We start from the raw sequence: 60948 nt of genomic DNA, 5'->3' as shown, positions 1-60948 counted from the left end.
CCAGCGGGCTCGCACCTCCTCCGCAGCCGCGCGGTCTCCATCTGTGGAGCGTCACTGCCTTTTCCCTCCTTTCCCTCTCTTGGCTCCGAGTTGCACTACCCTGCGCTTCTTTCGGCTCTAAAACAATTAGAGCATTAGACATGCGACCCAGACGACAATTAGCTCATTAGGCTGCCGGGGCGAGCAGCGCAAGAAAAACACCTTTGGGCGATGTTTGGTCTGCGTGGGGATGGAAGAGCGCGGGATGCGCAGGTGCCGCGGGCGGTTTCACGTCTAGAGGGTGAGCAGCTCTGCTTGGGACGCGGACATGCGTCCAGCCAGGGCCTCGTCCGCACACCCGGGCGCTGGGCACGCCAAGCCCGGGCCCGTTTTCTCCCGCAAAACTGAATGGCGAGGGGAACGCCGACGGCAGCCCGCTGGTCTCCAGCCCTCGGCGCCCGGCTGCGCGGGGCACGGAGCGGGGGCTGCCCGGGGCCGGATGCCGCTGAAACAGCGGCGGAGACGCCAGAAATGTCCCACGGGCAGCGCTTGCCATCGCCTTTGGGCAGGAGGGCGGCCTGCCCCGGCTGGGAACAGCCAGGGGCTTGAGGAGAAGGCGTACAGCTCCGCGGTGAGGGAGCGGGAGGGCCGGGGGGGTCAGTGCAGGGGCCCCGGCGGCGGGAGGGGTGACCCCGGCCGGGGCAGGAGGCAGCCCCCTCCTCCCCTCGGCCCCGCGGGTGCAGCGCCCGTGCGGGACAAGGTCGAGGGGTGCCCAGGCTGCCGCTGGCCCCGCCAGCTCCCGGCCGCATCCGGTCCGGCCTCCCCCCGCCGCCGCCGCCGGAACCGGCCCGCAGCCCCGCAGCCCCGCCGCCCCCATCGCGGGGCCCGGCCCGCCGGGACGCTACGTGCCGGGGCGCACGGAGAGGCGCGGCCGCCGCTCCCGGGGGCTCGGGGGAGGCGAGAGGGGCGGGGATGGTGGGAGGGGGCCCGGGACGGGGGGGTTGGTGGGGGGGGGGGGCGGCATGGCGCGGGGTGGCGGCGCGCACGTGGCGCGGCGGAGGCGGTGCTCGGCGGTGCGGCCCGGCCCGGCCCCGCCCGCTCCCCGCCCTCCGCGGCCCCTCCGTCCTTATAGCGGCGGGGGCGGGGGCGGCGGGACTCGGCCGGCGGCGGCACGCGCAGGTAGGGCCTGGCGGCGGCCCACGTGGCGGGACGGGACGGGACGGGACGGGCGTGGGGCAGGGGTCGGACCGGATGCCTGGGCCGCACCTACGGGAGCTCCGCGCCGCCCGGGGTCGCTGCTCCCGGCCCGGCCCGAAGGGTCCCGGGCACGTGGGGCTGCGGCGGGGCCGGGCCGATCCCCGCGGGGCTGCGGCGGGGCCGTGCTGGCGGCGGGTCTCGGCTCCGCATCTACGGCCGGTCGCGCGTGGGCGCAGCCGCCGGGCTCGGCGGGCCGCGAAGCTCCGGGCCGGGTGCCGGGGGCGCCGGAGGGGGAGGGGGGCGCGTTTTGTTTCTGCTCTGAGACGGCCGCGTGGGCGCGGGTCCCACGCGTGCCCTGCCCGGAGCGGCCGCGTTCTCAGTCGCTGGGCGCCCGGGCAGCAGCACCCCGGGGCCGGGTCCCGCCGCGGGCAGCGCCGCCCGCCCCTGCCCTTGTCGCGGTGACCTCCCCGGGGCGCGGGTGGCCTCGGGGGTCCCGCGGGCCTTGGGCCGGGGGGGGGTAGCTGGGCTCCTCATCCGTCCCTGCCCGGCCCAGCCTTGTCCCCGGCGGGGCTTTAGGGGCGGCGCGGGGGGGTCCCGCCGCGGTGTTGTGCGGGTGCCCGATAGTGAGGGGGTGCCGGGGGAAGAGGTGATGAAGCCGCCTCTCTGGCACCCGATAAGAGCAGGGGAGCTCTGGGGAGGCTGCTCCGGCCCGGGGCCCCGGCACCGCGGGGGAAGCGAGCAGGGCGGTCCGCAATACCTGGCCGGGGGGCTTACCCCTTCCCCGCCGGGCAAGGCTCGTGGGAACGCAGTCGGAGCCCCCCCCGCCTCCTGCGCTGCCCCTCGCACCTTCCCTCCGAGCGCTCGGGAGCCGGGCCTCGGCCGCTTGAGGCCTCTTGCGGTGGGCGTGCTGGAGCCCCCGGGGCAGCTCTCGCTGTGCCTTTCGGCGCTGCTCGGGGGGCCGGCTGCCCCACCGGGGTCCCGGCTCGGGGGGCCGGCTGCCCCACCGGGGTCCCGGCAGCCGTGCGCGTGCCGGGGTGCGCACGCCCTCAGGTGTGAAGGCGGAGTGCCGGCGAGGCCTGGGGGCCGTGGCGAGCTGGGACGCTGGAGCTTGGTAGCCAGTGTGCTCTCACAGCAAGGGGCTGCTGAAACGCTCCTGGAGCCGACGGCTCCCGCAAAACGCTTCACCCCTGCGGCTGGGCGCAGCGGGAGCTCGCTGTGGCCTGGAGTCCCGGGATGGCTCTGAGCCGTGGCCGGTGTTTGCCGGTGCCAGGATGGGATGCTCGGGGAGCCGAGGGCTGGGAGCTGGGGTGCTTCACCCAGGGTGGGCGTCCTGGCTGGGGCCGGGGTCCTGCGGGCAAGCGGTGTGCAAACACATCATGGAAGGGTGGGCAGGACTGGAAGCTGACCTGAGGAAAGGGGATGTGCATGGACTGGAGGATCACAAGGAAATGGTGGATAACCTGCAGTGGGAGAGGTGGGATTTGTGTCCCTCCCTGGGACAGCAAATTGCCTGAGTGCTGCACGGTCCCCTCTGCCCTGTGAGGTCGGACACCTTGCACAAGGATTCACGATGTTCTTGGGCTTTAAGTTTCTTCTGAGGAAAAAAGATGAGATTTGAGTTGCGTCATAAGAAACCTGAAATCTATTGATACTATTTTTGTCCTTTTCTGTGAGCCTTAAGCCTTTTTGTGGTGCGCAAGCATCCTATTTTCATGCTAAGTGAGGTAATTTAGTGCTGGCTGATTCTCCTGGGTGTCTTGGCTGTGTCTAGAAGGAAAGGAGCAGGGCTGAGAAATGGGCTTGGAAGAGCTGGTGTCTGCTGGGCGTGGGGGGCAGGGAGAGAGCAACCCCCGAGCTCCTGTTTGGTGGCTTTGGGAGAGGGGGCTTCCTCAATCCGAGGTTGTTCACTGGGGTGGTGGATCTCTCAGTTACAAACCGCAAACCTCCCTGTCCCAAAACCCCTGGGGTGCCCGTGCCCATCCTGGCCCCTGATGGGGAGATGGCTCCTGAAAAAGGTGCGAATGGTTCCATGTGCTTTCTGTTGGCTCCTTTCACAATTGGCCTGATTTATCTGGAAGGGAAGGTGGGAAGTACCCAGTGACTCCCACGCTATTATTTTGTGTCCTTTATGAGGAGTTGAAAAGCTGCACGTAGGCTAAGGAAGGCAGTTAGATCTCTCGAAGCACTGCAGTGCTAATCTCATTGTTGCATTTTTACGGCTTTTCCTATTTCCTTCAGTGGAATCAGCCTGAAAGGGTGACTTTCGGAAAGTGGGAGCCTCTCACCAGTGATGTCTGTGTGACTCACTTTCCAATGTGCCCTTAAAGCTGCTACAGTGTGGCTGTACTGTAGCCAAAGAAAATTCCTGCTGAGGTTGGTTCCCGCAGCCACCCTCACCGAGTGCTGCTGGGTGAGAGTCTCCCGCCTCCGTCCCCGCGCTGCCTCGGCCCCGCTGTGGGGGCTTTAACGGAGCGATGATATGCCGGTGGCCAGGAGCGAAGGCAGCTCAGACCCTTGCTCTTAGGGAAGGGAGTTTTAACTGCCACGGCTGTGACTTTCTGGGGTTTTCAGCCTCCTGCTGCCCTGCTGTGCTGTGAAACCTGCAGCGGCCAGGTCCCTGGCTGCCAGCGTGGGTATCTAACGAAAGAATGCCAGTGCTATTCGGTACCACATTTTTCTCATTCTGAGGATTTCCTGGTGGGTGCGGAGTGTCCTGGGAGTGTTCCTGAGCACCGCTGGTACGGGGAGGATTGGCTCTGCTTGCTGGCAGAGCGTGGCTTGTGCTCGGGGTGGGACTGTGCAACCTGGCTGAGAACCCCTGTCCCTTCCTGAGACTGGGGGCTGAGAGCCGCTGCTGTCTGGGGCTGGACCGCAGGGCTGGTTAGAGAGGGGCTCCGGGGGCTGCGCCTGGGGTTGAAGCCAAGGTGAGCCCAGGGATGCCCATGAGAGCTGTGTCACATCATGTTCTTGTAATCTGCCTGCAAACCCCTCTGGATCTGCCTGCAAGGTTTTGGGTCAGGAGGCTCTGGGAGAGCCATGGCCAGGCTCTGGTGTAGAAATAAGCCAGGGTTTCTGCCTTGGTCTTGCTGATAGCTTGCTTAAGCTTGACTTCACACTTTCTCATACCAGTAAGACGCTTGGTCCTTGCTCAGACAGGCTGAGCATTGCTGGTGCTTACGGCTGGGCACAGCAGCGCAGGATGGGGGCTGGGCTGGTGTCTGGTAGGCGAAAATAGCTGCCCATCTTCCTGTTGGGTTGGTTGCCCCCAAAGCTCCTGACAAACCATCCCAGCATCCCACTTCGCAAGATGGCTCATAGCCCGTGCACTGCGGCCGCCATGCTGGGAGCCATCCTTGGGTGGCCGGGGGCTCCGTCTGCCAGAGGGATCCCCTGCGGGTGTCCAGGGACTCTGGCCCTGCCCGGGGAGCGCCAGCCGCCAGCGGGACGAGTGGGCTGCTCCGTGCCGCTGCAGGCTGGGGCTCGCGCCGGCGGTGGGGTGCAGCTGCTGATGCTGCCTCTGCCAGCGCAGCCGCCGTGCCCCGTGGCGTCTGCCTGTCTGCGTGCCTGGCTTAGCTCACCGGGGCAGACCGGGGCACGTCCAAGGGTGCGCTGGCCATCCCCGGTGGGGAGAGGCGCTGAGCGGGCCCGGCTGCTTCTGGTGAAAACCTTGAGCTCGCCCGTGCGGGCTGCCGGCCTTGAGCAAACCCTGCCCGTGCCGCTGACCTCGCCTCACCCCGCGAGCAACGCGGCGGCTGAGCAGGGCCTCAATCGACCATTGTCTTGGTGCAGAGCCCTTGCAAGCGCCGGGGAGTCACGTAGGCCATGTGCCGCCAGGTTAAACCCCGGCTATGGGCGCTCGCTGGAATTACAGCTCCGCTTAATGCTGCAAACCCGCTTAGGCCTGGTGGAAGTGGTGTCCCATTAGCTCGTAACAATCTATTTTGTCTTGCTTCTGGCCAGAAAAAGGCTCCGTTTGAAGCTGTAAAGCGTTGTTGGCTGTAAACAGCTCACAGTTGCTGGCACCGCCGTTTCCCCAGCAGTAAACACCAGATCTCTGTTTGGTTCTGGGGACCAGAAGGGATGCTCAGAAGGGATGCTCAGGGGCTGCCCACTGGGACAAACGTCCCGTGGGGTGTTCATGGCCCCGTGCTGTCCCAGTGTGTGTTGAGCACTGGAAGAGCCTATCACTGACTGGAGTTTGGGAGGCCGGGGTGGGGAGGGTAGGTGTGTTTCAGGCTCTCGTTTGGATAATGATTCAGAACAGGCTCTCGCCAAGCTCCCGGGGAGCAGCGTCCCCCTTGTGTCTGGAAGCTGGGTCCAGCCGACAAAGACACGAGGAGCCCAAAAGGCTGTTGTACAGCAGGGATGGTCCTGGGGATCTTGCTGGCGCTGAGATCCCGCTCCGGGCATTGCCGGGTCCCTCTCTGGAGCCGGGAGAGCAGACGGCCGGGAGCGGAGGCAGCCTGCATGGGGCAGGGCTGGGATGAGCCGCTGTGGACTTCGCGCCTGCCGAGGAGGAGCGTGCAGGGTGAGCCTCTGCCCACTGCGGGAGCAGAAGCTGCGGCTCTGCTGCCTGCCCTTCCCCAGGCTCAGCTCTGCCAGCCGCTCCCGGGGCCCTGCTCCCTGGGAAGGGTTTTGCAGGCTCACGGGCAGCAAGCGCCAGGTGAGCGTGTGCCCGGAGTGGGAAAGCCTTCAGCTGGAGGGATGTGCCAGGGGAGGCAGAGGTGTGCCGGGCACAGCCCACTGTGTGGGTGCGGGACGTCCCTCTTCCTCTGACCCCAAAAAGGAGCGGTGTGAGGACACTTTCATAAAGGGTTTGCCCCAGAAATATTTTGCGGCATTTGCAGGGCTTTATAAATGCAAGCCTCTGTCTTTCCGCTCTGGAGTCCTGCCAATCCGGGGCTTTTAAGGGTGCAGAAATTTGCTGCATTATGTAACTGAAAGTCTTGAAATGTTCCTGTTCCAGGCCCCTCCGGAGAAGGGATAACCGTGCTGCGCATGGGACCTGGGAAGTGGAGAGGGTTTGTCCTCGGCAGGCTCGGTTTGAGGCGATACAGCCCTTGCTGCCCGAGGAGCCTCCGCTCCTGCTCTCGCCACCGCTGCGCAGAGGGTTGCTGTAGGCTACCCATTCCTGCGGATTAGTCAGGACGCTTACACGGAGCAGATGTGATCCTTGCAGTCATTACTTGGTCTCATCAGTCTTAATTACTGCAAATATGGGTATTTTATTCCCTAATAGGGCAAACTGTAGCTGGCTGCCTGGCAGCTGTGAATTTGATTTCCAAACATGTCTTATGCGTTGCAGCTCTTCCAAAACAGAGCTGTAAATGTCATAACTATGCTCAGGGTGTTGGTTTTTTCCTTTTTGCGAAGCAGAGGGAAGCTTTCCAGTTGAACGGACTGCCTTACATGTGCTTTTTTTGCTCTCGTTTGAAACTGCTTCTGCGTGGAGGCAAGGAGGAAATCAGCAAGAAGCCTTAATGCGGTTGAAGGAAGAACTTTCTAAAACTGGTCCTTCTTAATAAGGATTTTCAATGAGTCAGGGAAAAATGTTGTGGCATGTAGAACTCATCATGTAAACCCTCTGGCGTCAGGCTCTGGGAATCTTGCTTCATGGCCTCATGTTGTTCGAGGCTTTTCACTGTGCCTCAGCAATGCAAGAGGGGTCATGTCTAACCCGCCAAAAGTCTTTTCTTGTAGAGGGAGATGCCACCTGAGCACCCGCTGGAGGAGGAATGCTGCTCGCAGGGAAAGAACAAATAGATGAACCAAGCTGCAGTAATTTCGGTGCAGTCGAGCTCCTTGGGAGCGGTGGAAGAATTAAACCTCTGTGTGTGTGTGTCAGGAGCAAAGGAGAAAATTCCTCAGCACCTCATCAGCACCTCCCAGCTTTTGCTTTGCATAGCTTTTACTGCCAGCAGTTTTAATTAGTGCTAACAAGTAGACTGTATTCCTTGCTGGTAGCTTTTATTGCCAACACCTGGTAGTCTCAGCTTTTAAAAATGTTTCAGACAAATCGGTGTAGTTAGAAGGTGTGTTAAAGTTTACTGAACGCTCTGAAAGCTCCGTATGACTCAAAGCGAGAGCGGCTGGAAACTCCAGTGTGCGGCCCGTGCAGGAAAATGGTGCTGAGCAAAACCCAGCATTCACAGCGGCTTTTCAGAATGAGCGTGATGGGCAGCTGGGCTGCTCCCGTACTGAGAGGCCAAAGGTGCCTGGTGAGCCTCCGCAGAGCCTGGTGCTCTGCTCCCAGATCGCTGGTGCCTGCGGGCGTATGCTGGCTCTGGGCTCTGCCGCAGGGACCTGCCAGCAGCCAGACCCCACCGACACGGGCTGGCCCGGGTGTCCAACAGGCCGCTCAGTGCAGCTGCGATCTGGGGTCTGAGAGAGGAAATTGACTCCTGGGCATAGCTCAGCCACGGGCGTGCCCGGAGCAGCGTCTTGTAAATGATTCCTTTGTTGGAGTGATGGGGTGGCTCGGATCTGCTCGTGATGGTCATGTGTCGCAGGAAAATACCCTGCCAGCAAAAAAATCGGTGTCTGCGTCGGGCTAAACCAGTCTTAGCGGCTTACCGAAACCGGCCTCCCGTGCTTTGCTTCCTCTTGCCCCGTGAGGGTCCGAGGCATCACCTGAGCCTGTCCGGGTGTCGGGTGGCTCTGGCAAGCCCGGTGCCGTATCGGGTGACTTTGCTATCTGTGCCTCCAGTGCCAGGTGGGAGCAGGGGCTCCCTGCAGCTCGGGGTCACCGGCTGCGTTTTGGCCGTGATGCCTGCATCCTGGCCTTGGGTGTGCAGGGAAGGGACGTGGAGCGAGCGAAAGCAAGGCGGGCGCCCACGGTGCTGAGCGGTGTGCCAAGGGCATGAGGGGCCAGGCCAGGTAGCTGCTGGCATGTCAGCAGCTGTGGATGAGATGTAATCGCCGTGAGCCTGAATGGACGCGTGCTATAAATAGGAGGGTGCACCTCTGAGCCAGCATGCTGCTTTGAAGTTGTTGCTGTGCCTGGTGTGAACCAGGGGAGCTCTGGAGAGGCTCTCTGCTCAAGGGTGGCTTTTCCTTCAAGGGGAAACCTGGGAGGCAGAGCAGGGAACTGCAGAGCAAGGGGTGGCTCTGGCGAAGGACCCCTGTGTCCCCTCCCTGGCTGATGGTGCTTAACGTGGGCGAGGGGGTCTCTGGCCTCTAGGCTGGGGAGGGCTGTGGGGTGTCACAGTGCCTTCCGAAATCTGCAGGGCACCCAGGAGGTCTGGGCCTGTAGCGATTCCTGTTGCTTTGCGTATTGTAAGTGACGCTGGGGAGCAGCTGCTGTGGTTGCGTTTCCTCTTTGGGACGGTTTGTGCTGCGCTCTGCCTGCAGCCTTATTTTCCGGGTAACGACCGCTCCAGGGCATGGTCCAGCTGTGCACAGCTGCTGCACGGGGAAGGCGTGAGCAGCCCAGCCCTGCCGGGCTCCACCTCGCCTGAACCAGCCCCTCGGAGGGGATCCCGCATGCCTGGGTGGCACTTCCCCATTTATTTTGTTTTCTAATCCTTTCTAGTTTTGAGCTCTTAAGGTAATTGTCTTTATGCTTGGGTGCTTTTGTGAAACCTGCTGTAGCCTTTTCGGTGGGGAGGAGAGGCTGGCTGCGGCTGGGTCGGGGGGTTGTGGTGGGGCCAAGCCCCCCGGGAGCCAGGCTGGGCTGGGGCTGCTCCGGGCGGACCCAGCTCCCTCCCTGGGCAGCGCTGGCAGCGGGCGGGAGCCTTCCCCGGTCCCCACTTGAGCTAAGTTTAGCCACAGCTCGTGACCTTCGGGGCTGCCGCACCTGCCTGCTCTTTCTTTGCAGAAATGGAGGTGTCCTGGCTTGTGCGCGTGGGCTTATTTCCCTGGTGTGTCTGCATTTAATAACTGGGTGCTGCTCTGGCCCCGGGTGGCCTAGGGCTTCCTGAGGTTTTGGCGCTGTGCCGGGGTGGTGCTGGGGTTGTGCTCCTGCAGGAGCTGCGGGGCTCTGTCCCGGGCAGGCGAGCCCCCCCGCTCCCCAGACTGGCCGCTGTCCCGCTCAGCGCTCCCCAGGTCCAGCCCGGTGCTGCCGGTAGCCCTGCCCGCTCCAGCGCCGTGCCCTGCGAGGACCTTGCCCTTTCCAGCTTAGGACACGGTATCGTGCCTTGAATTCGTTGCTTATAAATACCTGCTGGCCAGGGCTCTGAAAGGCCAGCCGCAATCTCGGCATGTGTTTTGGGACAGCCTTATGGGGCCAATGCGCTGGCCAGCCCTGAGCGCTCACCTCTCGGGTCGCCTCTCCCAGAGGTGGTCCAGGGCACCGGTGCCGTGCCAGCCCTGTGAGCAGGGCTGAAGCTGTGCCGTTGTATGCCAGGGGACACAGCCGTCTGCTTTCAGCTGAAACAATATTTTGTCCTCTGCAGATCTTTGAACCCCAGCTGAGTCATCACCAACTTGGTTCAAGATGCCACCAGCCATCGGAGGCCCAGTGGGATACACCCCTCCGGAAGGAGGGTGGGGTTGGGCTGTTGTCATCGGAGCCTTCATCTCCATTGGGTTTTCCTATGCCTTCCCCAAATCCATCACAGTGTTCTTCAAAGAGATCGAGGTCATCTTCAACGCATCCAGCAGCAAAGTCTCATGGATCTCCTCCATCATGCTGGCCGTTATGTATGGAGGAGGTAAGTGGACTGGAGGCAGCAGTACGCATGCTCATGTGTTGCGGTACAGGATGGGGCTTTCCTGCTGGGTCTGATGAGCACCTTGCTGTAGTGATGACAACCACAACTTTACTAAAAGTTGGAATTCTCTCCCTCTGTGAGTTTGCTTGAAGGAGGTTGCTCAAAAAGTTCTATTTAATGCCCAGAATGCAAAAACCGGGTTAATCTGTCCTCTGCAAAAGCTGTAAGTAAAATCTTTCCGGGGAGTTCAACTTGTGTAATTCTGCCCTTGTCCTTGTTACAGTGCGCTGCAGACTCTGTCTGCTCCCAGCGCCTGCCCGAAGGCTGGGGAGCCGCTGTGCCACGCGTAGCAGCCCCACTTACAGAATCTCTTTTAGATAAGACATTGATTTTCTTTACATTTTTTTCTAATCCAGCAAGCAGTGGCTGTATTAGGGATCTGTTCCCAGTTTCTGGTTGCTTCGGTGGCTCAGCTGCACTCTGGAGCGCGCCGAATCCTGGCGCTGCCTGTTCTTCCTCGCCGGTGCCGAGCAGCGCTGGGTCTCCTGTGCTGTTTGAGGGTGGAAGTGTGCGCTGGAAGTCCTGAGGCATGAGCAGAATAAAGCCAAGCCACCGAAACTGAGGCAGTTCCTCTCCCCCATCCTTCAGAAACTGCTGCTTGGAGTCTTTTTAATCCCTGTGTGCTTGTGCTTGTCTTTAACGGGTGAGGAGCAGGCAGAGCAGTCCCTCGGGGTGACGCGCTCCCGGCCCTCGCCTCGCCGGTACCCAAACCCTGGTGCCTCGCACCCGCCTGCAGACGCAGCTTTGCAGCGGGCTGCTCGGCTGAAAGGAGCTCTTCTTGGGAGCCGGCCGTTGTGTCCACTTCAGAGGCAGATCAGAGCTTGTACCGCTGCCATCCCCCGCTGGCAAGCTGCCGCATCCTCGGAGCGTTTGTGCATCGAAAGGAGCTGACGTCAGCGCGCGGCTGAGCACGAGGCTTTTCCTTCGGGGGAACAGGCTCTGCTTTGTCCTCGCTCAGCTAGCGGAGCGACCAGCGCATTTCCCTGCTCCGACGTTATAACAAGCTTGTAAACCATGTAACTGCCTTAATGAGACCCGATCTGGGCCATTCCTCCTCTGCTAATAGCTCCGAGCCCGTTCCTCTGGGGGGGCACTGCCTGGCGCTGCCCCACGCTGGGATGAGAGCTCCAGTGCTGGGGCCCCTGCGTCCCCCCTGCCCCCTCCCTCTGACACTCTCGCCTGCTCCCCTTGAACTGTTGCCGTTAAATCCCAGTAGCTCACAGCTCTTGAACCACTTGCCCGTAGGCCGGTGCCAGGGATGCTGAAGCTACCCCCCAGACCTGCCGAGGTGCCTGCCCCAGCTGCCGGAGCACGGGGACGTGCTGCTGCCCTGCTCGCTCCTTCCAGGGCTGTGGCAGCCTGAGCCCAGCCCCTGCGTGGGGTCTGGGTTGTGCTGGAGCGGTCACAGTGTGGATCCTGCTCTCCTCATCCCCAGGGCACCTTCCTGCGGGAACCGCATGCTGTCGTGGAGGCAGAAACAGTGGCTCATGTCCTGGGGCCTGACGGTATCCTGCAGAGCCGGGGTAGCTCCTGTCCTGGGTGGGGCTGGGGATGGTGGAGCGGCATGTCCCGCAGCCGCCCAGTGCGGTCACCATCAGGGCACACGGGTGCGGTGATCTCAAATGCTGCCTTCTCAGCTCTGCATTAGGATTAGCAAGGGCTCCGGTTCCATTACTCATGCTGTGAAAAAAAATGTGAGTAATCAATACAGATCAGCTAACATTTGGTCAGAAATGCTTCATGTGAATCTAAAAAATAGAAGTGGATGTGAATCTTTTTCTGTTAATTGGAAAAAAAAAAGGGGAATTGCCACCAGGGTACAAGGTGCTGCCCAGCCAGGCGGCTTCCTGCTCGCTGCCTTTGGAGCCTGCCGCTGCGGGCTGGATTTCCTGGAGGCATCTGTCCAGCAGCACTGCGTTTGAGTTCAAGGTACAGGTTTTGTGAAATGCTGAGCGCTCTGGGCAGAAGCGTGTGGGGCTTGGGGTGCTGCGGCAGCCCCTGGGGACAGGAGCCCCTTCCCAACTGGTGGTGTTGGACTGGAGCCACTGGCACGGACTGGAGCTGCTGGCACGGGCTGCTCTGGCTGGCACGTAGGCACCACGCCGGCTGCGGAGAGCGGGATGCTGTGGGGCTGGGGGCTGCCTCTGCAGCAGGAGGGCTCCGGTCACCTTCTCCAGGCTCTGTTTAAACTGGGCAAAAAGGTCAAGTAGCATCTGAGGGCCCATGAACAACATGTTGACAACCTTGCTATCTGTTAATTGCAAAACTAGGTCTGTTAATGTTCAATGGATGCTCATTCAGTTTATTTAAATACATTTTAGTGTCTGTAGAGCACGCTTTGCAGTATCTAATCACTGTTTGCTGTGGATTAAAGCTCCTGATAATGAAGCTCTTCAGAGGCGGGCGTGCAGAGCAGTTGGGCCCTTCCTACTGCAGGGGCAGCAGTGAAAACAGAAGCACCCCTCTCCCCGGGGCAGCACAGCACTGCCGCGCCCGCGAGCCCTCGGGGAGCTTTGCCCGTGCCCATCGAAGCTATTCCCAGCTGTGTCTGGTCCATCAGGACCCTCTCGCTGGAGATGGGCAGTTGCTGCACATGTGCTTCACTGCTGAGCCCCCCGCCTGGAGCAGGACGCTGTGGGGGCAGGTGGCTTCCCCTGTCCCAAACCCCTGTCCCTGGCAGGTGGCTGGTGCCCCGGCAGCTCCTGGCTCAGCCCGCAGGAGCCAGGTTGCTCAGAGAAGTCGCAGTTTCTGCAGCCATGAACAGCCTCTGGCGCTCAGCAGAAGCTGCAGCGTGCCAGCATGGGCCGGGGGCTTGCTTCTCTGGCTGGGGTTCTGCGTGTGCTCTGACCAAATGTCACTCTTATCTCCAGCTGACTCTGAACCTGCTGTCCTTTCCCCTTATCCCAGTTCCCTCGCTGGGTGAAGTGTCACTGTGCGGAAGCTGGAAGCCTCTGGCAATAAACCTCCAGCGTGCATGCATCCGTCTTGTCTCTCATGGAAAGATAACTCATCACTGGGCACATCTCCTTCTGCTTCCCAGGTCCCATCAGCAGCATCCTGGTGAACAAGTACGGCAGCCGGCCCATCATGATCGCGGGCGGCTGCCTCTCCGGCTGCGGGCTGATTGCGGCCTCTTTCTGCAACACGGTGGAGGAGCTCTACTTCTGCGTCGGGGTCGTAGGGGGTGAGTGATGGCTCTGCCCTGGCGGGGCTGCCGCGGAGGGGAGGGCTATCCTGAGGCAGCGAGCGGAGCAGCTTTAGACCCAGTAATTACTGGGGAGTGTCTACACTGCGCTTCCATACATGCTGTGTTCCTGTCGCGTATTCCAATAAGAGGTGGCCCCGGTGGCAGCGCAGAGGCCATGCTAGTGACTGTGCGCGGGACCGGCATCCGGTCCTGAGAGCAGAGCGCCTGGGGTCCCTGTCCCGAGTCGAGGTTGTGCCCCGCCAGTTGGCAGAAGGTTTGTCACGAGCCGGGGTGATCCTCCCCTGCCGGCTCCCAAATTCCTGCGTGCGGCTTCGCTGCCGCCCTGGTGCCTCCTCCCGAGCCGCAGCAGGGGCCGAGTGCTGCTTGTGCACTCGGGAAGTGCACACAGCCCAAACAGAGCTGTGAAACCCCCAGAACTGAACCCCCCCCCCCCCAGCTCGTCCCACCAGCCCTTCTGCTGGTGCTGCCGGCTTGGGGGGTGGTCGAGCTCTGAGCCCCTCGTCTCTCCTCTCCTTCAGGTCTTGGACTTGCCTTTAACTTGAACCCGGCCTTAACCATGATCGGCAAGTACTTCTTCAAGAAGCGTCCCCTGGCTAACGGGCTGGCGATGGCGGGCAGCCCCGTGTTCCTCTCCACCCTGGCGCCCGTAAACCAGCTCTTCTTCGGCATATTTGGCTGGCGTGGCAGCTTCCTCATCCTCGGTGGTCTCTTGCTGAACTGCTGCGTTGCTGGGTCCCTGATGCGGCCCATAGGCCCTAAGCCAGATCAGCTGAAGAAAGAGGCCAATAAGGAGGTGCTGCAGGAAGCTGGGAAGGTGGTGAAGAAGGATGACGGCGACACCAGCACAGACCTGATCGGCGGGAAGACCAAGAAAGAGAAGAGCAGTGTTTTCCAAACAATCAACAAGTTCTTGGACCTGTCCCTGTTCACACACAGGGGCTTCCTGCTCTATCTGTCGGGCAATGTGATCATGTTCTTCGGGCTGTTCACTCCCTTGGTCTTCCTCAGCAATTATGCCAAGAGCAAGAAGATTGCTAACGAGTCTGCGGCCTTCCTGCTCTCCATCCTGGCCTTCGTAGACATGGTGGCCAGACCTTCCATGGGGCTGGTGGCAAACACCAAGTGGATCAGACCCAGAGTCCAGTACTTCTTCGCCATCTCTGTCATTTACAACGGGGTGTGCCACCTCTTGGCCCCCATGTCCACCAGCTACGCTGGCTTCTGCATTTATGCTGGCTTCTTCGGCTTTGCCTTTGGCTGGCTGAGCTCAGTCCTGTTTGAGACCCTGATGGACCTGGTGGGAGCGCAGCGGTTCTCCAGCGCCGTCGGGCTGGTGACCATCGTGGAGTGCTGCCCCGTGCTTCTGGGACCCCCTCTACTAGGTAGGGTGTGCTGTGCCCCGCGTGCTCTGCCCATCCTGCTCAGCCTCGCTGGGGTGTGAGGGGTCCCCCGAAGCCCTGGGCAGCCCTCAGCAGTGGGGCAGAGGTGGGGGGTGCGAGTGCCAGCCCTGGGGCCACCTCAGCATCTTGGGGGTGGCTGAGGAGGAGGAGGCTGAGCCCCTGGTATGGGGTGGGGACACAGGGGCTGGAGGGATAAAGGCCTGAAGCCAAGGGTGATGGGCCTGGGCTGCTCTTGGGAGCAGTTCCGGGGCTGTCTTGCTAAGCTGTCCCCTCTCTGTCCCTCAGGGAAACTCAACGACATGTACGGTGACTACAAGTACACGTACTGGGCCTGCGGGATCATCCTCATCGTCTCTGGCATCTACCTCTTCATCGGGATGGGCATCAACTACCGCCTGGTGGCGAAGGAGCAGAAGATGCAGGAGAAGGCGAAGACCGAAGGGAAGGAGGAGGAGACCAACATCGACGACGCTGAGAAGCAGAAAGAGGCAAACAACGATGTGGCCCCCTCGCCTCAGAAGAGCGCGGAGGATGGCGTCAAAGAGGAGGAGAGCCACATGTGAGGGACCGGTCTCAATCCCGGAGTGTCAGGGAAGCGCCGCTGCCCTGGCGCGGCAGCTGGGGCAGTGCTCTGCTGGCGCTGGGCGGCTGTGAGAAGTGTTTAAACCAGGTGTTCATTTTTAACCAGGCTCTGAATCGTTTTTCCATCTGTGTTCAACAAAGGTAACAGGGCTACACGCGCAGTATCCTCGTGTGTCGGGGGGCAGGGGGCTTTTTATAGTCTGGCTTTTTAACATAACAGGGATGTACTAACACGTGCCTTACAGTCTTCGCATCTAGCTGAGTCTGGACGAGCCTTAACTCTAAACCGTGCTTTAGCTCTGTATTCTGCTGGGGGGCGGGGGTGTGTATGCGTGTGTTTTGGGGAGTTTTGTTGTTAAAAAGCCATAAAAAGCAGGATACTGAATTTGTTGAAGCACGATGGGCTTCAGGGCCAGCCCTGGATGAATACTGCTTCACACGCTTCTTACTGCGGGCCCTCCGCGGACGGGAGATCCGGGCACGGGCAGGGTGGTCCTCGGCCCTGTGCCGGGTGCCTCCTGGCTCTGTAGGTGGTCTTTAGGTATGTTTTGAAAACACTTTAGCTACTGTAGTTCTTTAAAATCCCTCTTTTGTAGTGCTCTCACGGGATATTCGGGTTGGAGGACGGCTGTGGTTCGAGTCGGGTGGCATCGCCTGCCCCGGGGCTGTGGCAGCCCCCGTGTGCCCGGCCCCTGCAGCCGAGCCCTGGGGGAGGGCTGGGGTCCTCTGTCCTGGCAGTGCCTCTTCTCGGCCCGACGCTGGATGATGTGAAACGGGTGCGAATTGGGGGCTCGGCTGGCAGTGCTGGGTCAGGGTGCTGACCTCGGTCCCCCTGCGGGGCGGGCTCCCATCCCTGCGCTGGTCAGTGCCACCCAGATGGGTGTTTTGGGTGCCTGACGCCTGGCAGGTGGGGCGGGCGGAGATGGTACATCCCTGAGACAAGCCTTCTGCTTTCGCTCTTTTATCTCTTAGAGAAACCTCTTTTTACTTGCTTCTGTTCAACCGAGATCTTAAGGCGATGGATGCCTAACCACTCACATCTAGGACATGTAAGGGGGAGGAAAGACTTTGTATGTATTTATTTTTTATTTTTTAGTGCTGGAAAATATCTCAATGTACGTGGAGCAGGCTAATGGCTCTCAAGTTCTAGTAAATGTTGATCAGAAATCATGTAAGAGGCTGAGGTTTTGGTTTTTGGTTTTTTTTTTTCAAATAAACTTTTTTTTTTTTTTTTACAATTTACCCATCAAATGTTGAACTTCTTTCCTAGAATCACACTTCTGTGTGCTGGATGCTGTGTATTTTGGGTCAGTTTTGGGGAGAGGTGAGTGGGGCTGTGGCAGAGCCTAGGTCTCCACCCACACCGCTCCAGCACCCCGGGGTCCCACCGGCTGTGGCAGCTGCTCCCCAGCGAGATGCCGCTTCCCTGCCTCTTCTCACTCCTCTGCTGCAGGAACGGGCTTTGGCTGGGTTTGGGATGGCCGCAGCCGCGTCTCCCCCAGGCACTTCCGGTTTTAGAGACACTTGTGTTCCCCTGCCCGTCTTTACAGGATGCCTGTGAAAGCCTTGAGATCCCCCTGCATTGCGGGGGGATGGACACGCACTTAAATGTTTCATGAGCCATGGGCAGACCCTCCCTCGTGTCCCCCCGCCAGCTGAGCAGGGCCGGGCTGCGCGAGCCCTCCTGCCTGCGGGCCTGGCACTGGCGGGGCTGAAACGCAGCGAGGGGGTGAACCAAGGTCTGCCTGCCCCACTGCCCCCAGCCCCTGGCAGGCGCTGCGGATTCCTTGCGCTCTCGGCTGCGGGGCCGCTTCAGGCTTCCAAATCTCACAGAGAGCAGGCCTGCGTGTTTTCATACTGTAGAGTAACTTTATAAAGCAGACGGTGTTTCTGTCCAGAAGGATTTTGTTGTACAGGCTGAGCTGTGACGCTGGAAAGCCAAGTAGCTGTATTTTCCTAAATGGTGTGTCTGTTGTAGCTGCAGTAACGGGTTCACAGGCAGTAAATCAGCCCTGAGGAGCTGCCCGTGGCATCCCTGGTTTGGAGGTACGGACAAGCTGCCAGCCCTGCCCTGCTCCCTTCCGCGCGTGGGCTGGTGTTTGCTGGGACCGAGCGTCCCCGTCGCACGGGTGGCTCTGGGCTGGGGGCTGTGGTGGTGATGGGGACCCCCGAGCGCTGCCCACGCCTGTGCTGAGAGGAGCCTGGGTCCTCTGCCACGAGAAATCCCCAACCCCAGGCAGCGGATCTCCTCTCTGCCCTGGGCTGTGGTACCCCCGCAGCTGCCGCAGGCGTTACCGTAACCAGTGCTGCTTGGAAGAGGCTTGTGCAGCCAGGGCAGGGTGCCAACCCCTTTTCCAAGGAAAAGGAATGTTTAACTGGTTTCCTGCCGCCTGGACTTGGCTGGCTGGGAGCCTTTCAGCGGTAACTCCTCAGCTGTTTTCTAAGGGTGGCCTCCATGCCCTGTCCCCTCCACGGTGTGCTGCCTGGAGCTGCGCGTCAGCCCTGCCTTGGCTCCGGGACATCCCGTGGGACCCTTCCTAGGATCCACAGCTCTGCAAGTGCAGGCGGAGGAGGAGGAGGAGGGAAGCTTGCCCTTGCCCTGTATTGGGCTGTAAAGTGACTCAGGCTAGAAGCTGTGTAATTGCCCTGCTTGTAAGGGCAGAGCGCCTCGCTGGGCACCAGGGCGGGCATGGACTCTGCCCTGCGGCAAACCTCTCCTCCCACGGCGGCATGGCTGGGCAGGGGCTGTCTGTGTGCCCGTTCCTCCCTCGAGCCCGGATCGCGGAGGGAACGGGGCTATATTTAGTCACGTTATTTCTGTGAGCAAAGGTATCTGCGGCACTGGGAAGTACAAGAGCGGTGCTGAGCTCCCAGAGCCCTCCGCTGTTATTTACTCATGAAACAGGAGCTAAAATAAGGCACAGGGCATGGTGTGACAGGCAGGCGCCTCGGCTTTTGTCGTGGTTCTGGGTGCGTGGGAGGTGGATGCTTGGACCAGCCCGTGGTGCCTCTGGGGAGGCGCTGCTCTGCGGGCTGAGCCCAGGCTCAGGCGTAACCACAGCGGGCTGGGACGTGGGACGTGGGACGAGGCCTCTGCGAAGGGCTGCAGACAGTCTGGGGATGGGGTGCTCCCCCTGCCCAGGCCAAGAGGTCCTGGTGACACGGGCCAGCAGCGCAGGCATTGCTGGCCATCCCGCAGCTGCGGCTCTGCGCAACCAGCCCCCCCGGAGTTATCGCACAGATTTCCTTCGCGCGCGCCGCCAGGCCGCCTTCCTTCCTCCTGGGGGTAGCAAAATAAAATTCTCTTCATAGCGGGCAGAATTGAGGAAATACTTGGGATCTAATTCCCGTGCAGTTTGTTTTCCCAAACATCTGAGGTCGCCTGCCAGAAATGCTCGTCAGTGGCCAGCGGGGCTCGGGGGCTCCCGGAGGAGCAGGCGGTCGCTCCAGACGCCGGCCGGGAACCGGTGCCAGCTGCTGACCGCGGACGGCAGCCTCGGCCGGCTGATGGTGCGGTGGTGCTTCTGGGGCAAGCCAGGCTGTGGGCTGCCCACCTTCCTTCTCTGCTTCCCTGTTTTAGGGAGTCTGGGGGATGTGAGGGGAGAGGTCGCTCCTGTGGATGCGGTGGCAAGAGCTGGGGAGCTGCTACTGCCTCTGCCCGGTGCTGGGGCATCCTCCACCCACCCACCGCCTTGCTGGGGGCTGCCCAAGAGCACCCCAGCCCCACGGGTGCCCTGGGCCCGTCACCCCTTTCTGTGGGGTGATGCCTGTGGTACCAGGGCAGGCAAGGGAGAGGGCAGCCCCAGAGCAGCCCCACGAGCACAGAGGCCTCCCAAAACGGCCTAATCCTCCCCACAATGCGGCACAATCCCCTTCCCGGCGAGGGGGGAGCCTGGCCGCAGAGCTCATTCATGTGACAAGCATGAGGAGCGGATCTGGGTCCCTGCATGGCTCCCGCTGTGCCCGGGGAGTTTATTCAGGTTTTTCAGGAGATTTGGGTTCTGCTGAGTGTGCAGCTCCAGCCGAGCGGTCGAGGCTGCTGCTCTGCAAACAACCGCTGCCGTTCCCAGCCGCCCGTGAAGGCGCTGGCCTGGGCGATGCTGAGGCGAGCGCCGTGCCAGGGAAGGGAGCGCAGCTTTGGGAAAGGCCAGTCTGTCCCACAGCCGGTGGCTCCCAGGCCAGGCAGGAGGCAGTGGATGCCCTGGCTGGGACGGGCAAGGAGAAGCCATGTGGTGGCCACTGCCTGCTGCCACCTTCCCGCTGTGGGTGGGTGCGTGGGGATGACCGCAGCCCTGCAGCACCCGCCTCCGCTCGCCCTGAGGCTTTGAGATGAACCCCGGCTGCAGAGCTGCTTCCTCCAGCAGCACCCAACCACCCCCAGCTTGCAGCCAAGGAGCAGGAGGAACCCGCAAGAGGAACTCATGGCCCTCGAGGAAGCCGCCCTCCTCCTCCTCCTCCTCCTCCTCTTCCCCTTCGGGCCGCCTGCGGGACTTGGTGCTCTCAGTGCTCCCTGCCTGCCTGCGCTTGTGCAGAGTGCGGTGGCTCGGCCCAGAGCCCCCAGCCCTGCCTGTGCCCGGGGGAACGAGCAGGAACGGGCAGAGGGCACGGCTGCAACCTCAGCCTTTGCCGCCCGGCCCGGGCTCTGCGGAGAAAAGCGACAGCCCCTTAATGCATGAGCCAAGCGGCATTACGGGAGACAGGTAATCAATTGCTACAAGATGATCATCAATTGTTTTCACTGCACATTATATTCTGTTAATGAGAGCCCTTTGCCGCTGTCGTGGAGCTGTTACAAGGTGAGCGATGCCGGCTGCTGCAGGGTGAGCGCAGGGCGCAGCGCACGCCCCGGGGCGGCTCCCCATGGGCTGCGTTCAGTGCAAACACCGCCAAGGACAAGCTCTGCTGCACTTTGCCCGGGCTCTTTCCCTGGGTGGACCCGGGACCTTTGCTCCGCTTCATGCAAATCGTGGCGTCCTTGTGTTGCTCAGGTGCAGCCTTGGAGAACAGCCTTGAGGTTTGGAGGCACCCGGTGCTGCCTGGGCAGGGGCTGGGATGCTGCAGCCGGGGTGGCCTCAGGGTGCCCAGGGTGGCCCTGGGCCAACGAGGCAAAGGAGGGCGTTGTGCGAAAAGCTGGAGGCACACGGTGGGCGGGCTGGTGCTGTCTGCACTGCATGCCGTGACTGTGCACGGTGGGAAGAGGCTGCATTGGCCCCATGACGGGTCGGGACACGTCCTGAGTGCCCCAGGCCTTCTGCGGCGCTGGCTGACAACTGCTGCGCTGGCAGCCAGGAGGTGCTCGCAGACACCGGGCTGGGGTCCCGGCAAAATGCCCATCTGTGCCTGGAGCTGTGCCCACCACCCTGCCCATCCCGTGCCCGACGTGTGGTGTGGGGAGGAGGAGGTGCTCTGGCCACTCTGGATCTGGTGTGGGGAGGAGGAGGTGCTCTGGCCACTCTGGACCCCACTGGCCCAGGAGGAGCGAGCTGCAAGGCCGGCTTCCTGGGGCGCACGGGGATGAGCTGATTGACCCCGCTGTAAATCAGCCGAGCCTCCTGGGGCCGCAGCGCATCGCCTGCTCATCCCTCTTGGGCTGTCAGCGTCTCAACAGTGGCTTTTATTGCCGTGCTGCCCGTGACGTTTATCGGTGGCTTGATATGAATTTAATTATTACCATTAATCACGAGAAGGGGCTGTGCTGGTGGCTTGCAGAGCCAGCCACCAAGATTTACAGCCGGAGCAGCCGGTCACTGGTAGAATTAGGGCTGGGGCAGAGCACTGGTGACCCGTGCCCAGGATGGCTCAGCTGCCTCGGGACCGACGTCTGCCACGGCAAGGGCAAAGACCCCAGCACGGTGCAGCACAAACCCTGCTCCTCCGGGAGCTCTGAGCCAGGCCTGCTGCCAGCCCTGCTCCCGTGTGATGGATGTTGGACGGTGCCATGCTGTGCCCATTTCAGGACACGGCCCTGGAGACTGAGGGAAACACTTCTCGCTCAAGAGCTGGCGAAGCATCAGTGCTGCAGGGGCAGGGACCATCCCCGGCGCGGTGCGAGCATCCCCGGCGCGGTGCGAGCAGGGACTGGGGTCAGGGTGGGCCCGCCGGCCCCGGAGCGGAGGGACGTGTCGTGCCGCGGGGCCCCTCGGGCTCACGGCGGCATTTGGCAGCCGGTGCTCGGGGCAGGGGCCGGCCGGGCTCCCGCACCGTGCCGCAACGCTCCCGGCAGGTGGGAGCCAGCCCGAGGAAGGGACAAACCCGCCCAGGTCGCCGCAGGAGGTGGCGTTTGGGGCTGCGGGGGCTGCGGCAGCGGAGCGCGGGCAGGAGGCGGCTGGGAGCCCCCCGCCCGGCCCCGCACGGTCCGGCGCCGCAGCCAGCTGCGTGAGCACCCTCTCGTGGCAACCACCCCCCACGGCCCCGCTGCCCCCCCAGCACCCACGCCCTGCGGCCCCCCCGCGCCCCCCAGCCCACGAGCCGTGAGCATCCCGGGGGCCGGACGCTGTGCCCCGCAGCTCCCGCAGCTCCCGCATCCTTGCTGGAGCCCGTTCCCGCAGCGGGCGGACGCGGGGTTTCTGCCGGCGGCGGGGTGGCGGTGCTGGCAGGGCGCAGGGAGGCCGGTGCACTCGGGGGGTGCAGCTGGGAGCCGATATGGGACCTGGGGGGTGAGGGGCTGCGGGCCGAGGTGCGGGTAGGGCTGTGCCACGTTAACGCAGCACCTGAGACTGTGGGCGAGACAGCTGGGAACGATTGCACTAGGGAAAGATTAACACTGGGTAAATCGAAACAGTGTGATCCTGGCCGCGATTAACAAAGTATTAATTAATTATGTACCCAGAGAAAAAAAAAGATCGCTAATTTCCTTCTATGGAAAATCAGGGGGAAAGCCAGAAAATGAAACATGTTCAAAATGTAATTAGAGGCCACATGTTGTGCATAAGAATGAGCCTGGTTTTGTGAATTTAGTTGTTTGCAATTACGGATCAGTGTCTTGTTTTCTTCTCCTCCCCGTCAGGCAGTGATGCATCCCTCCTCCAGCGGTGCTGGTCTCCCACCTCTGCTCCGCCCCGTCCCCTCTCTCCGGCATGGGGCGGCCGAGCTGTCGGGGAGCCGAGCAGTGTCGCGGCAGCTCCTCGGCCCAGAGCCCGAGCTGCTCCCAGGCCCGTTTTCGGAGCCCGAGCTGCTCCCAGGCCCGGTTTCAGAGCCCGAGCCCCCCGCCGACCCCTCCGGCGCTCCCCTTCCTTTGATGTCTGGCTCAGGAGCGCCCACAGCCCGCAGACAATGAAACGGTAAAGCTAACCAGGCTTTGAACTGCAGTAAAGCGTGTGGAAATGGAATCAATTCTGCAGTCGGATGACTCAGTAATGAAGAGTCAAGTCCCACACTGCGGTGTGTCACATCTCTGATATCTTCATTGCTTTTATCTGCACGGAGGGAGCAGATTTACCCGGCTTTCAGCTGAGACTGCAGCAAACGGGCTGGTGATTATCCCCTTCCCAGAGACATGCCCGAGGTTAATCCCTTGATCCAGCCCCGCGCACCGGGGCAGGAGGGGAAGCTGCCGGCCGAGAGCTCCGTCTTCCGCCCTCAGCGGGTGCCGCAGGAGCACGGCCAGCCGTCCCCAGCCGTGGGGCCCAGCTCTGCCCGGCCCGCACGCGCAGCCCGGCACCGGTGCCTGTGGCAGGGTGGCTGGAGCAGCCCAAGGGGCTCCCAGCGAGCGCCAGGGCTGTTTGCCAGTGGGCAGAGCTGAGAGCAGCGCTGGGCTCCCTACAAGGCCGGGGGAATCCTTTGCGACTCCTGGGTATCCTGGGGAGTATTGCAGCTGGGGACCAGGCTTTGGGCTGGGGCCAGGGGGGGAGTGGAGCAGCGAGAGACTAATATGTTAGTGACATCTTAGAATAAAACACTAGATCTCACCCGGAACAACTTCTGCTGCTGCATCAGGTCAGCCCCAAGCTTAGGAAATGGCTGAGAAGCCAGTCAGGGCACCATGCCCTGGCATGAACCCCGGCCCGGCGCCATGCGCTGTCCCAAACTGCTTCTATCCCTCTGCAGAGCTACAGGAGGAAAAGCCACATCTGGCTGCAGTCTCAGCCCCCAGCATCGGCGCTCAGGCAGCCCCAGCTCAGCCCGGCCGGGGTGTGCAGACACATTTACAGTGCGTCAGCCCCTTCAAAGCGCGTCCTCACCAACCGCGCTGCTCTGAAGCCAGCAGCTCTGAAGAGCATGTGCTGGCCAGATTGCGCGCAGGAGCTAAGGAAACGGTTGAAAATGTCTATAAAATGATTTATGATCTTCTCTTCCAAGTTTCTTCCCACACAAAGGGAAGGAACAATGAAATGGGGCGATTTGCTCAGCAGCAGCTGGGACCCAGAGCCGGTCCCAGCCTGCGCAAGCAGGAGCGGTGCCTGGCTGGGAAGTGGGGTCCCTGTCAGCACTGCCGCCGCTCGGAGCAGCCGGACCACCCGGCTTTGCTGATAGGACAAGGTGCAGCTCAGTGGCCACGTTCTCCAGGCCTCAGCCTTGGCCAGCGCTGCTTTTGAAGGAGCGGTGCTGCCTTTGAACCCTTCCCTGCGGCAGCCCTGGGCCTGCGCTGTCCTGCGCCGGGCACCGTGACAGGGCCCCGTCCTTCAGGGGCGGGTGGCCGATGCTGGGACAGCCGGCACTGCTCTGTGACGCTGTTGATCTCCCAGTAGCTGAAGCTATAGTTTTGTCCAGTCCTAAAACCGAGAGCTTATCAGGTTTGGCTTTAAGTATGTAATGAATAGCACACGAGTCAGAACAAACCTAATTATAAACACAGCCGTGCTAATAACCGCTTTTGAGCCCATACGGGGATCTAACACACCAAATAAAAGGCAAAGCAAGCCATTATCTTGAAAAGTCTGGTTCTTGCTCAGCCAAACACTATTATATCATTGTGTTTAATTATGGGATGTCACCCTGGAATACCAGCTTACTAATTATTTATCATGATTTCTGAATGCACGTCATAATCTCCCGGCCAGGGGTGGCTGTAGCCCGTGTTGCTTCCCCTGGCCAGGCACTGTTTCTCCGGAGCCAATGCTGCCTCGCTGCACGGTCCGGCGGGCTCGGAGGTCCCTGTGCTGCCAGGCCAGGGCAGGGATGGCTTTTCCTGCCTTTTCTCCCTGTGACCGGCCAGGGTGCCGGCCGTGCACCCACAGCCTCCCCGCGCACAGCCCAGAGGCTTTGGGGGTGAAGGGCTCCCCAAAAAGGGGAGCGGGGGAAGCGACAGGATGGGGTAAGCGGGACGGGGCATCGCCTGGCGGCTGGGATGGGGCCGTCCCCCCTGGACCCCGCTGGGTCGCGGGAAGCCTGTGCGTGCGCGCTCCCCTGGCAGCTGTGCGGGAGAGCAGCGGCAACTTTGCGGGAGCAGCTGCGCCCCGTCCCCAGCCTGCGGGTGCTCCTGCCACGGCCCTGGGCGCTGGGGCGGGCGCGGAGCCCCTCCACCTGCTGCCCTGCCGCTCTGTCCCCTGCAGACCCCGCTCCTGGGGGGCTCGGGGGGCAGGGGCAGCCCCGCTCCTCGGGGGGTTCGGTGGCCCCGCCCGGCCGCTCGCCCTCTCCGCGGGGCCACCAGAGGGCGCTGCGCAGCCGCGGGCCGCCCCGGGCGGCTCCAAGGGGGCGGGGGACCGGGGAGCGGGGTGCGGTCGGGGGGTGCGCTCGGCCCGGGACACCCCTGGGCTGGGTACCAGCAAGTGTCTGACAGCCGCTCCGTGGGTTCCCCTGCGTGGGACGGGCTGGAGCCAGCCGCGCCGGGCGGTCACTGGTCACAGGCAGCCACGAGCCGCCCGGTCTTGGAAACGAGTAGGGATGCTCTGCAGGTAAGGTAAAGCCTTGCCTGCTGGAACACACTGCTCATTGCAGCCCTCTGGCTAATTTGTTGTTGTTAGAGGTAGTGGACAGCTCTTCTTTAGTCATGAAATTAAAAAAAAAAAAAGACAACAACAACAAAGGAAGAATAAGCACCAGCACTCTCAGCTTGTCTCCGTGGGAGTAAACCGAGTCCGATTAACGCACAGCGTGGCTGAATAAAGAAGTGCTGCTTTCAGTGACTTAACAGGACAATGAAAGCAGAGCGTGGGAGGGGAATTAAACCTCACTGGGATGGAAAGCAGAGGAGCTGAGGGCAAGGGCTTCTCTGAGCAGCTCATGGAAGTGACCGATACCTGCGGAGCCGAGGGGAAAACCCACGGGAATCAACATTGCTGATCCTGCAGCCTTTCCTTGGGAGCCCCAGGCAAGTGCCCTGTGCTGCAGGGCATGGGTGGCAGGGCGCCCTGTGCCTGGCCCTGATGCTGGTGAGAATTAAAACTTGGCCAAGGCAGGAAATCCAGCTGCTGCCACAGAAGGACCTGAGCACACAGCTCGCATCGCTTGGCAGAGGCAGGATGACCTAATTTACAGGATTTATGACCTCCAGTGCTTCCCATGTTTTCTCTACCCTCTACTATTAATCAACAACCCATTATCATAACCCTTAGGAAGTGATTTATAGATTGTGTCTTGAGTTTCCATCTTGGAAACAGCACTTGTCTGCGTCACAGCTTGCTCTAGATCTAGCCTCTGCGCTCTGATGGATAGAGACTGTGCCGGCGGGAGGGGAAGAGACGGCACAGCCGCGCGCCTGGCAATGAAGACATCCCATGCCTCAGCATCCCTGTGCTGTGCCAAGCCACGGCCCCCGCTCCTGTCTGCGCTGGCCGTGCCGGGGCTGCGGCCCCCACCGTGGTGGGGAAGGGCCTGGGCTGGAGAGCAGCCGGCAGGAGCAGGAGGCAAAGCACCCGTAGCCCAAGTCCCAGTGGCCACCAGGCTACTGGTCTGTACAAAGGCATTTTCCTGGTGCTGTGATCACCAACGGCAGTGAGAGCACAGCCGTGATCTTGCCGCATCATCAGTTGCAGAGTGTGTTATCTCCAGAATTAATACGCAGTCGGCCAGGGGCATGGATTATTACAGCAGAATTATACAACTAAGTAGGTTGTTAACAAGTTGATTTAAAATTCATAAATGAGGGGGGGAAAGATAACAGGGCAGAGAATGGCAAGCTCAAATTAATTTAAACTGTTTGATGAGGAATCAGCAATGTAGGGAATGAGATCGAGAGGAGGTTTAGAGAGAGTTCATATTTAAAATCGGTTTGAAAGGGTGCCAGAAACCACTCCATTCAGACTCAGTCGTTCTGAGACCTCGCCATTTCTTTCACGAGTTCCAAGCTCCTTGGCTGTAATTACTGGGTCCCAGGCGGGGTGGCAGCTGACCTCCTTCCAGTGTCTGCAGAAGGTGCACACGTAAAGCTGCCGTCCCCCCTCGCCCGGTTTGCTCGGGAGCAGAAAGGCCTGGACCGTGCGCACAGAGGAGTGTAAGGTGCAGCCATGTCTGAAGAGCACCCGGCTGGCGTGTACGAGGATGGGAGGCTCACGGGGAAGAAAGGACGAGGATGGAGAAGAGAGAGCAGCCGAAGGTGATGGAGAGACAGATCCAGGTGATGGGTTTATGGTGCGGAGGCACAGCTGCTGCAGGAAACAGGAGGAAAGAAAACGCAGCTGCATTGCTTATGCCTAAAAGTTCTCCACCGTCACCACATGCGCTTCATGAACAATCTACATAAATGAGGCTTAGAATAAGAGGCTAAGGAGCACATCCAGGGGTGCCTGTCCTGGCTCAGGACATGAGAAAAGCAGGGTGGAGAAAGCTGCCATCTCCTGTCTTCTGCCTAGTCATCACTGACAAAGGATCCCTTGCATTTTTTAAAAAGTCATTTGCTAAATCAACATCACTTTCATCCACACACGTGTCCGTGTGTGGGAGCATGAGGCTGGCCATCACACATTGTCCAGCCCCGGTGCGTCTGCGGCCACTGTTCAAACGCCAGTCAGGTGACCTGCATGGGAGTAATTTTTAAATAATCGGAAAAGTTGTAAGGAAATGGTGTCAGTATTTAAATTTCATTGGCTTATGTAGGGCTCAGATTCCCAAAGCAGCCCTTTTTTTTTTGGTAACAGCAGCATTTTTTATGGACTTACATGTGAGACCGAAGAACTGTTATGTATTTTAGGCAAGCAACAGACTACTTTGGAAGACCAAAGTTAATTTGAAAGGTAAATCCACAGAGTTGTTCGTTATGCACTAATCCAGCTGTGTGAACATCAAGCTCATTGCCACATAGGCTCACTTAATCTGTTAGAAAACTTCCATTTCAGGCTTTGCAGGGCCAGTGACTTGACTGTTCCTCTGCCAGGCCAGGTCGGAGGACGGGGGCCAGCTCTCCAGCTGCCGCTGGAGCAGAGGGGTGCCGCGCGCCGGTGGGATGCTGCCCGTGTCTCTGCCACATCCCGCACGAGAGACAGCTTCCCGGGCGAGTGGGGCGCTGGGCACTGCACGACGTGCTGCAGAGACCACAGCCCACCGCACTGACTCCCTGTTTTGGAACCAGACTGGTTCCAGACAAGGAGGCATTAATAAACCCAATTAAAAATATTCCAGCTTTGTTTTTACTCCTGGTGACTTGTCAGTTTAGCAAGCAATGGTGCTTACAACCATTAATCATCTGGGCTCAATCTCTGCCGGCTGACTCGCTTACCTCCCGAGCAGGCAAGCCTGCAATACCTTCACTGTGTGTTTAACTTTACAAATACCCCCACTAGCTGTGGGGCTTGGGTTTGTTTAATATCATAAATATCATTGCATCTCCCTGAAATCCTGCTGCTGAGCCAGTCCAAGCATCGTTCGGGTTTGCTCCACACTGCCTGTCCCCAGCTGTGAAGGACATTCCCCTCTCCTCCTTCCCCAGGATGAAATCGCAGCTGCTGCTGACGTCCTGCTGCCAAAAGGGCGAGAGGATGCGCAGAAACGTGAGAGTTCTCAGCAGGCACGTCCAAATCTCTTCACTGCAGAGAACTGGTGGAGCGGGAGCTGGAGGCTCCTGTGCTGCCAGCGCTGGGGCTGATGGCGCGAGTGCTCGGACACGCTGGGACGTGCCTCCAGCTGGCCTTAGTGGTCATGGCTGCCCAGTGCCTGTACAGCAACGTGGGATCTCAAAACATTTCTGAGTTTTCCCAAGCTGCAGAAGTGCTGCAGAGCATGTAAATAGCTGGGTGGTTTATCTTCATGCAGGGTTAAATGGCAGAACTGGGAATTAAGTGACTTGCCTTAGGCTACATAACACACTGAGGGGAGGCTTGAGATCAGAAGGCAGGTGTCCTCAATCCCTCTCCTCGGCCCTAATCACCAGACCAGGCACCTCCTTGAGTCTGTCTTTGTAGCCGTGACTCTCGATTTAATTAGCTTTATCTCCAAACACCTGCTTTATCTCTTTTCCTGCACCTCAGAGGCCGATCTCTTGCCATTCTCCTGGGCTGTTTGTGCTCCTTGCAAAGACCGTCATCCTCTTCAGCCCCGGACAGGCAGGCAATAAACGGGTTTATCCTTTGGGCTAAGGAATATTCTTCCTAATTCACTGGCACGCTAAAGCTTTTTGTCTCTATTCCCCGCAGAAACCTTCCAAGTAGAGGAGTTTCCATCAAAGCGGGGAGGTTTGTAATCCTGTGCAATTTCATGGCTACTTGGCAATAACACGTTAAGGGAAAAAGCCGGTACTGTGCCAGCGTTTGGGAGTGCTGGGTCAATACCCAAGGTAATTAGGTACTAACGGAGTTATTCCACATTGTTCTCTGAATTGCATTAAAGAAGTGTTCCGCATTAAAACTAAGTGGAAAAATGTGGCTTAGTCTTTTTTGTACGCACAAAGTTGCAAACTGCTTCGTTTGCTCCTGCCCTCACAGTCCAGCTTCCCTACCTGTTGTTGGAGCCCAGGATGCTGGACGGTCACCGGCACAAGGGGTGGCCTGAACCCCCTCGGGTCCTGGCCGCAGGGCGGGAGCACGTGGGTCCCGTGGGTCCGGCACCGCACTCAGCTCACAGACGTCTCCACGGGAGACGCAGTCCGATATCAGGGCGGGTCTGGGGGAACCACGGGGCAGCCTGGACCAGGCATCTCCTGCCCAGCCTGCGGCCAGGAGTGCTCTCAGGGCTCATGCAGAAGAGTCCATGGCATCTAAATTAATCACCTTATTTACTTAATTAAATTGGAGTGGTGCCATCAGCAGAGAGTGGAATGAAAGTCATAAATGAAAGAAGAAGGTGTAAACTTCGGCAGCGCTGCTGCAGGTGGGCAGGGTGTCAGGGGGCTGCAGGGCAGCGCGGGGTCCCGGGGCAGCCAGGGGCCCTCTGCCGAAGGGGCAAGGGAGTCCCTGTGGGCAGGCAGGGGCCATCAGGAAGGCTCCTCATCTCCAGGAGTGACAGCCTCGCCACTGACCCCCAAATCTAGGGTCCCATCCACAGCCGCTCTGGTGCCAGTGCGTGCCTGTGCCTCTGCACGGCTCCACCGGCCCCGGCTTTGCATTCTCGGCACATCCCCGGCTAACGGATAACTGCGGCACTGCTATAATTCCATAATCACTTGCAGAGAGACTGGTTCTGCCTTCTCATTTAAAATGTCACAGCTTGTGTTTGCTCTTTTATGCTTTGTACTTTCAATGAACTTCTTCTTCCCAGGACCCATTAGCTGGTTTAAAACTTTATAACAATCATTATGGAGTAGTTCATTGCTAATTGTGCAGTCAGGAACATGCCTGCCAAGCTCCACCGCCGCCTCCTCCCCGGCTCAGCAAGCTCAGCGCTCCCGCCCTGAGCCGTCCCGCGCGGAGCGGGCAGTCACCGCGGCACGGCCGTGCGGCAGCCGAGCGGGATGCACCGGGAAAACCGCTTCCCTCTCTTTACAGCGGCTTGTCAGGAGTTAGTGCACAGCCCCCAGCCTGGTCCTGGGGAGTAAAATCCACAAAATCAGCGCCTGTGGTAGGTGCCAGGTGTCCTGTCAGGATACCCCCGCACAGCTCCTGGACACGGGAGTTCCACCACCCCGGAGCTGCTTTCTGCAACCTGCCGCCTCCAAAGGCTTGCGAAGGAGGGAAAGGCCCCGTTGTGTGGAAGGTGGCCTGACGCGGGGCCAGCCCCTCCCCACCCAAAAGCCTTGCTGGCCTTGGTGGCTTCCCGAGGTTCTGGCTTCGTCCGGGGCGTGCACTGAGCCCCTCTCTGAAGGGCCGAGAAAGAGACGCTTCAAAAATGAAAGCTACTTTTTACAACAAAAAGTATAAACTGAATCCGCGCTGGCTGCAGGGGGATAACACGTTAAATCCTCCCAGGTAAGAGGGAAGATCCCTGCTAATCCACGCTTAGCCACAGCAGGGACACGGGGTGTTCCGGGGATGGAGGCAGCCCGAAGCGCCGAGGCTGAGCGCCGCACCCCGCCGAGGGCTGGGCCGGCGAGGGCAGGGCGCAGGGCATGAGCCTGGGCTGCACATGTGCTGGAGGGGCTGCGGACGCGCCGGTCAGCACTAACTGGAGATGCCACGGCTCGGGCCGTGTTTTCCCTCTTTGCCCCCCTCCCGAGTCCTGCTTCCCCCTGCTCTTGGCTCTCCAGCTCATCTGTCCTTGGGAAAGCTCGTTGCACCCAACCAGCTCAGTTTGCAAGCAAAACAAAACCCCTTCGTTAGTGGGATACCTTCCCACTGCTGCTGTGGCCAAATGCCAAGGCAAATAAGTGACAGGAACGGTATTTGAGCTGGTGACAAGCGGGAGGAGACCTCGGGGCCCGGAGGATCGATGTCTGATCTGTGTCCTGCGTGCGGGTAGCGCGGCAGTCAATAACGCCCTCGATTGTGTTGCTCATCCCCAGCCTTCTTCAGTAATTAGACTGGGAACTGACGAAGTGTGGGGCTGGTGGCATTTGCACGCTGGCTGGTCAGTCTGATCAGCAAGGAGAAAATACACTTCTTCTAATTGGATTATGCAATCAGATCTGATGAGAGAAGAAACAACTTCCCACTGAACAGCGATTTGCTGTTGCTTGAGCGAAGGTTTTGTGCCCCACAATCTCGCTTTGTGCCGCACCCTTTAGCACACTTATTTTCCCATCTTAAAGCCAATTAATTTCCTCTGTGTCCAAACGCGTCTTGGACCCTCTCCCGTACACTTTCCAGTCAACAGCTTGGGCTTCCCTTTCGCCAGAGGACGGCAAAGACTTCAGAAATCGCTGACATTTGAAGGTTTGGGCTGATGTGACCATATTCATCCATAAAATGAAGCTGTGAGGCGCTTTCCGTGTAGATGCACGGGGAGTCCTGTCCCGGTTTCTCCTTGCACGGCCGTGGCAGAGCGGGCTGAGGCGCGTGCCAGGTTGTGCATTGCAGCGGGTGCAGGCGGCGGCCGGGATGGCTCCTTGGAGCCACGCTGCGGGCAGCACTCAGCTGCGCGTTCCTTAGAAATGTCAGCCTGGAAGTTCTGCTTCAGCGTGCAAACCCCACCGATCTGGCCTGTCGAGGTGACTGAAGGAGTTAAAGCGATGAAGGTCAAGTCAGGAGTTAAGGGATGAAGGCAGTGCCGCTTGTTCTGCTGCCTGTCTCTCTCTCTGACCACCACAGCCCTGCCCAGTCCGTTTCTGTTCCCTGGTGCTCACTGGCTTCTTGCAGCATCCCTGAGGTATACTGTCCTGGCTTTGGCTGGGACGGAGCCGATTTCTTCTCAGTACCTGCTGTGTTTGGATTTAGTACAGGATTTGGTATGCAGCGCAGGAGCAGCTCAGCGCCCTTTACAGGGTGAAGGTCTTTTTGTCTGTTTTACGATGTAAACCAGCTGAATATTCTTGTCTTGTTGGTATCTTCCTGATAACAACCCGTGCCGTTCTTGTTTGCTGTGATACTGTTCTCCCAAACCACCGCTGCATGATGCCACCACTGCACGTCACTGTCTGGACAGCGACAAAACCAGACCGCAGCGGGGTTTAGCGTGGCTGGGGCTCCCTGCCCTCCCCGTCCCGCAGGCTGGAGGACGGAGACCATGGCTGGCGGCTCTTCACAAGTGCTTGGGAATTCCTGCACACTGCAGGCTCAGCGGATTCAGTGACATGCAGTGTCCTGGCCTCTGGCCCCGCGTCACAAGAGAGGAAAGACACCATTTACCTGCAGCGCGCATCCCTGCAGAGTGAAAACCCGTTATCCTTGCTGAAGCCTTCCAGTCTCAAACCGTTTCAGATGTAATTCTGTTTCTTAATGCAGAAGAGAAACGCGTCGCAGGTCTGCAGGTCCGGTCACAGTGGTGGCTCCTGCTGCCATGGGGTGACAGCTGCGTTCGGAGAGCGGCTGGCGAAGGGGACGGAAGTGATGGCAAAGCAAAGGGGCGCAGTGCTACCGCCATTCCAAAGGCATCACAGCTCCACAGGCTTTACATGTTTATAATTATTTTTCTCAGCTCCTGAATTATTAAACACTGGGTGTGGTTTACTCTACAGTGAATGTAGCTGAACTGTGTTTATTCCTGAATGAACTCAGCGCCGATAAGGATTGCCGGAGATGCGACCTGCACAGGCTGTCCCGGAGCTGAGTTCAGCTCAGGATATTCTTCCCTTCCCTCCTGCACTGGGAAGCTGAAAGGTGGGATGAATTTCATATAAATGCCAGGGGCCAGAACAATTTCTTTTTAATCTGCTGATATTGCAGAGGCTGAAATATATGCTTATTTTTGCATCTATTACTTTGAAATGCAAATTCTGATGACAGCTTAGACATCTGCATAGTCTCTCAGCGTTAAAGGACAAAAGGTAAGCAATGACTCAACAATAATTCTATTTCCCTGGAACGCTTTGTACCATCAGGCAGCATTTACCCCTTGTTCCCTCTGCCTGGCTGATCTCATAACCCCGTCTCACCAGGACCAGGGCGAGAACTCCGCTGTGCTTTGCAAACTCTGGCAAGAGCCCCGGGCAGTGGCCGGTTCTCACCAGCCCTGCGGGATCCCCGGGGGTCCAGCGCTGCGGTACCGGCCCATTTCCAGGCTTTGCCCGTTGGTCACAGCGAGCTCCCCCTTCCCTCTCTCCCTTCTCTCCGATTACCAGGATTATCTGGAAACACCAAGCAGTTGGTATTTCTTTTATTGCTAATTACGCTTAAACCGAGACGGATTTACAGGCTCCCAGGCCTCCATCCCGGGCACACGCTCCTCTCCCAGCACACGCCTTTGCAGGCGCCAATGCTGGCGATGCCCAGAACGGCGTTAATTATACAAGGTCCTTTGGCAATAACGAGCGGTGTGTGCTCAGGCTTCCCAGCGCTGCACGTGAATGTGATCGATAAGCAATCCAGTCATTAGAAATAAAGCTATTCCCATTATCTGCAGGTCAATAACTCATTAGTCTTGGCCATAGCTGCTCGCAGCACCTCTGTGAGGAGAGGAGCTCACAGCGGGCGCAGCGGGGCAGGGCAGGGGCTGCCGCCCCACGCCACAGGGCGCCCGTCTGCCGGGGCACAGCTAGCTCTGCCGACACTGGCTTTGCGAGCCCGGACACAACTGCCCCACAGCACCGCTCTCCTTCCAGGGGGAATCTGTTTGCAGAGCCAAGGGCAACCGCATCTCGTCTCTTGAGGGGCTTCGCTACACAGCATCTCACTGCCACACGCGAGTGCAAACGCAGCCTCCACTCCGCTGCTTGTTTCACCCCAGTACAGCGGGCAGAAATGTCCCGCGGGAGGACACCGCTCAGCAACTTCTGCTCCCTTTCCCCGCCAGCAGCACACAGACATCTTGCACGCTGCTGCCGGTTGCCGAAATGGGGCTTTCACACCATCCTAGCTTGCGGGAGCATGGGCATGGCCCCCAGCAACCCCACCGTGCCCCGCACCGCCCGCCTTTCTCTGCACAGCGCTTTCACCTCTCCCCAGCGGGCCCGCGGGCAGCGGGATGTTTCTGCAGGCTGGGCCCGTATCTGTTGTGAATATGCAATTGTAACCAGCTTTGTATTACTGCACACCTCTGACCGCCCCGTCCCCCGCGCCCTCCCTCAGCTGCTCCCCACTGCCCAGACTGGAAATGCTGACAGTAATAAATGGCTGGCAAAGCACTTACACACATTAAGCCAAAAAGTATGAAGCCAGGGTCAAAACTATTTTCTTTCTATAATTACACAGAGAGTAAATTCATTTTGCCAGGAATAAAAGTGACACAGGAGGTCACGGCGAGCAGGGCAGCCAGGTTGCCCCGCTCTGCATCTCCACCACCCACTGCATCCGCAGCCTCACTCTCCCCGCGCCGGCAACCAGCCGATGCCTACCGCCCCAACACCGAGCTGTGAGAAAGCCCAGACCCAGGCAGTCCCACCTTGCCAAAGGTTTTTGCTCCATTTGTGGCTCTCTTTCCTTTCAGGTCACTTCCTAGCTCCTTGAGCGAGTGGCTGAGCTGGCTGGCCACTTGCTTGAACACGAGCCAGCCCTGAAACAAGGCTGCTCAGTCTGAAATAAGGTTTGTTAAACTGTAACAGGGTTTGTTCCTCTGCTAATGCACCGCACGAAAAAGGCTGTGAAAATCCCCTGCTAGGTATAGCGACCTGCTCGTTCCCCGTGTGAAAAGCCTTGGCCACTGTATAACTGACTTTATTCTCAGCAGAGGAGGACAAAGACCTCCACCCCGCAGAGCCGGGACGTTGTGCCCACCCTGCCTTGCGCCCTGCTCCACACCCAGGCCCCACGAGTGCTGGGGGTGACTCCGGATCATCACCCAGGGTGGCTGGCAGGGACGGGCTGGGGAGCGGAGGCAGCTGGTCCCCGGCACCAGAGGAGCCCCTCCAGCGTGCGACATCCGCTGCGGAAAACGCTGCTGGCGATGGCAGAGGTGAACTTGAGCTTCCAGAAGCTGAACTGATTCAATTTTTCCTGGGTATTAACAGCATCTCCTGGGGAAAAGTGTGTAATTGGCTTCTCCAGTGCCTTGCAGCTTTGGGTTGCCTTTCCCCAGGTCCCAGTTGGAAGAGCTGGCACTCCCCACACTCCCAGGGAGGTTTTTGAGCAGAGGCTGCACGGGGCAGCAGCGTTTGCCGCTCCCCAGTACCCACCAACCCACCATCCATCGCCCATCACTGGTGTGAGTTATCCCACGCGGTCCTGGCCAGGGAACAGCTCACCCTCACACCCTGGCAGGGGCGCAAGGCCAGGCGGCAGCATGCAACGGGGTGTCCTGGGTGGCACTGGGACGGGGGACGAACCAGCCACGAACGCAGAGCCTGACCTGCAGCTCTCCTTGCTCTGGTTTCTCCCGAGACCTCCTGGCTGGCTCTGCAGTGTCCGGTTTGAGCTGAGTAATCACCTGCCTCACCCTGGCAAAGGATTTCCACTCTTTAAAATCAGCTCTGGTAGTTTTTGCTTTCTTTGAATCAAAGCTCTGAGACAATTAATCACTGACCAGCTCCTGCTGGTGCATTTAAGCGCTCAGCTTGAAGCAGAGATCAGTAACAGGAATTAATCTTTCTGTAACAAGGTCTTCAAAATAATCGCTGTCCTGCAGCCGCTCCGAAAGAGTTGTTCCACTGCCCTGCAAGCAGAGGGGCTCCCGCTGCAGATTTCACTGGTGGCGAGAAATGGCAGGGGCCATTCTGTGCCCCCGTCCTCACCTCCTGCTCCAAGCATGGACAAGGTTTGGGGCAGCGGATGCTCCCAGGCGGGACGCGGAGCATCAGTGCCCCTCCACGGGAGGAGGAGGAGGAGAGCATCCCCAACCTTGCCAGACGCCCCGTTTGCTCTGCACCCTCTCACACAGCACAGCAGTGGTCAGGGCACGGCTGTGGGCGAGAGGGCAAGGGGTCCCCATCCCCCAGAACCCCAAGGCTGCAGGAGGAAGGGGAGCAGGGTGCAGCGAGCCCGGCGTGCCAGGAGAGCCCTGCAGCCACTGCTCACACGGCTGGCTGGTGACCTGCAGATGCTCTCACAGAGCACCGCAGTTACACATCTGGCAGCATCTAATGAAACGCCGCGTTATTAATGACTCCCATGCAACATTTGCAGTTAAAGGGCATTTCCCACAGCTGTTTATATTTCAGCAGAGGCGTGTGCAACCTTTCCCCGAGATCCCCAGAGCCCAACTACAGTAACTGCATTCGATAAGGAAAATTTAAATCAACTTCTCTCCATTCCCCCCCCTTTCATTTTTAGTTCACAGATCGTGAAGGAAACAGATGGGAGTTGAAAAAAGATTGAAAATGACAAAGGAAGTCTAGAGACGTTTATTTCCACTCAGAACAAATTAATCGGGATGTCTGGGGACACCTGATTAACGCTTCTGACAGAGTAAGGGAGCTGAAGCACCATTCCCTCTCCACGCAGGGAACCTCGCGCTCACACCGTCTGCAGGGCTGAGGGGACACCGCTGCGGGCAGGGCCAGGCTGTGGCCCTGGGGAATCACCAGCCACTCTGTCTTCAAACTGCCCAAAGTGTCTAGAGATCTTTTTTTTTTTTCCACGTACAAGCCTTTCAGCTGGGTAATTCTGGGGTTTCCTCCCTGTGTTGTTCAGAAAGCGAAAAAAAAAAAACACTTTCAAGTTTTAAAGCTGATGGTTTTTTTTCTCTTTCTTTTTTTTGTCAGTGGGCTTTCTCTCCTCCTCCTTCCCCGTCTTTGGCTTTACTGCCACAGGGAAAGGGGAAGAGGATCGGCAAGAAATAAAAAAAGTGTTAGAGAGCAGAACCCGAAGTCCAAAGCAGCAGCAGCCGGGAGCAAAGCGGCCGGTGGGCTGGGGGGAGCTCTGGGGAGTGGGCTTGTCCCGAAGGCCGCCTGCCCCGAGGGAGCCCCCGCTGCCACCGGGCCACCAGCTCTGTGCCAGCCCCCCTCACCCCCCGGCCCCCGCGCTCCTACCTCGGGAAAGGCTCCGCTCCGCGGGGATGCCGGGATGCGGGGGTGCCGGGATGCTGGGGTGCCGGGGAAGCAGCACCGGGGGGGGGGGCCACGCGGGAGCGGAGGAGCACAAATAGCGCCCGCTGATGGGTGCCAGGGGCTCGCAATCAGGCGCTGAGTGGGTGCCAAATCCCAGCTGCGGCAGCGGCCAAAACTGGGGGAAAGGTCCGGGATCGGGACCGGGATGGGAATCGGGGCCGGGACCGGGACCGGGATGGGGATCGGGGCCGGGACCGGGACCGGGACCGGGATGGGGATCGGGATCGGGGCGGGGGGTGAGACTCCTTCTCCCCGGCGCCTTCGGGAGTTTCCAGGCGGTTTCTGCTCGATGCCCTGGGCTCGGGTGGGGTGCGGGGCTTGGCTGCGGGCACGGGCACCCCGGCCACTCACGGACCCAGCACCTCGGCTCCAGCACCCAGAGATCTGTGTTTGTGGCCGTCCCACGCACAACCCATTGCAGGGCCAGGGATTTCCACCTCTCTGCAGCCGTGACCCCAGAACAGGGCTACCAAAAATGCTGCTTCTCAGGATTCCTGATCTCCTCTCCTGGCACTGCCGCAGCCACAGCTCGTCCGGAAGCCGCCAGCCCCTGACCTGCAACATGCTGCGAGGCCTGGCCATCGCCGACGCTGGGCTGCGATGCTGCTGCGGAGGTGTGCAGACCCCCACCCTGAGAAATGACCAGCCATTTCCATGTGCTGTCTCCTGATCCCCCCAGAAACATCACAGCGCAGGGCAGCAAAACTCTGCGTTCGCATCTGTAACGACTCCTGGCACCGTTCCTAACTCAAGTCAAGGAGTACGTACTTATGGGGGAGAGAGGGGTTTTTATGACCCTATCTCACATCATCTGTCAAAAAGCCAGTTTGGCTCTGCTCTTGCCCATTTGTCTGGACACACGCACTTGTTACTCCAACACCATCCCCTTCGCTTGCAAACCGTTTCACACCCGGGGCCCCAGGGCGGTGGGCAGCCACGCTGGGGCTACAGAGACAAGCAAAGCAGCGAGCAAACCTTCCGCCACCTTCCTCTGAAAGCAGGGCACAGATCACCCTGCCAGCACGGCCAGCGCTAAGCAGAGGCCACGCTTTTTCACAACACCCATATATTCACCTCCAAACCCAGGTTGCTGGCGCCCATCGGCTGGTCTAGCGGAAGGTGTGCCTGCAGGGGGGTTGGACAGATGGCCTTGAAAGGTCCCTCCCCACCCAAACCCTCTGTGATGCACTAACCCAGCAACCACGGGAGGGGGGAATTCACTGCCATTGCCCGGACGGCGTTGCCCTGCTCCTCAGGGAAGGCTGTTCCAGCAGATCAGTAGCCTGAAGCTGCTGGCTTATTTCCTTCCCTCCTGTGCTGTGAGAACCCCCTTTGGGCATCACATCATCTAAGTGGAAATTCGCCCATTTTTCCTGGTACTGAATCTCGGAGCAGACCTGTCCCAGCTTCCCTCTGCCTGTACGCGCTCGCAAAGGAGGAACGTGATAAACCATCAAATCCCTCAGCTTCCTTAGCCTGTGCTGTTAGATAGCAGCGCAGATATGGAAAGCAGAGGGAATCGCAGAAATGGCATGATGATTTCTTCAAAAGGATATGATTTGGAAAGAGCTTTTCTGTTTCCATTTTATTGGTTATTTTTAGTTGAGCAGCTGTTGTTCTTGTGTTGATACAAAACCTGTTTCTTTCATTCCTAAAGAAAGAAATTCTTTATTCTTGTGGCTATAGAATTCAACTTTAGAGGTCACTTATTGTTTCCACATTCAGCGTGCTCTGGAAGGAATCTATATTCTTCTCATATGGTTCCTGGGCATGAAAGCAATCTCTGAGTGCTCAGAGGATAAAATGAGGTCAAACCTGCAATTCCACGTGGCTGCTGCCGAGTGAAACCAGCGCTCTGACCTGCCGCTTTGTTTCTGTCAGAGCAGTTTAGAAAACAGCGGTGGGAAATTATTTTGCAACAAATAGAAACCTGCAAGCAGAGGCGGCTCTACTGCCTTGGGTTTCCTTTTAGACTATTCCCCTAAAACGAGATTGGGAATTTCAATTGGCTGGACCCAATTTACAGCTGAAGGAAAAGCTGTTTCACATACAAATTATGAGATCTGCACCATTTACAGAACCCTCTTGTGCAGCAAAGATGGCACACCCTCCACCCGTGCAGGGCTCAAGCGGCAGGGTTACCCTTCGCACCTGGCCTGAGACAGGCACCGAATGAGAGGAAAGAGCATCTGGCCCCGGCAGCTCCGACGGACGGGAGATCGTCCCGCCGTGTCCCCGCGAGAACTGGAGCCGCAGCTGGAGAAGTCCTGCAGACTTTGACACGGAAGCAGCAGGGATGAGCTGCTTCCCCACCAGCCGGGAGGAACGTTGTGGTGCCGCGGCTCCCGTGGCCCGGGCACGGCTCGGGGTCCCGCACAGCTGATTGCCCCCTTCCCGCGGGAGGAGGGGGGTGTCACCGCAGAGGCGGCTGCGTGGGAGCTGCGCACAGCGCTTGCATAAAGCACAGATCGCCCTGTCACAGCATCCGGCTTTCTTCTGTGTGCAGTTCACCTTGGAAGCTCCATTGTGTCTGAGGTTAAGAGAAGTGTTAATTACACCGTGCTCGTTTCCAGCGTGGATATTGCAATGCCTTTCCTGCTGCAGCTGGAGCTGGGGGAATTTACAAAGCATTAATACTGCATTCTGGAGAAAATAAAGCATTTTGAATGTTCCCCAAAATGCACTTAAAAATTCCACACAATTCTGTATTTGCAGAAGTTGCAATTAGCTGAGCCAGTGCTGTGGCTCCCAAAATAACCAGTTCCTTTCTTTCCTGATGCCCGTTATAACACCGTAGAGGTTGTCAGGCATTTTCTCGCCATCAGATTGTTGTTAGATTCAATGTGTATAACAGAATTCAAACCCAGTTTCTTTTCAGCCCTCCTCTCACAGAAAACCCTCTGCTCCCTCCAGCCACCTGAGTGGGAAGCAGCCAGCCATGCTGTGAAAGCGTCTTTTGGCACGGCCTCGGTGGAGGGAGGCTCCCGCCCACCTCCCCGTCCTGCGCAGCCCTGCCTCTGCCCCACTGCAATTCCCTTGCGCCAAAGCCAGACCCACCACCCCGAAACGCCCGAGCCGGGCAGGACCCCCGCGCGCTGCCCGCTCCTCACGTGTCCATCCAGTCACGTCTCAGCAGGCGGCCCCGGCCGCTGGCCTCAGTACTTGCTCGGCACAGATGTGTGCAAAGGTGATGTCTAATGCTCCAAAGACACCTTATACCTGGTTTTTCCCTGGCGACTGAGCTGCTCATCGGTTGCTATCAGAAAGGCATGCCAGGAAAGCAGCGCAACCGCCTCGCTGTGGCTCCAGCTTCCCACTTTGGTGCTTCAAACCCAGGAACGGCCCAGGGGAGCGGCAGGAGGGCACCCACCACCGCCGTTACGGGGAGCAAGAGAAGACTGCATGTGGTGTGCTTAGACGACTCTGCTGTGCTTTTATTACACAAATTCCGGGAAATATTCAACATCCATGGACAGAGCTGCAAACGTATTCCTGCTTGAGTTGTCCCGTTTTGGTGCACAGGAGCTCAAACCGCTGTACAAACTCAAACGGATACACACGCTGAAGTTTATGTGCATGCACACGCACAGTCTAGCTTATAACCCGCACTTTCTGTTCCGCGTGTCAGCAACCCTATATGGAAAAATATCGCGTGTATAAAGAATCACTGCTCTGACTGTAAAAATGCAGGTTTCTCTGGGTGAAAAACATTATCTGCCTAACCGTGCACAGCAGCACTACAAATCCATACAGAACAGCAGGCAGCTTTACGACCTCGCGGTTTCCCGGGAGCCCGGGCAGCATCCCGTCGGCTGGCTGGCAGTGGGGCTGGCGCTCTGCGTCGGGTGGCAGCGTTGGGCAGGGACTGACCGTGACAGTTATAAAACCTTTAATTGCCTAAATACTGGGGTCCTTTCCTCCTCTGGAGACAGCCGTGTTCCTGTGCCCTCGGAGCCCTGCCGTGCCATCGCTCCCACGCCGACGCAGCCCGCAGCGGGGTCTGCTGCAACCCCGCCCGCTGCTCTGACCGACAGTAAAACCACGCCGTTTAAAAAAGTCTGAGCAACGCTGCTCGTGTTGCTCATCGAACTAAAAAAATTGCACACTGCAACATCAAATCTTTGTAATTAACACACAAGAGTGATTGATTGACCTTAAAACTTTGTGGCAGGAAATCTATTTGCTTGCCAATCAATCCAGAAGAGCTGCCGTGTAACAAGGACTGAGACAGATGGCACCGAGGAATGGGCTGCGGTGAAATGAAGCTAGGAGCGCACCTTCCATTTTTCACCTTAATCTGCCCCAGACCGTCACCGTGTTCACGCACGGTATCCACGTGTTGCCACGTACCGTGTGTGACATGATGGGCTGCAGGCTGAGGGGAGGTGTGAGACCTGGGTAACCAATTACATCAGGAGACAAAAACTGACCGCGAAGTCGCTCTGCCTCCAACGAGGTTTGCCGAGGGCCGGGTCCAGAGCCGGTGGGGATGGGTCCGCAGCCCAGAGGAGGCCAGGGCGGCTCAGCCCCTGCTGGTCCATGAAATCCAGGCCAAGCTCAGGGACAACAAATAACTAAGTGCAAAGGAAGGTGTTCAGCAAAGCGCTGTGCTGCGTTTCGAAGGGACACACACAAAATCCGCCCTCAAAGGCTGCTGGCACGCAGAGCAGGAGGAGCCGACGCTGCCTGCAGTGTCCCCACTGCCTGCGGTGCCTTGCGCAAGCCCCTTGGGAGATCCCTTCCCTCTCTCCAGGAGAGGCTTCTGCAGGTTTTTCTCTGATTTCTCTTCTTTGTGCGATTTGGATAAAGGATCCCTGTCATGATCTACATGGGAGCAACATCCCTCCTCTAATGGATTGGGCAAGGAGGGTAGTACCCGTATCTGATCTGCCGTTAATTATGGAGACAATTATCTTAAGAATCCACAGATTAACATTCCCTGTGATTAGTGGGAGATCATTATCTCCTCTGATAGGAATTTCTGCTTACATTACAGTGGCGTATCCAGCGTGACCAGAGCTGCGCTCCCACATCAACGGGGGAGGCTGCGCTTTGGCCCCGTCCCTGGCACCCCATGCACTGCGGAACCCTGCTCGTGTCTGGGACTCGGACGTAGCGCAGCCCAGCAGCTGCCATCGGGTGAGGAACCTCGGAGCGCCTCATTTGGGTGGTTTGGGTGATTCAATGCTGGGTATGACTGAGCTGTCGTTTCAAAGGTCCCCTTGGCGTGGAGGCCCACGGAGGTGATGGTATCTTTTCTAATTCTAGTGTAACAGACTCGGGACTTTCCACATCCGTAAACATACTGAATCTCCGGGCTTGAAGGGGTGTACTGGTGAATCCAGAGGCACAGGAGTTTTAACCAGAGTACACCTGTGGAGAGAGTTAATAACCTTGCCCCGAGATATTAAGAAGTCACTGTTCCAGTTTTTTCACAAGTACGTTACCCAAAATCGTGGGGCTGTGCTTGGTTCTCGCTTGCCTGTACAAAAGGGGTTACAGCATCGTCCGTCTCCGAAAAGAGGTGGTTTGGTTCTTCCTTCTCCTTGTCTTCCTCTGACTCAAGTAATTCCTGTAATACATATATTTGTGCTTCCCAGGCATTATTTTGCGGGATATGGACTCTTTATTTTCACCAAGATTAGCTGCGCCCCGAATTTATTTAACAAGTCCCTTCCAATTAGAAGCATCTGGCATATATAGAAATTCATGTTGAAACATCTTGTTACCAATTTTACATTTAATTGGTTGGGAAAAGGGTCTAAGCTCCTGCTTTCCCCTGATCTCTTTCCCACGGAATCCCCATTCCTGATCCCCTCCCTGCCCCTCGACCCCTTCCTCGTCCCCGGCCCCTCGAAACCTCGACCTCTAGATGGAGCCTGAGCCTCAGCAAAGGCAGCAGCCAACACTGCTGCATTTGGCTTCCTAGGTTTGCATTTTTCTCTTTTTCACTTTCTTTTCAACTTCCTCCCCAGTGTTACAGACCTTATACATGATTTCAGTCAGCTGAGGTACCGTCATTCCTGACATTCCACCTACCTTCTGCAATTTCCTCCTAATATCCAGTGCCGACTGTCTCACAAATAAGAGGTAAAAGTCCTTTTATTGGCCTCATCTTCAGGGTCCAGATCTGTCCGTTGTTGAGACACTTCGCACAACTGCTCATAGAAGGCGGATGGGTCTTCTGTTTTACCGGGCACTACTTGATACAATTTGGCAAGACTCTCTGGTGCAGATATCCCATTTTTAATTCCGTAGAAAGCCAGCTGCTGACATTGTTTGATCATTAATCTCCCTGCATTTGAATTCTGATTCCAGGTGGGCTCCTGAGTTGGCATAAACCACTCAGGACCATCCCTGGCATTTTGTCGTTCATTTTCTTCTCTTGCTTTTTCCATGACCACTCTTTTTTGTTCCAGTACAAATAAATTATTTAACAATACTTGAATATCCCACCAATCTGGATTATGGTTTCCAACAATCATCCTAAAAGACCCGTACATCCTGTCAGGATTATCCCACTAGGATCCCGTGGACTCCTTCCAGTTCATTAAATCTGAGGTAGTAAACGCTACTGTTACACACGCTGGGGACTGTCCGGACCCGCTGCTTGACAAGGGGCCCTGCATTTGCCTGGCTGAAGTTTTCACTGGCTTCACCGCCCCTTTCTCTTTCTCCTATCCCGCTCAGAATGCTCTCTTCATCCAGAGAGTCACCAACATCTGAATATCATCCTCCTCCTCATCTTCCAGTTTCAAACATCTTTTCCCTATGCTACAAGCAGAACACCACCACGGAGGATTTTTCATCATCTTTGTTACGTTACAGTCTGAAGTCAATAATTTACACTCCTTTCGAGTCTCATGATTGTTTCTTAAGGTAAAGACAAATCCCCATAAGGTACCTGGTCCCATTTATCTAACCTTCTACAAAGCACCATCAATTATAAAATGGAATTATAATTCAAAATTCCATTTTCTGGCCATTTTTCCTTGCTATCTAGTTTATACATTGGCCACCAATGACTGCAGTATTCAATAATTTCTCCTTTTATTAGGGGATCCCCTCCAAATTTGTCCCAATGCTTTAAAATACAGCCTCAGGGGGAACAAAGAGGTATTGTAGATCCCCAGACACCCATATTTTTACCCAAAAAGAATGCTCTCAACCAGAATCTCATATGTTCCAGTTTCATACGCTCCAGTCACCGCTGTCAAACGCAGATGATTAACCTTCCTTAGCATGCACACCACAGTATCGTATGCTCCCGTCATCACTGTCAAACCCACATCATTCACCAGTTACGCCAACCAACAGGCAATAGCTCTTTTCAGGAAGCGTTGCACCCTTGCGTCGCTCACCTGCTCCGGCTCGGGAGAACACGTGGAGTCCTCGATGGAAAGGTCGGCGCGCTGGAGTCCGGAGAGCAGTGTCTCCCCACCAGCAGCCAGCAAGTTGATCCAGGCAAGGCATCACTGCCTTCCCGTCTGGATGGCCACAAACTGCTGTCCGAAAAGCGAATTCTTCCACCTGGCATGCAGTGAGCCAATTCATACACACCCAGGAGAGATAACGCTCTTTATTTCAGGCCTGGGTGCTCGGTGGGGATTCCACAGATCAAGCATAACCAAAGCCAGCTCCTTCGTTACATTTATAGTATAACTTCATACACATTCTACCCATCTCATGTGTATTTATTCTAATCTACATGGCTTGTGTAATGGCATTAGGTCATTCTTGGCTCCTCTTCAAGCCTCTCTGCACATGCTTTCCTTTCTTCGGTGTCCTTGGTGTCTCTGGTGCTCCTCAGGGATGAAGTACTCCGACCCTTTTCATCCCTGTACGGTGGCATGTCACCTGAGGGCAATGCAGTTTTCTCTCGCCAGCTTCTCTTTGTTCTTCCCAAGGGAACATTTGCCCTTGATTGAATGGGAAATGCTGATGGCCAAGACGTTCTGTCTTTAAACTCAGGTTAAACGTTAAACATTATTTCTGTCAAACGCTATGCGAACAATGCTCTGATCAAAGGAGTTCAGGTTCCCGCCAATTAAACACAGACAACACCTCTCCTTTCCAAGGGGTGTTGTTCCCTTACAACAAGAGCGTTCAGTTATTTTTGCCAGGAATATTGGAACGTGATACTCACCAGCACCCTTTTGGTGCTGGATCCGAGCACGTGCCAGCCCCAAACCCGGTCACAGGGCACGGCCGGAGGAGCCCCCCAGCACGGTGCCGGCTGCGCTGCCCGCACACGGGCTCGAGCCCCGCGCACCAACCCCCTGCCCAGAGCCCACTGGAGCTCAGCCCCCAAACCTCAGGCAGGGGGAACAGATGGGGGTGTTGAGTTTAAGATGAGGTGGAGAGCAGCAGGCAGTTTCCAAGCACAGCACACTGGGCTCCCACCCCATGCGACAGTGAGTTCCCGCCCTGAGCCCCAGGCCCCGTGGTGGCGGTGGGACGGGGAGGGCTGGATGCGGCTGCGGTCAGCAGAAGCTGCAGGAGACGAGCGGCGAAGCGAAGCCAGCGATGCGCCCGGCGCAAGGCTGGGCAGCTGCACCGGCTGGAGGGTGTGGGTGTATTTTAGGGAGACCGTGACCACGGCTGCACACAGGGTTTGTTCTCCCAGACGCAGGACTGTTCCCAGCAGGTGACTTGTCTGTGCAGTGATGCTTTCCTCCCTCCCTGCTTCTCCCAAGCCTGAGCTGACATCTTGGTGATTTAAATTACACAAAGATAAATAAATTTGCCAGCAATGGCCACTGATACAGCTTCATTAATTTATTGTTTCTAAAACCATATTCTTGAGTTATTCTCTACATCACTAGAGTTTGACTCCTGAAAGCCCATTGCTGTTTCAAATGCTTCATAATCTCATGTTCTTTGATGTGCATGTCTCAAATTTGCATGAGCGTGTGTCCCCACAGCCACAATTGCATACTTTTGCAGTGATTTTTGAAGCTTTTCCCTCATTTCAAGTAATTCATGTTCAAGATAATATCGCTATGAGAATCTGGTGGAATCTGTCCTCATGAAACTAACGCCAGTATTTAGTGACAAAAAGAATGCACCATGGGATAACAGGCTGCGGTCACGGAGCAAGTATCTGGAAGAACAAAGAGCAGAAAATATCCCGAGAACACCAAGTTATAGAGCAAGTGCTCTGGGTCTCAGAGGAGCAGGTACCCGCAGCTCGCACTGGGATGTATCCTGTGATACCAGGGAAGAAAAGAGAGAACCAAAACAAACAAAGTCTGGAAATGTTCTAGTTTCTAGCACACTATTTCAAATGCTTGCTTTGAATTATCTTTGGAGAGAGATGGTGTGGAATATTTATTATCAATTACATGCTCCTGCTGCTGCAGTCAGTGTTTACAGGAGGCTGCTTAAAATTCCAAGCGGATGCCTCTGTGGCAGCCTTGCTTCCCAGGGAAGTACCCATCTGAGCGCCAGTTCCTGAGCAAAATAAACTTCAGTGGAAACTATTCATTTGCTTCAAACTGAACCTCTATTTCAGGTCGTGAGAATCATCAGAAGATATTTGGAGCAATTTGTATGCAGATGTGTTTATTTAATCTGAAGCTGTTTGTGCAACTGCATTGTAATACAATGAGAAACAGGAGATAATTTCACAGAGGTTCTGTTTTCTTCTTCTTTAGCAAGAAAACACTTTGCTGCCCTTTGTCAGGGGCTCAGCTGGCATTTTAAGAGCAGTGAATTCACCAACAATGGGGTGTTGCCACTCAAGGGTGTCAGAAACTCTGCTTGGGGATTTTGGTTTAGGAAGCCTGCGCAGGAGCGTGGGAGGACAGGGCTTGGCATCGCTGTGCTGCTGAGGAGTGACTGCCCAGACCTGAGTCCTGCCCTGCGCATGGGTGGGTGGGCTTTGGTATGAAGCTGGGTGGCCAGACCAGAGCGCTTCAGTGGGACATGGTGAGGAATGAAATATTAAGATGCAACAAGACCAAGCCTCCAGCACAGCAGCAGCAAGGGTGCGAGCAATGCCTGCTCCTCCCTCCCGTCATGGGAGCCACCAAACAACAGAACAAAACCCCTTTATTTACACATCATAAATGAACAAACAAGAGCAAAAACAGGAAGAGATTTGCAGATGCTAAGTTCATGGAGATGTTCCGCACACCCAGCCTGCCCATCTCGCTGCCCTGCCCCACAGCCAAGCCTATCGCCCTGAGTCACACACACTTCTGCAGCACCAGCACCAGTCTCTCTTCACTCAAAAGTTATCTAGCTGTAAATGCCAAGTGTAACAAAGCCATTTCATACACCACTTCTCCTAGAAAACAAGTTTTGCAGCAGCCCTACCTGCAGCCAGCTGCCAGGGAAGCCCCCAGCCCAGGGCTGTCCCGAGTGGCCCTGTCTGGGGGCATCGTCCCAGGCATGGGGGGCCGATACCGTGGGTGAGCGGCAGCCCGGGGTGAGTCTGGAGGCACTGCACAGTGCAGGGGTGCGGCAGAAATTCCTCTCAAGTTCTGATATTATTCCAGTCAAACTTGTAATTGTTTCATGATTTAGAGTTGGGTCCCGAGGCAGAGCAGTGATTGCCTGAAACCCAAGATAGCACCAGAAAGTATCCCAGAAAAAGTTTGCCTATTATGCCTCTAATCAGATGGTCTTGAGAAGGTGTTGGGTAAAACTAAAGAGAACTGGAGAAAAAAATAAATGAAAAATGGGAGAGATGTAATGGAAGAAAAGCAGAGATAAAATGCTGTCTGGAGAGAAGAGTGAGGAAATATGCCCCAAGAAATAAATTGAGAAACATGAGCAGACGATGAGATCTCATTTATCTCTCATCCCTTTCTCTTTCAGTGATTGAGCACTAACAGAGCAATAAAAGTGCTGCTCTGAAATCTTCTCTTGTTCAGAAGAACACCCAAAGAGCAGGCTTTTAGCACAGCTATGAATATTTTTAAGGCTTTCCTTAAAAAGAAAGGGTTACTTAGCATCAGCAACTCTGTGTCATCTCTGGAAGTTGCTCATGTCAAATCTAGGCGAGGGAGCTGGTTTTAACTGGGCAATTTAATATGGACAAGAGGTGCAATGAGAATCCCCCTCTCCCCCACTGCAACACAGGAGCAAACAACTTAATCAGAGAAAGGTTTTGTGAAACGAACCCGTGATCTTAAATCCTTAAGAAGAAATACATGCAGCTTCACAGCTCACACAAGCATTTACAAGTCAGTCACTTACATCAGTGCTACAGATTATGAGCGTTGCCCATTCGGGCCCAGCAGCACACGAAGATCACAAGTGCCTCAAGGAACACCACCACGCCATCCAAGAAGGTGAAAGAGCCTTCCCCCATAGAACTTATACTCTGCACTAACGATGCTCCCACTTTCACCTGTCCCAGTTGCTGGACTCTGCTCCACCCCACCCTTCAGATGGGCGATCGTTGTGATGAGGGGCGTCCACCTCTTCCCTGGCACGGCTTAAGGCTGCTCACAGCTGTTGCTTTAAGCATATCTGCATTTGCCCTCTTCTAAAAGCAATGCCACCCATAAAGTGCCATTTAATGAGGTTGCTCCTGGTAACTAATGCTGTCTGGCGGAAGATTAATTATTACAATTTCTCAAGCTCCTTTTGAGGAGAAAACAGGCTTTATTCGAAAACAGAACTTCACAGACCACACAAACACACCTCACGCGTTGTGCCACGGGAATGTTGCTGTTTACTAGCGTTACTGGTCCATGGTGCTCAGCACACTGGTGGGGGATGACCACAGCATCATGCTAAATTAGATGAATGTTTTCAGGCCAGAGAATGGTTCCAAACTCCCAAGTTTAGTGATTCTCATACAAAAGTTGCGGTTCCTATTCCGATCTCACAGATGCTCCTGTGAGCCGGAGAAAAGGAGCTGGAAAGGGCCGGGCCGGCACCTCTGTGTCTGGGTGCAGAGCACCAGAATCCCCCCAGTGCCACCAAGCCTGTTGTTCTCTGGTAGCTCATAATCAGCATTAATTCTTTAAAGTCTCTTGCTTTCCCCTGTTCCTCTCCTATTCCAATAAATGTCACAAAATCATTTATTAGCGCGAGACGACAGGCTGTAGACTCTAATTTGATTTCCTTCTGCACGTACCGCTGATGCCCTTTGCGAGACAGAGTAGTTTTTGCCACGTATTTTTGGAAAAATGACATTGGTATAAATGCCAACAAAACTGAGGGAGAGGGGGAGTTCACAGCAAAACCCTTTCCAACCGTCACTGGCATAATGTCCAGGAGAGTGCAAGGGCCTGACTTTCTGCTCTGCCCTTTCTAACAGCTGATAACGGAAAACGGCTTTAAAACGTGACACCTGAAGAGTCTGGGATGTCCCTTCCCTGGGGTCGGGGCTGGCCCGGGCTCGTGCTCTGCCACTGCGAGGAACGGGGCTGGAGAGCCTCCGCGCTCCGTTCTTGTCCTTAGTTGGGACCTGGCGCACAGAGAAGCCCAACGCAGCCAGGATTTAATGGGAAATCTTAAATAAACGAGCCCTGGAGCCCCAGCGCCGCTCCCGCCTCGCCTCAGCCCGCGCAGCCCTGAGTGTGCCCTTCAGATAAAGCGTTTCAAACCGCGGGCAGCGGCTGAGTGGGGAGATCAAAACGCCGGGCGGGAGGCTTCTGGGGAAAGATGCTAAAAATTCCTGGGAGTTCAGGAGGATTCTTCTCTTTTAAGAGGCAATAGCTTTTGTAACAACTGTGCAGACTTTATTTTTAGGACAACCTATCTGGAGACTTAGTGTTAGCAGTGCAAAAACCTCTGTATTCGCTTTTCATCAGCACAATTTAATTTGCATTTGGCTAGTGTGAAAATTCATTGTTGTCAGCAAAAGCAGCATCAAAAGGTTTGCCTGGAAATCTATCTCATGCCCCGTGCTCTGAGCTGTGCGGGGAATCAGCTCTGCAATCATGCGCTTCATCTCCCTCCAAAAATGCCGTTAAATTGTGCTCTGCCTCCTCTTCCCAAGGAATTCTGGATTTTGTTCAGGAGCTTTTGTTGCATGCGAGAAACAACATCTTCCTGTGGGGAGCCGCAGGGCGTGCCAGTGCCAACAGCTTCCAACACGGCAGTCACGTGGCTTAGGATGAGATAACTCTTTCCAGAGAAAATAACAGCTCATCCCAATTTTCCGTATCCCTTGACCTCTGAGGGTTTCCCCATCTGGCAATGTTTTGGGGCTGAAGTTAGACGGACATGGCTTTAGGAAACAGTAACAGGCATGGATTGATTTCTCACAATAGTTATGGATCGTGGGTGGCATTAGAGGCAGCGCAAAGGGAAATAAATGACTTCCTGGAGGAAGACATGAGTTGATAGAGACTGTCCCATCATGATAAGATGATAACGGGCTCAGAAGGCAACGGTTCTGTTTAATTACGGCATGCGTTATCCTTGTGCTTGCAGGGAGTGAAGAGACACGTTCCCTATAGACACGATGCTGTGGCAAAAAAAAAAAAAAAAGTTATGCTAATATTTCAGTTTATTGGAGAATTTGGGCAATGTTGGTTGTACTGTGAAGACCTTACCATCTCAGAAGGTTATGGAGTACGTTCAGGTAAAAATCCAAGGTGATGCCATGCAAATTCTGTTTGAAGCAGTGAAAAATTGCTGGTGAGCTGCCTGCCCGGCTGCCTCTTCCCCAGGAGAGCGGACGCCCGCGGTCGGACGCGATCACGCTGAGCTGCTTCTCCAGACCAGAGTCCGATGGGCTGGGTGACGAGCTGTGGACACCACGCACCGTCCCTGGCGCTCGCCTGCTCCTACGCAGGTTCAAAATCAACAGAAGACAAAGACAAGAGCTCCGAGATGCTGGTGGCCTCATCTGTTCCTAACGAGTGACGCCTTAGCCTTACACTGGATATTTCAGTTTAATTAGCACACTGCCTGCAAATATCACTGTATATACGTGCTGAAACAGAGAAAGAATCGTTTCAATTCACATTGTGCGGCTTGGCCTTAAGTTTCCTCTACGGTGAATTGTTAGCTTGGTGATAAATACATTTTGTCATTTCCTACATCATAAACATTTGTTTCTAGTGCTAATTAGAACAGATTCATTGTTGCAGAAGTTACAAGCATCTATAAAAGGCTGCAGTTGTTTCTCTAAGCACTCTGCGCGCAGCTGTGTCCCCACCGATCCGGACCGCAGCAGCAGATGGCAGGTACCTCGTACGATCAGCCAGAAAGGCTGGGCTGCCCGCGTACCTGCGTGATTCAGGAGTTTGGAGAAAAATGTTCAGCTAAGGCAGAACTATGGCCGCTACACCCCTTCTGCCTAGGCAGCTTCTGGTTTTGAGCCGTATGTTCACTTCTGGTTTTGGCACAGAAAAGGAGCTTTTCCAATTGCTGGCATGTTTGAGGGATTTTCAGGGCTTGAAGAATTTTTTTGTTGTTGTTTTAACAAGGGCTAAAAGCATTTTGCTCTTGCTTTCTAGTGCTCTGGCAGTAACCAGCAAAGTCGTTCTCATCTGTGTTTTCTGAGCGTTATTGCTACCATGGTTGTGCTCGACACAGTCAACAAATGCTGGGAAATAAAGTGATACATAAAGCGTGTATGCAGCAAACCTCGGCCAAAGGGCACGTTTTTCCTGCTGGCTGTGAGCCCCAGGGACGGAGGACGTTTCAGCAGCCTCTCCATCGCTGTTCCTTTCGGTGCATGCAGCTGGAGGACGGTTTCCTTGGCGCTGAGGCGATGCTGGGCAGCAGATCCTACAGGCACCACCAGATTTAAACCCTGCACATGCCCTCGTGCCAGAAACACAGCGCTCTGCCGACGGGAAACCCTTCTCACTGTACAACGTGCACAGTACATCACTGCGGGTGACGGCATCCCAAACGCCCGCTGATGCCAGCCGGCGCTGATGTCCCTGCCGTGGCGGGGCGGGGGGACCAGCAGAGACGCGGCTCTCACACAGACCCCGGTCCTCAGCCGAGTCCCGGGCTGGTGCGAGGCCCAGGGCAGCCCGAGAGGATTGCTCTGGCTCCTCAGCCCCCTGTCCGAAGGGGTGGGTGAGGGTGGGCTTTGGTGCTCGAGCTCTGGATGGGGATCGAAGGACGAAAAGCTTAAGACTGGGCACAGCAAATGCAGACATACCTGTGCAAACCGACCTTGAAGTTGTGGAATTTGGCCCTTCCTGATGCAGCACAATATCTCAGCAGAGGTGTGCAGAAATCCCTTAGCTTTTGTTGTACACAGAACTGTAAATGCGACCCCATTCCTGCTTTAACCCCCCACTCCGTGTGGTATTTACACTGGCATAGAGAGTGGGTGCAAAAACAGCCGCAGCACAAGCCGAGAGGAAAACACTGAAATTAACGTTAAAATTCTCGTCTATTTTGTATTGGAGATATCGGACCAAGTTCCCATTTCGGTTACAGGCAGCAGCTCTGCGCCAGGGTACATTGCTAGGATCACCTGCAGAGGATGAAGTTCCCAGGCAGGCTCCCGGCCTGACGACGGCTCAGCCCGGCTCAGGCTGTAGCGTACAATATTCCTCGCAGAGTGATGAACTCCGAGCCGATAGCAGGGCAATTTCTTCTCGGGATCTCATTTGGGCCCAAAATGACAAACGCAGCTGCTAATTTAATTGTCTATTGAATTGCCTTTCCCAGAGCTGGCCCAAAAATCAATGCACGGAGATGTGTTGGCTGCATGTACCCAGCGTTATATATACCCCCGAATAAACCCGCCTCCACTGTGCAAACCAGTGTAAGATGGTAATAAAGACTGAACACAAATAGGCTACTTGGCTGAAATATCTGTAATTTAAAATGTGAATGTTCCTGCTTCCACAGCAGCTGAAATGAAAGCACGGCGCGGGGTAGGGAAGCCCAGCGAGCAGCGGCAGCGCAGCGGGGGCTCTGCTGCGTGGGAGCTCGCACGGGGAGCACACCCACGCCGGAGCGGGGAAACACCCCAAGGAAAGGACGGCCTGGCGTGGAATACAAGCCCTGGAGAGTTACACAGTGCTTGCTGCTGGGGTGAGTTTTAGTGATGAACTTGAGGAGCCGAACTGCTGCGGAGCCGGCAGAAACGCGGCGTTGGCTGGTGCGATCCTGGCTGCTGCACAGGGCGGGAGGCACCGGGGCTCCCGCATCCCTCCCAACCGCTCCTGATGCAGGAGAACGCGGAGAGACAAGGACCGGTTGGGTTGTCAAGGGTGTTATTTCCCACGAGCAACATTACCCATGTTTTGTTGCTTTAGCTATTTAGATCACTTAATTTGTTTCAGACTAATTACTACTTCATTATGGTGGCATGCTTACTGCGAGCAGAATTTCAAAGAATTTTAAAAATTTTATGGGCAATATAGTCCTGGAGCTTTGGGCCAGATTTTTGCTTAATAATTTAATTTAAAATTCATGTGAGGCCCCCAAGCATCACAAGCTCCCTCTGGAAGTCCAAATGTGTTTCTCTCTGAGCGTCCCTTGCGTAGCCCTCAGTACTTGTAATGCAATGGAACGCGCCATGTAATGTGAAAAATGCTATTTTCTCATCAAGAGCACAATGTCAGAGTTATTTTCCTCCTGTTCTTTAGGACACCTGTGCTTTCCCATCCTCGATTAAATGTCAGGTCACACTGGGTATCCAATCAAAGCCGGAGCCGTTTCAGATCCCATTTCACATATGCATGGGGAGGAATGCCGAATTTTTATCACCTTTTTTTGAATTGAAACCTCCAGGACTGAGAACAGAAACATCCAGCCCACAGAAAAACAATGCCAGGGCTGCCCGCCCCGAACAAACCCTGCGCGGGTCTCATTGCCTCCTTCATGCACTGTGTTCCACTGAATTAAGCTCAGAGATTAAAGCAATAAGAAAATAAAATTTAATTAAGTTGATGAGAATGCAAATAATGTCATTTGTAATTAGATCTTTTGTCTTCCCATTTCATTCCCTGCTTTTTTTTTATAGTCTTTCTCTTTCCAGCTTTTGTGTCTTCTCCTCATCCCTCTTTTGAATTTTTTTAAATCCCTTGCTCAGTTCTGAATAACAGGGCAGCATTATGTAATCCTCAGACAAATAATTACCTGAAAGCGGCGGTGGCGGCGGAGCGGCCGAGGGCAGTGATCTTTCCCTGTCATCGCCGCTGCCTCTGCCTCCGGTTTCTGACACTGGCGCCCCAAATCCCCCACAAGTGCCCCAAACCTGCTGCTCCCAGCAAGGGCCCCGCAGGCAGAGAGGATTTGCCCCGTGAAGCTACGAGAAGTGGCAAACAGCGCATGGCGGTGTTGGAAACCAGGCTGGGTTGCTCTGCAAAGGCTGCGGCGGAGGCTGGGGAGCGGGCGGGGAGAGATGCCTCCATGCGGCCCCCAGCCCTGCGCTCCACCCGACCGGACCCCCATCCTCCCAGGGCCGGTGGGTCTGCGGCTGCCGCCGGTCCCTCGCTGGCTGGGGACACAATATAACAACAGCCCTTTCATGCCGCCCGTGCTCGCTGCGGTGTTGCAGCGCGGAGCAGACCTCAGCCCGCCTGCGCCGCGCTCCCACGCGCCGGTTTCCACACCAAAGCGCTGCCGTACGCGGGGGACGGCGACGCCTCGCAGCGGAGCTGCAGATGGAGACCACGAGCCTCTGGGTCTCTCAGAGAGCTTTGAAAACAAAGAGGGGAAACATTTGTTAGACCAGCAGCACTGCTGGGTTATAACAGAGCCTTGGAGCACTTGCAGGGCGAAGAAAACCCATGAACCCAAGGGGAGGGAGGCGAAGCCTCTCCCGGCTCTCCCGGCAAGCGGGGCAGGGGCTGTCTGCCCTCCTCAGAGACCGGCACCAGACCTCATGTCTTGGATGTGCGGCAAATGGCTCAGAAAAATGCAAGAAGCCCGAGGCAGTTCAGGGCAGCACGTGTTACCGTGCCCGGCGTGCTTAAAACCCCAACCAGTGGGACACTGGCTCCCAGCCCTGCCTGGCACGGCGAGCAGCACGGTGTTTTAACCCAACAATGATAAAACACATCTCTCCCAGGCCATTCTCGCTCCGGGGCATCCACAACTGCCAGTGATTTTGGATTTGCTTTGCAGCAGCAGAGGGTGAAGCCCAAGCATGCGGCTCACGGCTGGCGTGCAGAAACCAAGGGGAATTTGCCCAGGGACCAGGAGGAAGAAGAGCAGCGCTGTCCTCCAGGTACCCGGAGCTGCTTACGTCGCGGCTGTGCACGGGAAGGCTCTGATCACATCACCTCCCAAACACACCGACTGTCTTTGCCTAGAAGCCTGGCACTTACAACTGTATTATTTTTAGGTGAGAAGACGACAGCTCAGTTTCCAGCGTCCTGTTTTATCACTCAGCTAACACTGCTGCCGTTCATCCCACCCGGCTGTTTGTGCTGTAGCTGGCGCTCTGTGATTCATACTTTTGGTTTCCCTAAATTGGATTATTGCAACCCGAGGCCTTTGGGCTCCCGCAGACTGTTCCGGCACGGTGCAGTGCTGCAGCTCAGTGTAACACGCGGAAATTCCAGCTCTGATCACTGTTACGGTTGATCATCATCCACTTCCCCGCAGCGTGCAGCGAGCTAATCCTACATGGGCCGCTCCGCAGGGCTCAGCCGCAGGAATCCCCTTCCCCTCATCGTCCGCGTAAACCTGAACCAGCCGTGGGGCTGCAAAACTGGGCATGGCCAGCTCTGAGCTTAGCCAAGCTCTGAATTCACTCACAAAGGAAACACCACCAGGTCAAACAGAACTGTCCGTGTTGAGCTGCTCGTGGTGGGGCCTGCCCGCGGCAGCTCGCACCCGCTCCTCCACGCTGACGACAACCCCGGCCCCGGCCCGAGCTCGGCGGGACCCTGCGAGAGCCCAGCCGCAGCCTGCTGCGCTGCGTTCTGCCAGAGGCGTCTCAGCCGCCGGTGTACGTGCATGGAAACAGGACACGAACATCTGACCGGGGGAACAGAAACGCTTCCCATTCCGCTTTACAGTAGCCTGAGCTGGTTTCTAGTTTGTCACTGGTAATTAACAGCAGATATCCCTGTTTCTGATTCCCCGTGTTCCTGTCCTCGGGTGTGGAACACTTTCTGTGGCACGGGAGCTCTGCCGCACCCTCAGGAGGACGGGAGGCTACACGGTGCTCGCTTCATAAGGAACTGTTAAAAGTGACTCCAGGAGTCAATAAGCCATCAATCAGCTTCACTTCAGTTGCTTTATCAGTATTGATTCAGTTAATAACTATTTATCTTATCCTAGGCCCTGGGCAGAGGCCTGTTGAACCCTTTGGAGGAGGCGCGTTATGAAGCCAGGCGGCTGCAGGTAGGTTTTCTCCGTAATGAAATTCCCCAGCCATTTTCCGCTGTGATAGCCCAGGCACTTTCACCTGATGATCGATTGGAAGCCGAGATGGATGGCAGGGCAAGCAGCCCCTCTCCGGGAAGGGTGCGGGGGCCAGGATGCCAGCACTGATCCTCCTCGGAGACAGCGGGTCCAGGAAGGACCAGAGCATCCCTGCACCCAAACCCTGTCTGGATGGCACCCAGAAATCCTCACTGCCCTGGCTTTCTGTCGGGACACCTGCATGGCGCTGCTGGGCTGGGCTCTGCCCCTTTGCTCGCCGCAGCCTCCCATGCAATGCCTTCCCCCTCCTTTGAATTGCCAGACCCAGCAGTATTAAACACTCACTTCCCATTTATCCTCGATAAAAAACGTTCTTTAACTCCTAATAGCTTTCTTAAAGCCATAACCCGCTTTGTCTATTGTTTAATAGGAAATCGATATTGTTGTAATACAACGAAATTAACATTGATTTATCTCATTCTAACTGGCAGCTAAACCAATAAGGCATTAGTCCTCGCGCTCCTTCCAGGAGGTCCGCTCGGCTTCTCCAAGCCTGGTGTGTTTCTCTTTGCTAATAATTAATTACAAAAATCTGGCGTAAGGCTTGCAAAGGGGATTAGGCAGAATAACTACTGGCAGCAGTTTTCTAAGTTAATGCAAAAGTGGAACCTGTCAAACTGAGAAGCATTTTAAACCTGTTCACGCTGGCAGGCGCAGGCTGTGCAGGGACGCCCGCCTTCGCTTGCCGGGGCTGGGCGCGGGGCAGAAGCCACCGGCACGTTGTGCCCAGGCGTTTCGGCCGGACTGGCAAAGGCGCGCAGAGCCCTCGCTGCTGGAGGCATGGCCGGGGCGCCTGGAGAGCCGCTGCCATAGCCATCTAATTGTCGTTGTCTGAGCTCCTGCACCCCACAAGTGCCTGTTCTTCCACCAAAAACGCGTGCTTAGAGGGAACACTCCCTCCCGGAGACAGGAAGCTTGACTGCCAAGGGAGGATTGTGTGAGCAGAGGTGCTACTGCTCCGTTAGTCCCGGCACCGCCTGCACTCTCTGTCCCTGTGACCTACACAGCAGGAAAAGGGTTGGAGATCGGAGCCTGAGGTGTCCATGCCGTGCGATGAACGCTTCATTGGCTGAACGGCTTCTCTCACCGCATCAGTAAAGCCTGCCGCACCAGCATCCCCCAGCCTGCTGCTCCAGCGCGTGAATGGCTGGTCCCACCGGGTCGGGACAGACCTGCCAGCCCTGGGATCGCACGCCTGGCACAGGCAGAGGGAAAGGACAGGTTTCCTGTCGCTTCGCTGCAGCTTTTGCTCCAACAGCCAGTGGTGGGTCAGCCAGCAAGAAATCAAAAGGTGAAAACGGATTTCTAGCCAACGAAAAAGGTCATTTGTCTAACTCGGAGGAGTGGGAGAGCCCTTTCTCATTTTACTAATGCAGTGATTAACTTCGAGGCAGGAGGGGATGCTCCTCTGAGGCAGAAACGCTCTCGGCTGCAGTTTACACGGGATCTACAGTAATTCTGTTGTATTAATATAATTACCAGACAATCCATTTCAATAACATAATCATAACCCATATTTCATTCCTTAATTACTGTTCTGATTAGAACAATTTCTAAGCCATAACCTCCTCACAAACCCACCACTAAAATGATTTTTAAAAGAGAACAATCCAATAATTACTCTCACCATGTTAAGCCGATTAGCCCAGTGGCAATGGAGCAAAAAGGAATTTTTCTTACTGGCTACTCGTCAGCGGTGGAAAGAGAAGTTTCAGTAGAAGAACACGTCCCTCTTCAGAGGCCTTTTAGAAAAACTTTCAGTGTTTCCAATAACGAACATGCTGGGACAAACCAGCCCTGAGCAGCAGAAGGTGACGCATTGGCGGATCGCCTTGGCAGAGCGTTACACGCTGGGGTTTGCCCAGTCCTGTCTCTCCTGCCGCGTCCCATCAGCTCCCCCCACCATGTACCACAGGGCGATGCCCTTCCGTGAGCATTTCCCTCACCCTGGCGCAGATCGGCGCACAACGTCCGGGCTGCAGGCACGGCTCATCGCTCCCCGCTGCTTTCCCGAGGCTCGGCTCCACAGCCCTGTTTCTCCAGCCCTGCCCCAGCTGCCCTTGGCCATTTAACTTTAGTTTTTGCCAGTATTCTTCCCACTCCACCTCTTTGGCGCTGGACAAGCTGCCACCGAGAAGCCATTCTGCCTGTCCCTGGGTCAGGAGCCACCGCCTGCTCTGCGGCGAGGCTGCGCCGCGGGACCGCGAGCCGGAGAAGCCGGATGCCTGCTCATGCGGCACACCGTCCCGCGTCCCTGCTCCTGCCGCCCACTGCGCTTCCGTGCCGAGGAGGACCCCGGCCATGGCCAAACGCTGCTTCTGCGGCCAGCGGAGGGAAGGGGAGGGCTGGCAAAGCCATCAGCCACACTCACTGCGGACTGAGCGCAGCTAATTACACCCTCATTGAGAGCTCTCTCTGCTTGCTTTGGCCTTCAAACCCCCTGCAGCAGTGCATGGGGAAAGGAAACCCATGCATGTTCCTGACACCTTACCTGAGCGAATCCAAAATCTGGCCTCTCCCTGGCTCAGAGCCGCTCTGCCCTAGCTGGCACGGCAGCGCGCGACGCTGCGGGCCTGACAGCTGCCCACACACCTCCGCTCCACGTGGCATCGCCCGCTCTGGACACTGGCCCTAAACATTCTGCATTAAAACAAACGGCGTTCCCAGCTGCCCAGGAGATCACGGCAACACGCGCCTGCCCCAGCACTGGAATTAGGGAGTAGAAATACGGAAAGCAGTTTGGGAAGCTGCACATCACACATTCTCATGTTAATACATGCTGGCTTTGCACTGCAGTCCTCCGAGATTGTAATGAATAAAATCTTGACAACATTCTCTCCTGCATTAATCATTTTAAGCTGATCCTACAGGATACAAGGGCAAATTAAATTCTATTTGCAATTTCATGCATGACGCACAGGCGCGGCCGACGCCTGAGCTGGCAGTTCTTCAGTAAGACAAGCGTGTAAGTTGCAATTATGCAGCTACTTTCTCCCGTGTGCCAACACTCTTATTACTGCCAAATTTGTAAATGAAAATGTATGAATGGTATTAAATTCACCTTCAAGGATGTAGCAAATTAAAATTACTAACTTGTAAGACTGTATTTGAAGAAAACACTACTTTTAACGGTTCGAATGACAAACGGCAGCTCGGTGCCTTTCCAGGGCTGCCCGCGCAGCCCGCTCTCCCTGCATGACCTGGCATGGCTGCGTGGCTGGAGGCCGACCCATGTTCGCCGCAGGCTGGCACCTGCACTTGCCCTGCGTCTCCCACCCAGGCTGCCAGCGGCGGTGGGGCAGGGAACCAGCTCCGGCGGGACGGGTGCCCAGCGCCCAGACCTGTCCCAAGTGCTCCCCTCGGAAGCGCTGGGTGGGAGCCCTGTCCCCAAGCCGGCGGAGCCGCCATCCCCGCCATTGTCCCTGCACGGAGCTGGGTCCCCCCTCAGCAAACCCGCACCGCAGCCCGCGTGGCCGGGAGCAAGCCCCCAAGCGCCCGACTGGCTGGAAGTCCCTCTCCCGCAGAGCTGTACTGTTTCGTCTGACCCGTTAAAGCAACAACCGGTCACTTCTGCGAGATTAGTGATTTCTGTCCAGGCTGACAGAGGCCCGTGCTGCTCACGTTACACAGCTACAGCCCCAACGCCCTCTCACTTTGGAGACGTGCAAGAGGCGCAGCGTATGTGAGCGATGGTGTTGCTGCACGGCTTTCCGAGTGGCGCGGCACAGGCGTTTGTTGAGGGTTTCTGCCCAAAGCCCATCTCGTGAGAGGCTGCGGCCCAGGCTTTTCTCTGTTTTCCATCCTGCATGACTGAGTCCCAGACAGCATTCTCCAGCCTAAGGTGACCAGCACTCTTTTGGATCAGGAACACCGCTGATGCAAAGTGCCAGCCTGACCTCAGTAATCAAACACAACCATTTTCTAAGCAGCAGCTAATTACGGTCTGCCAGGGCCCCTTGCAAGGGAGAGCTTGAGAAGCAGCGGCCGCAGGCAGGGATGCAGGGGGCAAGGCAGTAGCAGACACCGGAGGAGCCGGTGACACAGGTGGGGTGACTTGGCACAGCACGGCCGGCCTGATGGTGATTTGGGGTTTCCATAGGACCAGAAAAGCACCATTTCCATTCAGCACCAGGAAAGCAAAGTAATAACAGAGGTAATGGCAACCCAAGCACGCTCGCTGCCAGTTCGTAGGGCCAGCAGCGCCCCGATGTGCCGACACCGCTCCGCTTGAGCTGTTTCATCAGGCAAAAGACATGTCCGATTCGCCCCTCCTGCTCCCTGGCCCCACTGTTTGGAGGGGTCGCTGCCCCGGGACTGCCCCATCCCATGTTGTGCAGCAGTTGGAGGGGCTGCTGGTATCGCCTGTTTGTGGCAAGCCTGGCATCTCCCAGCCGCCCGGCACACGTCCTGGTACCCAGCTCCTCCTCAAACGGCCCCTTGGCTTCCCCCGCGCAGCGTCTGGCAGGGAAGGCTGAAGGCAGAACTGGCGAACGCCTCCAAGTTTGCTCTGAGCCAAAATACGGATACTGGTGGGTACCCGAACCCGTGTCTCGCGCACCCTTCCCGTGCCCCGGCAGTGCTAGCCCACTCTGGAGAACGCGGGAAAAGGGCCAGATAAATCCCTGCATCGCAGAGAAATGCCTTAAGCTTCCCTTTAGAGGAATCCAGTTCCTGCCGTGCTCCCCAGCCAGCAGCTCCGTGCTCTCCCGTCCCTCTCGGTTGCACAGCGCG

At 56.8% G+C, this 60948-nt stretch overlaps 1 protein-coding gene across 2 annotated transcripts; it reads left to right on the top strand.

Moving 5' to 3' along the window:
* Positions 1–258: 258 nt before the first annotated feature.
* Positions 259–16307, top strand: SLC16A1 (solute carrier family 16 member 1). Of its 2 annotated transcripts, none has more exons than XM_086765504.1 (5): positions 259–280; positions 9570–9827; positions 12928–13071; positions 13614–14477; positions 14781–16307. In XM_086765504.1, exons 2-5 carry the CDS (start codon positions 9611–9613, stop codon positions 15056–15058), a joined length of 1503 nt encoding a protein of 500 aa, XP_086621630.1. In that variant the 5' UTR covers positions 259–280; positions 9570–9610; the 3' UTR covers positions 15059–16307. The 2 variants fall into 2 exon arrangements, with proteins under 2 accessions (XP_086621630.1, XP_086621629.1); XM_086765503.1 differs by lacking the exon at positions 259–280 and adding an exon at positions 1032–1158.
* Positions 16308–60948: the final 44641 nt, after the last annotated feature.

Source organism: Chlamydotis macqueenii, chromosome 23, assembly GCF_036417535.1.
Source record: "Chlamydotis macqueenii isolate bChlMac1 chromosome 23, bChlMac1.mat, whole genome shotgun sequence".
NCBI classification, from domain to species: Eukaryota; Metazoa; Chordata; class Aves; order Otidiformes; family Otididae; genus Chlamydotis; species Chlamydotis macqueenii.
Note: the sequence above shows the minus strand (reverse complement) of the source record. Positions and strands in the feature narration are given on the sequence as shown.

Excerpts from the sequence above, each read along its gene's own strand:
- SLC16A1 (XM_086765504.1), top strand. The coding sequence starts at position 9,611 with ATGCCACCAGCCATCGGAGGCCCAGTGGGATACACCCCTCCGGAAGGA. Across the intron at positions 9,828-12,927 it reads GGCCGTTATGTATGGAGGAG|GTCCCATCAGCAGCATCCTG; the intron begins GTAAGTGGACTG and ends TCTGCTTCCCAG. Across the intron at positions 14,478-14,780 it reads TCTGGGACCCCCTCTACTAG|GGAAACTCAACGACATGTAC; the intron begins GTAGGGTGTGCT and ends TCTGTCCCTCAG.